At 45.5% G+C, this 69,557-nt stretch overlaps 1 protein-coding gene and 3 long non-coding RNA genes across 4 annotated transcripts; 2 read left to right on the top strand and 2 right to left on the bottom strand.

Moving 5' to 3' along the window:
• Window positions 1-32,083: 32,083 nt before the first annotated feature.
• LOC119392939 (uncharacterized) lies at window positions 32,084-41,026 on the bottom strand. Its single transcript, XR_007416218.1, has 3 exons — window positions 40,925-41,026; window positions 35,908-36,043; window positions 32,084-32,846 (listed from the first exon to the last, which is right to left on the bottom strand). It is a non-coding gene; the product is annotated as an uncharacterized LOC119392939 (long non-coding RNA).
• Window positions 41,027-53,787: 12,761 nt separating this feature from the next.
• Window positions 53,788-55,050, top strand: LOC119394191 (uncharacterized). The gene has a single exon (XM_037661466.2). The coding sequence runs from the start codon at window positions 53,788-53,790 to the stop codon at window positions 54,997-54,999; it is 1,212 nt and encodes a 403-aa protein (XP_037517394.2). The 3' UTR covers window positions 55,000-55,050.
• Window positions 55,051-60,700: 5,650 nt separating this feature from the next.
• On the bottom strand, window positions 60,701-61,525 carry LOC125758557 (uncharacterized). Its single transcript, XR_007416217.1, has 2 exons — window positions 61,268-61,525; window positions 60,701-61,128 (listed from the first exon to the last, which is right to left on the bottom strand). It is a non-coding gene; the product is annotated as an uncharacterized LOC125758557 (long non-coding RNA).
• A 264-nt stretch (window positions 61,526-61,789) lies between these two features.
• LOC119394190 (uncharacterized) lies at window positions 61,790-69,004 on the top strand. The gene is made up of 3 exons (XR_005184069.2): window positions 61,790-62,018; window positions 62,106-62,186; window positions 67,977-69,004. It is a non-coding gene; the product is annotated as an uncharacterized LOC119394190 (long non-coding RNA).
• Window positions 69,005-69,557: the final 553 nt, after the last annotated feature.

The raw sequence follows: 69,557 nt of genomic DNA, 5'->3' as shown, positions 1-69,557 counted from the left end.
GTGTTCAGCACAGTGCGCTTGCATTCAAAGATAGTAGGCAGCTTGTTGCAGCTCTGTAAAGAGCGTGTTGCAGAAATTGGCTACGTCGAACATGTGAAGAATGGACAATATCAGTGGTCAAATTCTTTTGCATCACTATCGAGGGTTCATTTGCCTTTGAAGGGGCTCAACCAGGGATAAAGCGAGGACAAATTTAAAAAAAATTGAATACATGCGCATCACCTACAAGAGTATCCACCGGTGTATTGCTCACAAAATGATGCTAATTAAATTTTGTTGAAGCGATGAAACTAATTGCTGTCTCAATTTCTATTCAACTTTGAGCATACTGGCTCCGTGACGGCGCGACCTCGAGTGTAATGCAAATTCAGCATTGAGTAAATGGCAAGGAACAAATGGACAAGGCAATTAAGGCGCGCTCTCGAGGTATATTTAGTAGTACGAGTAACTACAATGTATCAAAGGTTATCGCGTGATAATGTTAGAAAACGTCGTCAAAGATATAACGCTCCTGCAGGAAGAAGCTTTCTCTTTTACTCCGTAAATGTCTAGATAAATCCTATGAAGATGAAGATAATGTTACCTTCATCAAACATGTAAACGTTGGTTCATTCGAAATAACACTTCATCGAAGAATGGTTTGATTATGGAGGCTCGAATTATGCCTGGTTGTTGGCGGCCGAAAGCTTCGCACTAATGCCGTGATCCTTGAGTGAGTAAAATTGTTTATGTTGATAAAGCTCTTTCACTGGCGAAAATCTAGCACCGACGCGAGTGCATGGTCGTTGGCAGGGGGCATTTCCCCCACCTCCCTGGAGCCACACCAGCGTTCCCCCACTCCACCATACGCGATGCATCACGGGTTTACATCCCCGAAGACAAAATCCTGCCGACGCCCATGCGCGAGTGCATTACCACAGCGCAAGCTGGCAGCGCCTCCGACTACAGCGCCACCGCTGCGGGATCGCGAATGGGGGCCAACTTAGAGCGGCCGGTTTTCACACCTCCCAATTCTAGCCACCCTACCCATGTCGTCTGCTCTGGCGTTTATTGGCTGCCGGTGCCGCGCACGCCATTTCCGCTTTGCCAGCAGCCGAGGCGGCGGCAGCTAGCGGCGGGCATGCCGACGTTGGTGGTTGACGAGTTTGGCGAGCAACTGAGAGCTGCTGTTGTGTGGTGTTTTGTGAATACGCCGGTGATGAGATTGCGTACGCGTTTCCTAACTACTGAAGCCGTAAAGTGCCGGGCTGACTGCGTAGATAGACGGCAGCTGCGCACGCATCGCGTAACGACGAGTAGTAGACGTCCAAGACTTGCGCTTTGGAGCGAGACGTACGCCGAGGCCGAACGTTTGTTTGCCTCTATGTATATGCCGCATAGGGTTCCACAGCTTCGCTAATATCAAAGCTCGCTTTTTCCCGTAACCTCCGCAGCATGTACGTCACGCGTGTTTAAAGCATGTCAAGTTTTAGCCCGTTCGGCTTATTTACCTGTTGCAGTTACGGCCCTACGTTGCCGTTCATGTTTTGAGCAGTTTCGAGGCTACCGACGGTTACGCGTTCGATGCATAATGATTGCACCTGATATTTTTAACGATTAAGTGCTCATTGGAGCACCAAGTCAGCTTTTTACCTGCAGCGAGACCGGTCCAAAAGTGTGCAATGTTGTTCAATCACTGTGAATTTCATGTTTTAAAATAAACTGCCTTGCAACTTGGCATTGCTGTGACCGTTCGTGACATCTCCCGTAGTTTTGCTAACTTTGTGAAGCGATCATTCTACGTAATACTGCGACTGTATAACTTGCAGGTGACCGTGGTAACATACGCAAAATCAGAGAGAAATGAGGTAGTTGTTATCTGAGCCAGGGAAAAAAAAGCTAGTTTTGACAACATACGAGACACAGAGGATAACATGTGGGTGGCTCTTTTCACACAGCTGCATCACTGAAGTGATGGTACTCTGCTGTGAACACAGTGGCTTCCAACTAAACATGGTGTGACGATATAGCATCAGATACGAAATAATGTCGAACATACAGTGAGAGCTCACTGATGGACCATGATTAAGACTATATGACAGCTGAAGAGTGCATGAAAAGCAGCCTTGTTCGTGATGCTAAAGCTTTATATACTGAGGCAAGAGCAGAGATTATCAGCCACCAACCTAGCGGCTGACAATGTTAACAAAAGTTTCTGTTGCACCATGGTAGACAAAAAAAAAACAATCAGTCAGTTTGTTTGCAGGCACTGTAGCACCAAATACCGAAGAGAGAACACTAGATACTAACATTATATATATATATAGATAGGGCCACACACAGGCCGGGTTGTTGTGATAAAGACTATGAGTCCCTTACAAATACAGTAACCTTAGCTTTGGCACACTGTGAGGTGACAAGAATGATCAATAAAATAAAAATTATATCACAAGCAGATGGTACAAAAAAAGAAGACTAAATGCTGTTAAGGGTGACTTTAGTCACAGTAAATATCTGCAAGAGTATATTTATGCCAAATGTTTTATTCGTATTACCTCCACGGCTCGAGGGCATCGCAGAAGGGAGTAGAAAATTCAATGCACACAAATAAGGTGTAAGCATTAGTAATTTCTAATTATACAGCGTTATGTACATTATTACATGTTTCTGAGAGGTTCAGGTGTTTAGAATAAGTAAGCAAGTACTAAAACACAAAGACTACCAATCATGGGAACAACACCGTCGCCTTCCTCCCGTCTCAGAACTTTTTTTGGTTTCTATTGTGATCAACACGCTTTAATATTTCTACTCTCCCACACGAAGCCCTCCTCGTGAGTCACTCTTGATGCCTTCGTGTGAAGGGCTTCAAACAGATAACATGCATCACCTCAGTCTTCGATGGGCAGTGGCCACTTGAAGTAAGGAGTGCAAATTTGTAGTTAACATATAGCTTAAACGATCAGGGATGAACAGCAGTCTGGCATCGTCCGCAAGTAGCTTTTGACACAAGCCACATTTACATATTGGTGTTCACAGCCACACGAGGTCACCAAAAACGTAGGTAATGTATTTGAGCTAATTATCATGGCATATTTTGGAGCTTTCTCATGAAGCCTACATACATAAGCATGAGCAACTCTGAGGGCATCCTCTGCATGATGCGAAGTCTCCGCTATAGACGAATTGTCATGGGAGGTAAAAGATAGTATCCAGTGAGGTGGGTGAACTAAAAGGAGAAAGAAAAAGCTATAGCCAGTTTTGTGATTTGCAGTGTTGAAAGTGTACATCACACTAAATGTTGCTTTATCCCAGCTCTTGCGATATGAAGTGCCGTTTGATAACATGTTGATCAATGTTAGGTTTATGCGGTCGATCAGGACTCGGCACTCAGTCCCTTATCCTTGTGGATAAGGCAGTGAGTGCTGGTAGTTGAACCACAGAAACAAGGCAATACTTCCACAACATCAGCTGGAAATTGGTGACCACAGTCACTTATCGTGAGAGGCAGCCCATGTCGAAGTTTTACTGAACGCAGCATAAACTTGTGCTGAGTAGAGCACTGCAGGGGCCCGGGCCGGCCCGAAAGCCCGGCCCGGCCGGGCCGTCCGAAGCGTTTTTCGGCGGGCCCGGGCTGGGCTCGGGCTTGAAAGTGCGGGCCCGGGCCGGGCCCGGGATTGAAGCCGCGGGCCTGGGCCGGGCCCGGGCTTGAGGCTACGGGCCGGGCCAGACCCGCTCATTAAAAGGCGTAAGTCGGGCTTTCGAGCACACGCGAATGTTATGCATTCCATGGTCTAAGGTACACTGTGTCAAGCTGAAATGACACGTATCCAATGGGCATTGAAACTCCCTCGGACAGCCGAATAAAATCCGAACGTCCAAAGCAGTTGTCCAGGGGACATCCGATGGATACCTACGTCGGATTAAATTTTTACATCCATTTGGTTTTCTCCAGCGGACGACCTCGGGACATAATGCGCAGGACATATTGTTAGTCGCGTACGAGTCGCTTTATTTGCGAGCTTCATGGTTTTCGGTACGAATCAAAGATATGTCTTTGAGGACCATCACGCGCGCGATAGGTCGACTTTTCAAGAGAAAATGTGATGTGCATAATTCATGACGCTTTTCAAGTATTTATAATTACAGCAGCCAAGCATATTTTCAAAAACACTTCGGCCATCTCTTACCGCGCAGAAAGCGCGCCGCGCCCGAGAAAACCCCACACGCTGCCAGTATGCCACCACGGGTGTTTATTGGAAGCTGCAATCAACGTCATGGTTTGCATTATGCTTTAAATAATTTTTATTGGCGCGCAGCAAGGGAACAAAGGCGGCGAATCCGCCTCCCCCGTAATATATATTGTGAGGATCCAAGCTCGTGGACCGCTTAATAATTTTATTCTGGAAGAATTAAGGAAAATAAATTTTAAGTAAATGTCTTTTTTTTATAAATAATTGACGATATGGTGTGCAAAGTCACGCCGAGGCAGCGACGCCCTTTAAAACAAAACACAAATTTTGAAGCCACAAATTTTACTCGATCGCTGCAAGCGACGAAGCCACTACGGTTGATCTGCGGTTGCCAAGCGCATTTTCGGTTTGATTTTTTTAAACATGGCGTCGATGACGTATTTGCCTGCCACCGAATAAAACAAGTAGATACTACAGCATAAAGATCTGCGCAATTTTCCGCTTTGTGTTTTTTTTTAGTTTGATATCTGTTTTTTTTTTTGTAAGCGTTACAAGTGTTACAAGCGCAACAATAGCAATGGTGTAAACGTTTACACCAGTTGCGAAGCTGCGTGGCTGCGTTCCAACACCCAAACATATCCATGGCTAATCTTGTAATTTGCAGATTGTCGCGTCTTCTAGGAGCAGCAATAATAAACATTAAAATTACATTGTTGTTTTTAGGGGCATTTTTTCAAAGTTATTTTGCCTCGCAGGTAGCGCTAACGTCGTCACAAACGTTCATAAGTTTTGAGTACAGTTTTGAGTTTTGCCATTCGGAAATCTGCCTTCACGACGGCAGCGACGGTTGGTCGTTTGCGCATGCGTTCATCTGAAAAAGGCGCGCGTTTTCAGTAGTTACAGGCGCCATTCATGGTTGCGAAGTTGTCAGAAGTTGTTGCATATTCGGTGTGGTTGTACGAGGTTTGCAAGTTCAACGTCCTGTTGGATACACACCTGCGCGGCTGGGTTCGCCTTGCAATAAAAGGTAAGTTCAAGCGCGCTTCGTCTTTAGAGCACTCATGTATGTACAAGTGCTTTCAGGTTTGGTGTTTATCAAGAAGTGCCTGCATGCGCATGCACGCGTTCGCTGTCGCATCCTCGTGTGTGATGAGGGCTGTTGCTCGCTCTTAAAGGGCCCCTAAACCACCCAGCGGTCGAAATTTAGTTGAGGTGAGGAAGTTGTGCTCGAGTTTACAACGAACACGTAGCCGTGAGAATTTTTCGAAACGGTGCCGTAATAGCGAAGTTACACGCGTTTCATGATCGAAACGCGACGATCGCTTCTTACTCTCTTTCCTACGTTACCCTCTTCCAAAACCGCTTTGCCCTCCTCGCTGAATGCCCCTCCTCATCTCGCGTGGCATACGTCACCGCTGACGCGCTGTTCGAGACAGCGTCTACTTCCGGTTGCCGCGACTCCGGCGACTCCGACGCTCCAGCTCGCCGTCAACTCTGTGTGGTATCTGGGTGCACTGTTCGTTGACTAACCGCTGTTGCTGCCGTGCCGGCCCGTGCCCCTACGAATCGTGCCGGTATGGACCGTGTGTTGCGCGCACGCCTTCAAAGGATCGCCAACGTGATGGGACCCGTACGGGGACACGCCGTGCCAGACCACCTCGGCTCGAGATGAGTTCACGGAGCTCATCAAACCGCAAGGCGTGGATGTGTAATTACGCTAGCGACTTGGCGGTTGCGTTTTAGTCTGTCCGGCATTAAAGAAAGCATCGCGTAAAACCAAATAAAATGTCCCCAAGCTGGCGCCAGGTCAAGTGGCGCCAGCTATGGAGGATTAGAAACAACTAACAAACGCGTAATCTATGTCTTCCGAGCATTCGGAAGCGCCCTTCTCGACTCGCTAAGCCTACAGCATCGATTATTTGAGTATGGCTCTCCAAAACGGGGCTGAATCGGTACGAATACTTTGCTGTCGAAGCTTAAGGACATGAATCTAAAGCAAATGGAAGCATCAGTTCGGAGCTTACACGCTACAGAGCACACGGCGGCCACTTGATAGACTCGAGGTGGACGACAACCGCTTTTAGCACTGCGGCCATGTTTTTCGGAGGCTTGCCGGCGTAGCTTGCCGTGCAAGTTGGACTGCTGTCGCGCGTGCGGCGACGGCCGACGTTTTGCGGCACCGCGCCGTTGCGGCAGGCTTGCCGCTAGCGTGAGCGGGCCCTTAGGGGCCGCAGATGTCGATTCGCAAGCGGCAACACGACCAAGAACAGCAAGGTGCGCACGAACAGCTGTTTGCAGAGTAACCGGAAGTCGTCGGTTGTCGTTCGGCCAATCGCAAGCATCGAAACTGATAACGTCATAGTTTCACTGGTGATGTCACACATGTCAGTGGCGGGAATGGCGGGGACCGGAAAGGAGAAGCTATTGTTTTTTCGAAATTGTGGCGCGCCCGCGACCTGTAGCGCTGCGGCGTGTGGCATCGTTGATCGCGACGTCATTCTGCACGCGATGCGCTTGTTTACTTGAAATGTTTGGGAAAATGTCGGAGGGGTTTAGGGGCCCTTTAATACTGTTCGGCACGCGGACAGCATGCAGAAAGCCCGCAAGAGATTCGCTGAAGAGAAAGCAGCGCGGGGGACTAAAAAAACTGTCCACCTTCTCGATTCTCTGCGTTCTGAGCAGGACTGTTCTACGACCAATCCATATTTTGAATCGCAGACCTTGGGCAATCTGCCGGAAACGGTACCTCGTGTGAACGTGAGCGAAATCGTTCACAGTCAAACTCATCACTCTTCAGAATCTGGCGGACTTTTAGAAGACTCTACATTTTGTGACGGCGATTCCGCCGGGCTACCGAGGCTCAGTGCAGGTGGCTTTTCACTTCGTGAGTCCAGTCCCGATTTGCCTAGAGTGTCATCGGGTTCTGACGTGGTAACTCCAGAGAAAAGTTTTCGAGATGCCCTGCGCCAATGGGCAGTTGAACACAATATTAAAAGGAACGCCCTTACTGGGCTATTAAAGCTTCTGAAATCCCAAGCAGAGCTTTCTCAGCTTGATCTTCCCCGCGACGCGCGTACCCTACTGGGAACACCGTGTACGGAAAGCAAATATCCGGTAACAGTTCTTCAGCCAGGTGAATATTGTCATTTTGGTCTTGCTGCAGGATTGCGGCACTCTCTCAGAGCCGTAAAGCAACTCCCAGGCGTTGTTTCAATTACAGTGAATGTGGATGGTTTAGCGCTTGCAAAGAGCTCCAAAATGCAGCTGTGGCCGATTCAGTGCCAAGTCAGCAACTGTGACGGTGATCCCTCACCATTTGTAATTGGTGCTTATGCAGGGCCTTCGAAGCCACTTTCCTCAAATGACTTCCTAAGACCTTTCGTCGACGAACTGCAGCATTTGTTGTCATATGGGCTTGTTGTCAACAACCAAAAGATTGAGCTGAGACTGAAGGCACTTGTGTGTGTGATGCTCCAGCACGTTCTTTCATAATGATGTCAAAAGGACACAGTGGCTACAGTGGGTGCCCGAAGTGCACTGTCGAAGGCTCATACGTTGAAGGCAAAGTTGTGTTTCTTGATTCAGACAGCCCTCTGCGCACTGATGAAAGCTTCAGGGAACAGCACGATCCCGATCATCATCGTGGAGCCTCGAGGCTCCACGATGATGATCGGGATCGTGCTCAAGGAGAATAGATCTATTCTCCTTGAGCTACCCATTGATACAGTACGTAACGTTCCTCTGGATTACATGCATGTTGTCCTTCTGGGTGTTGTGAAAAAGCTTGTGATCTTATGGGTATCAGGACCTTTGAATGTTAGACTGGGTCCACAGTCTCGTCTCAAGTTCTCTGAAGAAAGCAGCACCTTGCGTGCACATATTCCACGTGAATTTCTGCGGAAACCACAAGGACTTGATGACGTAGACCGTTGGAAGGCAGTAGAATTCCGCCTTCTTTTGTTCTACACTGGGCCAGTTCTACTCAAACGCATCCTTCCAGAGAACCTCTATGAAAATTTCTTGTTCCTCCATGCAGCGCTTTCAATTTTAGCCAACAATCACTTGTGTTGTCGCTATGCGGACTATGAAAAGGCTCTTCTGAAGCACTTTGTTAACGCTTTTGCTCATTGCTATGGGAAAAGCCATGTGTCTTTTAATGTGCACTGCCTGTTGCACCTTCCTGATGATGTAAAGTATCACGGTGCAGTGGATTGCTTCAGTGCGTTCCCTTTTGAAAACAACATGAAGCAACTAAAAAAGTTGCTTCGCAGGCACGGGAAGCCCTTGCAGCAACTTGGAAAGCGGCTAACTGAAGAGTGGTCAAGCACTGGTGAAAAGATTTGCGTGGAAAGTGGTGCTTTCACACCAATCCCTATTGCAAAACCCAGCGCCACTGGGTACCAGCGTCCAGTGCCATGCCTGATTATGGGCCCAGCGTCGCGCTGGATACTGGGCCGCTGGAGCGGCGTTTTACTGGGAGGCGCTGGGTGCTCAAGCGCAAAACGGCTCTACAGCGTTGAAACGGCGATGCCTAGGTGCCCTACATAAATATATTAGTAAAGAAAGTAATATAGAAAGCATTAGTGCAATAAAAAAAGAAAAAAAAAAAGCCGTTTGAAAAAAAAAAAAACTTCCACCACGAGGATTCGAACTCGCCACCTCTCATTCTCCAAGCGAGTACTCTACCACTGCGCCACGCTGAAACGTGTCGCCACTTCCGTAAAAGGGCTAGTCAATACAGTAAGAGAGCGTTTCCTTTCATATTTTGATGTCGCGTATTCACGGAAGACGCGATATTCCTTTCAAAATCAAGCTTGCTTCTTTATTAGACACACACAAAGGGTTGGCAGCAACGAATGAAATGCCCAAAATGGGAAGAGTGCTAAGTGTCTTAAAGAATTCCCGTCTTAACTCCGAAAAATATCAAATGGACCGAGGAGCAGGGTACAGTTTGACGGCTGTTACTGTCGATTTTTAATAGCCGTTTCTCGCCCTTGCTAATGATCAACACGTACAGAAGCTTTACGATGACTCGTTCGATAAACACGCGCCTACATGAATTCATACGGGGTAGTTTTCTCGCGCGAGCGACGTTATTACTGCGGAGCGGGCGTGCCTGTATTCTGATTTGCAGTTCTGTCGATCACTACAACTAGAAAACCGCTCAGCAAAAACAAATGCAATTTGTTGAAAAAAGATGCCGGTGTGTTAGTTCACTAACGCGTACCAGTTGACACGTATTTGTTTTGACGTATGAGTCAGAGAAGTGCCGGCGAGTGCGGCCGGCTGCTTTCGGTGAGCCTGCGTTCGTTGCTGAAAGCGAGTCGCATCGATGGTCATCGCTCCTTGTGCGGACACCGTACACAAGAAAAAATGGTTATTTTAAATTAACGGATGTCCAGACTATACTTTACAGTAATTCTTACACGTTGGAATTGCGTGTGCTTAAACCAAGAAGCGCCGGTGGCATGCAGACGGACTCGGCCGGTACGCTAGGCCTAACGCTCGCTGGGAGCCGCACTGGGTAGGACCGATCTCGGCGCAGATGAGTTGCGATGGTTCAAGTTTCTGCATTTTGGCCTCGGAACGTTTTTAACTGTTACCTAACGTGTAGGTGAAGTAAGTGGAAGTGCAAGAATTGCCCGAGATGCGTTTCCGGTGTGGCGATATCGAACGACGGCTGTTTTCTGGCCTCCGTTGGGAGGGGTCGCGAAGCCAGAGCTCGTTTACTTCTTGCCAACTGCACGGCGATGTAACGATTTGCTCTGTATGTTCAGACCGACGCCTCGAGACTTATAAACGTTACAATATGAAGTCATTACCGCAACTCATCACGGATGCAAAACTGATATATATATGCGCGGCATGCACGAAATGTGTATTCATTGCTGCTACGTGCTCCGCAAAAATTAACGACGCTATTGGCACTGCATGAATAAAAAAAAGCGTGCTAGAAAGCAAAATGATCAGCGTTGGATGCTCTAGGTTATTAACATATTTTTCTGCACATTCGACAGGGAAACATTAAAAGTAACCGTGATTTCACTTATCACGTATATCATGAAAATAGTGCGCATCTCATCGTCTTTCTCTGCCGCTAGAATTTGTGACACATGTTTGGGACCCGTTAGGATAGCATCTGGCGGTACCATCGAATCAAACATTCGATATTGAATGATACCAAAGGATTTCGCCGCGCACAATACTGAAAGCAGCGCGCGGCACTGGCAGAAACAGTACAGGCTCCAGTATGTGCCAGCACACGCCAGTGAGAATTCAGCGTCTCCAGCGCTTCCCAGTGAGCGCCAGCGTCACAGCGGCAAAGCCAGTGCCGATACCAGTGCGACCCAGCTCTTTCCCAGTGCGTTCACTGGAGTCCCAGTGAATCCGAGCGTATACCAGTGTTCCCAGTGCAATCCAGTGCCAAAAAACGTACTGGTATCACGCTGGGGGTACTGGAACGACGCTGGTTTTTGCAATAAAGTTGCCCTCATGAGAATGGCCCACTGCCTTCCATGTGCTGTGTACCATGTTTTCAAACAGCGAAATGCTCAAACTTCATGCTGAGCTTAGACGAGCAAGACAACTGCTGTATGCTTGATGGGTACATTATTATCATAAGAAACATTGCCAGCTTGAAGTCCACCCAGGAACCCTGTGTTGTCGGCCAAGAGTTTCTTCTAAAGGAAGATCTTTATGCAGTGCCTCTTCAGTCTTCGAGACTGGGCATATACATTGTTTCAGATCTGTCAGAACTGAAAGTGTGGCGTCTGCATAACGTCCGAAAAATGGTCAGGCTTCCATGGAGGAACCAGTCTGTGGTCATTCCAGAGTTACATTCAATCTAACCTGTGTTCTTTAGAAGTTCCATTAATAATAGCTGGGGTTTTACGTCCCAAAACCACGATATGATTATGAGAAAGGCCGTAGTGGAGGGCTTCGGAAATTTCGACCATCTGGTGTTCTTTAACGTGCACTGACATCGCACAGTACACAAGCCTCTACCATTTCGCCTCCATTGAAATGCAATCGTCCCGGCAGAGATCGAACCCGCAACCTTCGGGTCAGCAGGGTCATTAGCCACTGATTCACCATAGTGGATAGAAGTTTGTCTTTCGGAATTTAGCCAACTGTGTTGTATACTGCAAGCTTTGTTCCATTGTTTTGCCATGAGCCTTGTGTTGTACTGCAACATGCCAAGCTGTGCTTTGGTGAGCATGATCATTTTTTACAGCGAAAGCTGTTATGAGATCATTTCACCGGCCGTTTTTGGCGCCGTAGTTGTCCGCCGCCGCCGCCGGTGTCCGTAACCAGTATCGCTCGAAATAAGAAAAAAATTCCAGGATGGAACGAGGTTCGAACCTGGGCCCTCTGCGTGGGAGCCCAGTATTCAACCTCTGAGCCATGCCGGTGCTTGAAACTGCTTTGCAAAAAGGTCCTATACAGGCTTCATGTCGGGAAGGAACCACATTAGCAAATGCAATATAGCGTGGTAGAAGAGTAAAATAAGCACCAAGCGTCGCACAACGCGAATTCTGTAACCAGGCGTCACACAATGCGAATTGCGCAACGAGTAGGTTGTTGAATGCTTCCAACCCATTACAAAGGGCTCTGCCATAATTCTTCATCGTCATCAGGCACAGCATCAACAAAGTGCGCATAATGCCTTACATGCGTTTAGCAGGTACCAACGCTCTCCGTAGAATGACGAAAAATGGCACAGTGGCTGCTGCCCTACTTCTAAAAAATTACAATGATTTATAGCGTAGTGGGTTCCTCGCAAGTGCACTTGTATTGGTTGCCAAGGAAGCCCATAAGCGCATGATCCACTTCCTCGGGGTCTCAGTAAAATTACAATTATTTATAGCGTAGTGGGTTCCTCGCAAGTGCACTTGTATTGGTTGCCAAGGAAGCCCATAAGCGCTTGATCCATTTCCTCGGGGTCTCAGTAAAGTTCTTCGCACCCCCCCCCCCCCCGCCCGTCTCTCTCCCACGTCAACGTATGTTATACAGCATGACGGGAGCGGGATATAGCGACCGGGCGTCACCCAATGCAAATTACATGACTGGTGGGCCATTTAAAACTTCCAACCCATTAAATAGGACTGAGCCATAATTCTTCATCGTCATCAGTCGTCGCGTCAACAAAGTGCACATAATGCCTTACAGACGTGTAGCTGGTGCCTGGCTTCTCCGCAGAATGACGAATAATGGCTTAGTAGGTGCTTCCCAACATCAAAAAAAATTGTGATTTATGGCGTAGTGGGTACCTTTCTAGTGTACTTGTATTGTAGCCCCAAGAGAGCTTACAACGGGCTCTAGAAACGCCGCTCTTCCAGCTTTCGCTGTGACTGTGCTGCGGGTTCAGCGCAGGCCTGGCGTTTTTTTTTATTGACATGAACTACCTGCACTTCGATTTTAGCTGTTAATTCTTTAGGGCATTACTTTTAGCTGCTATGGAGCCTTGAAATGTGCAAGCATTTGTGGACGTATGAAAACAGTTTCATTTATTTGGCAAAGCTCTAGGCAGCTTAGCCTAGAAGGTGTGGTACAGCTACGCAGATTTAAAAAATTCCCACCTGTCAAACATGCCCAGTCATCTTGACAGGCAAAAGAATATTCATGTTTAAATTCTAGAGTCAGACACAATGAGACCGCAATATTTATATATATCCTCTAAAATGGGAAACACGGCATTTAATAGAGGCAATAGTTGGGGATTATTGCTCTTAGCATGAGTACTAGTTTTCAAATAACTAAGCATCTAATATAGCTGTGTAATGCCGCCACTGCCTGACCATCAGTCTATAGTTATCCGCACTGGCAACTTTCAAGACCTGGCATAACTCAGCGTGATCTTTAATATAAATTATATTCACTGCTCTGAATTCATTGTAAGTTATAAGGAACTTATTTCACTGAAGAAATGTTGATTAAATAATTGTGTTTGGAGTGACTGTGGCAGACAGGTAATTTTTTAGCTCATTCAAATTAATTTATTTTAGAGCTTTCCTAGTACGAAATTCTGGGTGTTTTTCCACATTATAGCGGTAGTACTATTGAAATTTTAAATTGGTTAGTGTATTTCACTTTGTTGAAGCATGTGTTCTTTCTTCAGATGAATTACGCCCTTGTGGAATTCACAAAAACGAAAACTGTGGCAGTTGTTCCGACAATATGGATCTTGCATAACAAGTGCTGGTGGCCAACTCATGTCAATGCTGAAAGGCTTGTGTTCATGGTGAAGAAATCACGCCCTAGGAAGTCGACATGGGAAAAGTTCAAAATTTCAGTAATAGGATTATTCGGTAAGTGCTGCGTTCAGATATGTTGATTTCTTCAGAACAGAATTAGAGCTGAAGCTTGACCTAAGTAAGACCATTGCACTATAATTTCTTGTTCAGCTACATACGACCATGCACGCAAAAACCTGGACAAAAGTCAGTATACATCGGACCTGAGTAGTGGCCCTGACAGGGGCCGGAAAAGGCATCGCCGGGCGCCTTTGGTGTATACGGACTCCGAATAAAGTGAATCGGAGCATTCTCAGCATGCTTCGAAAAAGCTGCACGCACCGGTGGTACCAGAAGACTTTCCTCAGGGTGAGTTAAATGTTTCCACTACTGCCGTGCAGTGGAAATATTTACAGCTTCTGTAATTAAACTATAATGATCAGATTGTTCATATGACTTAAAAATTGCTTGTACAGTATAATTGCTTGCTTTTCTGACATCTGTGAATGTGTCTGTTGTTTTGTCCACCTGTGCAAGAGTGCTTTGTAGGGCCACAGTGCCAATCAGGTGGCATGAACCACATTCAGTACCAGTGCAACTGTTGCTACTGTAGTGATTGTGCGGTTGGGAAGCACTCTCATCACAGCAAGTGGGATAGGCAGATCAGGAGAAAGTGCCTCAGACAGGCCAGCTCTCGTTTTGATAGGAGGACCTATTTTTGTCAAAGGCGCCTTGCCATCCTTGGCTCGTTAGTTGTTAGTTTTAAGGGGGTTAGTGTTGACGTCATTGCCAGTAATGGCACGTGGCGCAGTTGGTACCCACGTGCACAGTGATATCCACCGCCATAGGCACCGGGCGGCCGTCGTAAGGTGCCAGCAGCGCCGCAAGCGGTGACAGAGACAGCACTGGCATGTGAAGCAGACAACGCGGAGTAGGCTCTGTTACGTCGGGGACCGTATTCGAAGAGAAGCGGCCGCGTTTTTTGTTGAACCATCCGAAGCTGCACGCTGTTGCGTTTGCCATTTGGCGCCCAAGCCAAACAGAAGCGGCAGCAACAGTGTACTTTTGAACAATGCACGTAGCGTTCAACTGTCGAACATGTGTTCAGATAACAGGGCCCGGCGCCGGGCTTCTGAGAGACTCCCCCGCAGTCGTTTGCGGTCGTGGGCGTGTTTAATGATCGCCAAGTCACCTAGAAAGGGTGACATGTTTGTTTCCCTTTCATGTCTTCCCACCGAGGAGCGCCGTAGGAAAATCAAACGAGTCTTCGTGGGGTACTATGCTTTTAGGCGTTTGTTTTCGTTCGGAGGCGGACCAGAAGGGGCATGATGCCTCCTCCCTTCCGGGACTGCAAATGAGGCAGGCCAGATTGGCGACACGTGGTAAAATAAACATCTTTGCATTTTAACTGCCAAACTCGCTGTTCCTCACTGTTGTCTCGAGGGCCCTTGGCGGGAAGGCGAGTCCTGACAGTGCAAGTGCACGCATGGCGCTGCCAGTTATCTTGCGCTGCGGTTTTAAAGGCTTGACCAGCTGCGTACTGTTGGAAATCCGGGACTCAAAAATCACAGGATGGCTTGGTAAAATAAAAATGGTTTTAATAAGTTGAAAAAAAAAGAAATGCTCACACGAAGGAACACACGTACTGAAGTTCATCGCACGGGGGGACACGCATAGCGTCCGTCGAACTCACACTCACGGTCTCTCGCGCTCCCATACGCACAACCGCGCCGTCGCACGAACGCGCACACTCTCCAGAGACAATCCCACCACCAGACTAGTCTCAAGCCACACCGCTGATCATGGGTGGCGCTAGCTACCCGCTAATAAAAATAGCTAACACTCGGCCGTCCTGAAACCTTAACGTCCTCGTTAAGGTGGTTGCAAAAATAAAAAAAAAAGATAGCAGTTTCACAGCACACAGTCGCGTAGTCTGGCAGGTAGTACCCGTTGCCTGCGTGGGCTTCAAACGGCCAAGGGTTATTCGCACTGATCCGCGGTTGGTGCTCGGATTCTTCGTCGTCGTCCACATGAGACGTATTACTTGTTGCCGACCACACCTTCGACTGTGAGATGTGCTTTCGCACGTAGTTGCGCATCCTAGGGAACCAGAACGTCTCCTGGATCTTTGCCACAGTTCGGTCCACAGAAAATGACCAAGCAGATCATGACATCGGACCACAACTGCTTTCCTCATGCACTTCGGTAGCACAAACTTCATTACCGTCTCTTTGTCAGACTTGATGATCCGCATGAGTCGACCATCCTTGAGCACATAGTCCTTTGTTCTGTTCTTGTCTTCTCTCGAGCGGTCACGTTCCGGCTGTTCAAGTATTCGTATAAGTTCTCGTAACTCTTCGTCTCCTCTTTGAGTGGCAACTATCTGGTCTTCCAGACTACAGGTCAGGCACACCTCAACGCGTCTCTCCAAAAGATCATCCATGGTATCAGTCGGACACTCCACTGGTTCTCGACTCAATGAGTCGACATGCTCCATCCATGTACCCGGCCGATGTCTTACTGTGAAGTCAAATTCCTGAATGAGGTCATACCATCGTGCAATCTGTGGTTTCTGTGTTCGCTGTGCATTCAAATAGATGAGGGCCTGGCAGTCTGTGACCACCGTGAAATGTATGCCCAAGAGTAGGAACCGCAGTCGATCAACACACCACACAATGGCCATCAGTTCCAATCTTGTGGAATGATATCTGCTTTCTGATTCAGTTGTCTTCTTGCTTACACAGTACACAAGGTGCCAATTGTTACCCTTTTTCTGGAGCAACATTCCTGCTAACCCTTTGGAACTGGCGTCAGTGTGCAATTCGGTTTCTGCCTTTGGATCAAACAGCTGCAACACTGGCTTTGACGTAAGTTTTTTCTTCAGATCTTGGAAACTGCTCTCTTGGTCCGACTTCCATTCAAGTACTGCATCTTTCTTGGTTAGTCTTGTGAGTGGTTCAGCAACCAAGGCGTACTTGTGAATGAACTTCCTGAACAATCCACTCAATCCGAGGAAACGCCTCACCTCATGCACATTCCTTGACCTTGGGAACTCGGATATTGCCTTTGTTTTGACCTCGCCTGGCTGTACTAGTCCTCCCATCAGACGGAAACCCAGGAAGTCCACATGGTCGTTCGCAAATGAGCACTTGCTGAGTCTCAGTGTCAAACCCGCATCTCTGAATGCCTGCAGGACTTGACGCAATCGCACGACCATTTCACTCCCATCTTTTGCCGGTATGAGGATGTCGTCTAGGTAGCACCTCACGATTTCACCCCTCAGTGGTCCGAGCACTCGATTCATAAGCCGTTGGAACACGGCAGGCGCATTTGTAAGACCAAAAATCATTCTTTCGAATTGGCCAGTTTCGTCTGGAGTGATGAACGCTGTTTTCTTCTTGGCTTCTTCTGTCAAGGGCACTTGCAAGTAGCCTTGAGCCAAATCCAGAACTGTGTAGTAGGTAGCTCCCGCGAGGCCTTCAAACTGATCATCTATGTTGGGAAGGGGATACTTCTCCTTCACGGTTTGCGCGTTAAGCCTTCGGTAGTCGATAACCAGGCGCTTTTCCCCATTCTTTTTGTCTACTACGAGCACAGGGCTGGCATAATCGGAGTTCGTCTCGGTCACTATGCCGAGGTCCTTCCATTCCTTGACAATTCTTCGGATTGTTTCTCGCCCTTCGGCGTTTGTTCGATGTGGACGCAGTGCAACAGGGGTGCTACCCGGCACTTCTACAATGTCCATCTTCAGCACACTTGTGCAGCCCAATTCTGCAGGGGTCATTGCAAAGCATTCTCGAAATTCGTTCAGAACACCCACGAGTTCTAAATACTGGGACTCTGTCACAGAGGGTCCAACGTTCACGTCACAGCGTCGTATCGGCCGGCTGTCGTTCAGTTGGCACAGGCGCCTCTTTCACCGCTTTCTTTCCCTGCTCCGCGTCATCCAAAATGGACCTTCGTGGAGAAACCTGTAGTACCTCTACTGGGGTGTAGCTCGTCCAAACGGTTGACTCTTTTGTATGAAGGCCTGTCCGTCACCCACTGGGTGCATAGGAACAGTAACTTCTCCGAGCGTCATGTCGAGCAGGACATCTTGACCACAGTGTCTGTATACGACGGGAGTGGTGGTCCTTTGCTCCGTGCACAGTGTAATCCAGTTTACGGTGTCCCTCTGGAGTACGCACTCCTCCTTGGCTCTCAATTGCAGTCTTTGGTGACTTTCATCAGGCTCCAGATGAGCAAACGGACAGTCACTACAATGCCAAAACCGCAGAGAACCTCTCATTCTTGCATACGTGATGTAAGGCAACTCTGTGAATGTCCTTCCGACCAATAAATCGACAAATTGAGCTTCATCTGGGACTACGAGGATGGGTTCGTCCTTTGCCAAAACACCATCGATGCATAAATCGGCCTTGCATTTTCCAATGCTTTTTGCCGCAGGCACGGTGCTATTTCCAAAACCATACAGGGCTGTTGTCTCGCGAACGATTTCTAAGCCACATCGCACTGCTGCGGAAGCACGCAGGAGACAGCCAGAACTGCCTGTGTCAATGAGCCCAACGACAGTGAACCTTCCATTCATAGCGACTTCCTTCAGCAACACGCTTGGGCTCTTGATTTCACATACTGGCTCAGTTACTGTGTTTGCTTCATTGCGCTGCAGTACCACCTTGCAGTGACGCTGTGTGTGGTCTGTTCCATTGCAGCGAAGACACTTCATCGGCAGTTTTGGTTGCGGACAGTCTTTCGCTATATGGCCGTACTGGCCACAGTTGTAGCACTTTCGTTCTCCCTTTTCATTAGACAGAGGGGGTCGCCTGTCCTTGGTACTTCCCTCGTCGGCTGATTTTCTTGCATGCAACACGCTGGCATTCTGAGCACGTGTTTCGTCGCTCGCCGCTTTACGGTCACGTGTTGAACCGAAAAACTCTTGCCTTTCACGCTCAATCCTTTCGAACTCTTGAATGTCGTGCAAGATGTCGTCGTCGTCTTCATGACTTTTTCCGAGCAACATCGTGCTGAGTTGTTTCGAACGTAGTCCTGTGATTATCTGCTCACGGGTGTCCCAGAAATCCAAGTTCGCCTCCTTGCACAACCGCACCTTGGCGTGGAAATAGACCACTGAGCTTTCGTTGCGCTGTTGCACGCGCTCGTGCATTTTACGCCAGCGTTCCGCCGCGCGCGTCTGGCACACAAAGGTACGCCGAAAACGCTCTTCAAAATCCCTCCAAGTTTTGATTTCGGACCTCCTCGAACGCAGCCAGTCTCTTGCCGGTCCGGTCAAACGGGACTTGGCGGTCTCAAGCATGAAAGACTCAGGCCAGCTGTGTAGCGTCGCAGTTGTACGGAGATTTTCAATCCAATCCCTTGCTGAGGGTGCGTCCTCGCAACCGTCGAAGCTTGCTATGTTGTTGCTGAGGTCGGGCATTACCTGGAACGCAGCGATTCCACCGGGCGTTCCCGCGGACACGGGCTGTGGCGTCGCTGACGGAGCCAAGCGCTCGAGCAACGCCGTTAAGACGCGGTCCTTTTCCATAAGAGCGTTCAAAAGTTCGCGCACGGTAACACCATCACTTTGGCCGGCACCCACGGGAGAATGCACCTCACGCACAGTCTCACCAGTAACACCACTCTCGTTGTCGCTGTTGGCTCGGGCGTCTCCACTCTGAACGTCCTTGTTGTTCATGGTGCCGCTCAGTTCGTTAGGCCTTGTAATCCAATCCCACTTCTGAGATGTTGGAAATCCGGGACTCAAAAATCACAGGATGGCTTGGTAAAATAAAAATGGTTTTAATAAGTTGAAAAAAAAAAAGAAATGCTCACACGAAGGAACACACGTACTGAAGTTCGTCGCACGGGGGGACACACATAGCGTCCGTCGAACTCACACTCACGGTCTCTCGCGCTCTCATACGCACAACCGCGCCGTCGCACGAACGCGCACACTCTCCAGAGACAATCCTGACAATCCCACCACCAGACTAGTCTCAAGCCACACCGCTGATCATGGGTGGCGCTAGCTACCCGCTAATAAAAATAGCTAACAGTACGCGTTTTCGTGCGTCTGCTCTGGAGAAGGGTTGCCGATTGCACAAAGCAGGTCACATGCATGATATTACGGAATATATAACGGAGACGTGCAAATTGTGTTGCAAGTGCGCCCCGCAGACAAAACTTAACGCGATAAGCTACGATGTGGAGCTAGATATAAGTAGCACCTTTTCTACTTTTCCAATACTTTGTTATTCTGTCTACACGTTAACATTATCTCCTAACATTTAAAAAAGGAGTGCGTACGTCTCCCATTCGATTTTTGTCTTTCTTTACGCGATATAGTTGTACTTGCACTCTCCTGTTACCGTTTTGTTTTCTTTTCGATGCTTCACCGTTCGTAATATTGTAACAGCTATGGTAATTTTCAGTCTGTATTTCATGTAGCCTGATGCAACGTAGGCCGTCATTGGAGGCCGGTGCACAAGCAAGGCCGGCGTCGACAGCGATTGCAAACTGGAACCGATGGGAGTTCGTGTACTCTTCAGCTTTATTCATGTTTGCATGTTTCTGCAGCCTACAGCACAACATGTCTGCTCAGACTTGGTTCCACGGGGAATTTCGGTAGGGATGTGCAAATATGTGAAAATTTCGAATAACGAATCTAATAGTGTGCTGTTTGATTCGGTACTCGAATAGAATAGTGCATATTCGATATACCGAATATTTTGCGAATAATCAGCAATGACAAAAAATGCCCGAAAGAACGAGATGTTAGAACAGCGAGGGGTAACTTTTCTTGTTTTCATCGCCGAATTACCCAGATGCATGCAGCCCATGTACTTACGGGACTATCGAAGCTATATTGATCACAGGATGATGGCGCTTTTGCTTAAAACTCCAATGTCGCCAATGTGACAATGTCATCAATCCAGACATGACGTGACATGAATGCACTAGCATGACATTCATGATAATATTAAGTCATGACACTTGCTTAACATTAATGAATCAGTTTTATTTAAAAGCTGTTGACAAAGTGCCACCTCGAAAACTGTAGTCACTTCTGTATTTCAGCCAGCAGTTACAAAATATTTCGAAGGCTCTGTAGTTTCTGCTGTATACGCGCGTGCCTCAGCTTAAATAATTGCAGTATTTTTTCTCGGTTAAAAGTAATCGTAACGTTCCTTTGTTAAAGCTTGTGAATATTTATTTCAAATAAAATGTTGTGGAATTCTTGGGCAATTGTTACCTTACCAGCCTAGAGCTGCTTTGAAAATGGTTGTCTTACTATTCGAACAGTATTCGATTTGTATTCGTATCCAATTTGCGGTCATCACTATTTGATTCGTATTAGATTCGGTTCTAAAATTCGCTGTTCGCACACCTTACATTTCAGCAGCACAGGACACAAGCGACGAGAGCACAGTGAAGCTCAGACAACATTCAGCCCCGCGCTCCTGCAGCAAGCGCCTGCCCCTTTCCGGTAGCCACATGCCATTAGTTCAGCGCTTCCACCGATAGAGGCGCTTCCAGTCCAAGCTCGCCCCGCGCCCGGTGCCTATAAGACATGGGTGCTGTTGGTACCCACAGCGACATGCGCCTCCACAAGACATCACGTCCACACTAACCCCCTTAAAACTAACACACCAAAGTTGACAAGGCACCTTTGACAGATATATGTCCTCCTATCGAAACATCAGCCAGCCGTCTGAGGCACTTTCTCCTGTTCATTCTGCTTGTCCCATTATGTGTTTCCATCTGTCGGCTCCTTTCTTGATTTCAGAATTTCTTATATCAGTAAGAGCAAGTTTCATTAAACACATTGAACGAATGGCGCCATCTACTCGGGAAACTTGAAGATGTGACATTTTAGCAGACACAAATTTTAGACTAATTTCTTGGTTATTGCATAACAAGGCCATGTCCCTTTTGTGTACGTGTTGTAATGCATGCAATGTTTTGGTTCTTAGGCCTGGCCTCAGTTGGTGAAGCATCTTCAGACCCCCAAAGAGACCACGACCGATCAGTTACAAGCGAAGCATCTGCTTCATCATCTAGTCCAGCGCACGCTTCAACTCACCAAGCATTCGAAGATGCTGTGAACACAGGTATGGAACACATGCGATGTGCTAATGTACATTATTCATGCGGGCTTAATTTTTAGTTAAGTAGTAGTTTGAATAAGCTGCATTTTTTTATTTAAAAAAAACCCAAAGGCTCTCATGTCGAGAGTATCACATGGGTAGGGGAGGGTGAAGGGGAACGTTAGTTTGCCGTTTGTCAAAGCTAAACTTAGTACACCTTCTTGAAGCAAGCCTGGAATGGGAACATTTAAAAAGTGTCTGAAATTTTATTTTAAAATATTGGTACGCACACATTTGTAGTGCAAAGCTACAACGAAATCCTTACAGAATTCTCTTGAACTAAAGCTACCCATAATCGAATACAACCTAAGAAGTCCAGAGAGGCCCCGCCCAGGCGACAAGCACGGCAGCTGGTTGCCTCCGCGACTGGAGAAGTAGTTCCGCTCATGCACTGGATAATGTCCTCCGAAGGCGGGATCGCTTGCCGTCCGGCTCACGACGTCAGACCGGAGTGTGCGCCCATTGGTGCAGGTTTGTGTGCATCTGCCTTTGAGGAGGAAATGCCGCGTACTTATAAAGTTGTATCCGACTGTAGATTACGAAAAGTTCCTCCTGGTCCGGGGATCGAACTGAGTACCAACACTGATTTGGGGCACTCACTGTGAATTGGCAGCGTGAAAGAAAATTAACACACAGCTTCAACCACATATATGCCGAATGTGGGAAAACAGCCCTGAAGAATTTTGCTGCGTCTATTTGTAAAAGAGAAAGTTCTTGGAATGTAAAGCTCCACTTTCTCAGAAATGCGTATGCATTTCCTTGTAGCTTTGTGCTGCAACAGGGTGGACGTCAGTTTATTCTTTAAGAGTTAAACCAAATGCGTGCGATTTTCAAGCTACAAGTGACGGGATTTGCTGTTTCGGAGGCCACCCATCGCCGTCGCTTGTTGCGTTTTCTGGTAATATAGAAAAAAAGATTGCTTGCTGGCCTGGAAGTCAGCATGATTTTCCGGTTAATCTTGTTTTTGGTGCTTTGTTTTGGTTTTTCTTGCTACAATGTGAACATCGTCAGCTTGCGCAGGGTTGCCAGGTTTGGCTACTTTTTTTAGGCCAGAGGTGGCATAAACGTCCTGGCTAATTTTCAGCTACTGTCTCGCTGCCTTGATATGAGCCACATAATCAATATCTGGTGGCTCTGCGGCCGCTGATGTTGGAAAATGCAGCATGACCCCTCCCCCCCCCCCCCCCCCCCCCCCCCCCACACACACCATGGGGTTCAGAGCATATGCTACTGTCGCTGTTAAACAAAACATTACAAAAAAAAGTTGTGAAATGTTTTTGTGGTTTTCTTATCTCATGTAAGACAATAATAAGTTTAGGATAGTGTAGTTTACTTTTAGCTTTTTTTGTAATTAATTTACATGCATGCAATAGTTTTAATAGAGCAATGCCATTTTCTCGCTCATACTTTTCAGTGTCACAAACATGTGGTTTCTACACGCTGCAGTGTGGCAGAGCCTGTTTGTCACGCCACTTGTCGCCATCACTCGAAAATTTGGGGAATTCTGCAGAGCTGTCTCACAAAATTTTATTATAAACATTCTGTTTAGGTTTGTGCATGCAGTTCACTCTGCAGACATCATTTAAAAGGAGTTGCTATACACGAAGTTTGCATGTTCGCCCCTTTTTTTCTCATTTGGCACCCCACGCCTCAGAAACGTGGTGATCACTGTTTGCTTGCCATTATCTTGTTTCAAGCGTAGGCAAGGATGTGTTATAGTCATTGTTGTAGTTCATATATTGATTCCGATTTCATCTATAATGGTTTCTCTCTTCATTTTTTCACTTGCATTTATACCCTGATATTGTCTTTGCAGATGCTGAAACAGAAACGGAGGTACAGCCAAGCATGCTGGATCGACGTGACAAGCAGCAATGTATGTATATTTAAAATTAGTCGCACACAATCATATCGGCAAATGTTGTATTCTCCGCTGAGATTGTAAACGTGGATTTAATGTAAGCAAGACATTGGGATCCCTTTAACATTATTACCGCCTACCGAAACAGCTTTTGTTTTTTAGGGTAGCCAGAAACAGTCTTGCTTTTCTTTTTCTCAGCAGCTAAATTTTGGTAAGGTGAAAAGCTGGACTCGTTGGTCCTCTTTACAACAGTTTAAATCCAAGGACAAATGGTAAAAGCAAAACAAGCATTTAAATACCACAGTAGTTTGGCACTGGTGTTTGAACTGGTGTATAAACAGTAGTTTGAACTGCTGGCGTATGCCTAAGTTAAACTTCTCCTGAAGGTGCCATCTGTCAAAAGCAAAGTTGTCATAAATCTTTATAACCTAGAAAATGTCTCTTCTCATAAAAAAATTCGGCAGATCCCACGCCTTGTGGGAATCGGTTTTGTGAGAAGCAGTCGGCGAGTGATTTCTATGCTAAATTTTTGACGTTGAGCGAGGCCTTGCAAGGTGCATCGACGTGTTTTTGTAAATGTAGTAGTCGAAAGAAAAATCCACTAGACTGCGTTTGAAGGGTAACTTATGGTTTCATAATATTTAAAGCCGCGCAAAAGACAGGACGAATGACAAGAAGTTGACACACGAATGCATACTCGCAACTGGCAGGGTTATTAGAACCAAGAAAAAGAAAAAGAAAACATATAGAAGGTGACTCAAATGATCTGTGCAATCGCCGCCACGTGGGGAGCATGCTAACATGCGCAAAGGCAAGAAAAACCAAAAGAACCAAGGAACAACGATAGGTAAACAGACTTCCGCCTGAGGTCATGGAAGCATTTTTCATTAAGAATGCTGGGGAGAGTTGCATCAGCTGTCCTTCAGTGGTGCTGTCGCAAACCGAAATTCGTTTTTTGGAAGCGGGGTAGATAGATGGTTTTGGCTTTTGTGTTTTTGTTGGCTTACCTTGTTGCTGACTATCTGGTATTAAGACGGAAGTCTGTTTACCTATCGTTGTTTCTTGGTTCTTTTGGTTTTTCTTGCCTTTGCGCATGTTAGCATGCTCCCCACGTGGCGGCGATTGCGCAGATCATTTGAGTCACCTTCTGTATGTTTTCCTTTTCTTTTTCTTGGTTCTAGTAAACCTGCAAGTTGCGAGTAAGCGTTCGTGTGTCAACTTCTTGTCCTTCGTCCCGTCTTTTGTGCTGCTTTAAATATTATGGAACCTTACCAACTAGCCCAGCTGTCGACCTTGCTACAACTTATGGTTTGACGTAAAGTCAGCACTTATGTTAAAGCGAAGACGTACGTCAGTATTATCCAAACGAAGTGCACTTTACGGTGTCATGATGTGAATTTCATGCATAACTTACGTTAGCATATTCCTTCGGGGGTTGAGCAACACTTGAATAGAGCTTGCTGAATCATAGGAAGACAGATGTAATGTTTATTGGACTGCTATAGAAGTGGAACCAAAACTGGAACCGCACTTATCATTAACCCGACAAGATGCCTGTATCATAGTACATATGCGATGTTTATTGCTTTGTTACAAAATTAGATCGCCAGAATTGCAACTACAATTAACGTTACATCGACATTACGCCTGCATAGGTTCATCTTTCAAATCAGTTTCAAGCCCAGGCGTTGCTGTGCGATAGAATACCTGACTGCCACACAGAATGCTTGGGTTCGATTCCTGCTGCAATCCTGATTTTTATTATTTGCATTCGTCGGGTCAATGTCACTGATGTCAGCTTTTCTTATAAAGCTCTCACATTTAAATTGCCAGTGTCTGTCCTCACCGTTCCTGGACAGATATAAACTGTCAATCACCTGTGGCGCATACTGTGGCCCGTGGTATACCGGTGTATGTGCCACACATGTCTGGCAGAGAGAGTTTGACCATGTACGCCACAAGATTGTCGTGTTAGTCATGTCATGACCGGACAGTTGTATTCGTCAAACCCTCTTACCCTCCCATACCAATTTTGGTCTGTAGCAAGCTAGGGAGGTGACCACAAGAGCACCCAGACGTAGGCGCCTGGATAAATATAGATATATAGATAGCAACACTCAAAGTGCCTGCAGTTCGCTAAGAAATGCTTCGCATTAAATAAATTCTTTCCACACAGTTAAATTAGTTGCTTAAATTGGTGCAGTTCTTTATCACAGGGTATGCAATTCTTCAGTTTCAGATTTTGAGCAGAACACAACGCGGCTGCTGAACATCCTTCGATACATGCTGCAGCAACAGGGAGAAGTACTGAACACGATTGTTAAGACACTGTCATCTCTCTCAGTGGCGCCTTGTGCAGCCCCCGTTATTGAGCAGCCCTTTAGCAGCTTGGAAGAGCTCCTTGCATTTGATGAAAAATTGGACAAAGAAGCATCAAACACCTTGGTAGCTTTACATGTCTTGTCTACCTTGTTTTGCATCAGTTTGTTGCCATGAGTGATTTTCAAATTGCTTCACTTGACTTTTTTGTTTTGCTTTCAGTTCTTCAATTGTATATTTTTTTGCATCTGTTGCACTTGTGCAGGTTAACGAGTTCGTGAAGCTAGGGGGAAGTGACGGGAACTGGGCAACAAAACGAATACTGGCGTACTGCATGACAGATGAGGTGGCTGCCCAGTTTTCGTGGATGGGACGCAAAGGAAAACGGAGTTTCTCAGCCCTCAAGATTGCCAAAGTAGTCAAAGGTAAGTAGCAATAGTTATTTGAAACATTTCTGATATCTGGTACGTTTCATTGCAGTTGCATACACAGTCTGCATTTGCTGCAGACATACCACTCAGTGTGCATCTTGAATAATTTTTATGCCCCGTATATGCTGGGGAGCATTTACCAAATGTGTTAGGTGCAGCAACTCTAGCTGCACTTTGATGAATTTGGGTCCTGTATGAAAACAGCTTTCAAATGTGTTTTGCTCTGTGGCGAGTTGCTGATGTGCACTTTTGTTAAGGATTAGGCGAAGTGGTGCAGCACTTGAAAGCGAGCACTGTGTTCCTTTTTTTTTTTAGCTGGCTCAGCTGTTTCTTCCTTTTCTGCTTGCACAGTACCAGTCTGAAAGTAGCTGAAGTTATTCTTAAATAGCTTTAAATAAGGGACTTCTAGTGCATGGATGTTTGCTGATGTGAAGCTTCAAGCTTGCACAGACAAGCAAGTTGAGGTGAAGCAATCAGATAAAGCACTAGTGGCCAAAGCTGAGGTTGTCATTTTCTAAAGCTACATGTAAACATATAACTGCAGTCCCTTACCATGCCCACAGCTTCTTGGCAATGCTGCATGAAGTGCTGGTCTCCCAGCAATTAGACATTAAGTAACTAACTGGCAGACATATTACAGTGCCACATTAGAGTAGAAGGGTAGGGATAGGGAGAAGTTTTAAGTTGTGCTCTAAAAATGTACTTTCAGTTGCGGCAAGCAAGGCCCCTAATAGCACCCCAGTCATCATCGAGGCTGCTGTAAAATCCTGGCTGCGGCATGCACCCGAGCGTCTAGTGCCCAAACCACGAAAGCAGCGTTCTGGAAGTGAAGTCCATCAAACTGCAGGTGATTTTTTCTGTGCAGCATGATAAGACGCGCGAGGTCCACACTTGCCGTTTTTGATTTCATGAAGTGCTGGTGCGAAGTTGGCACTTTCTTGTTGGAGGACCATCCCGCTTTCGTGTGGTAGGACCTATGTCGGTCAAACTGGAAGATGCGTCAACGAGCGGCTCAGGGAACACGCGCAAAAGATTAACAAGAATGCAGATAAAGGAGCCCATCTTGTGGCTCACATTAACGCTTGCTGCAATTGTGAGGCACGATTTGAAGGGACGTCGATCCTTGGCAGGAGCCACAATGAGCATGCGCGGCTGGCATTAGAAGCCTATCATATCAGAAAAAGGGCTCATCTTTGTATAAGCGACACGTCTCTGTCTCTGCACTCATCTGAGTTTGATTTCATTTCATCACGTATGTAATACACCGATTCTTTGTTTCCACCTTGTTTCAGTTTTTTTATGTTGATTGCGTGGCGCATGTGCGGTAAGGCTGCCTTGGAGGTATAAATGCATTGACAATCGCCTTAATAAAGTCAGTTGATAGTCAGCGCTTGTGTGTGTCGTTTCTTTCTTTGTGGTGCGTCTTTACGTTTGCGCTGTAAATGTACCTCTAGGACCTCCTTTTCACTCTCTTCTTTCGCTCCCTTTTCCCTCCCCCCCAACGATGCTGTGCCGCGCTCCCTTTTGGGTTGCAGAACTGTCTTTCCTCTCCTCAACAAGAAGAAGATGTTTAATGACAAGAAAGAGGAGACGTCAGCTTGGAAAGCAGGTTTCTAGCCTGCTACTCCTCACGGGGGTAAGGGGAAAGAAAGAGAAAGAGGGAGGTATGATAGTATGGTATGGCACAATAATTCACTCTGTCCTGCATGGCGACAGGACACGCGTGAAAGTCTTTATACCGCACATGCTCTAAAGACGATCATCTAAACCTGTCTCGATTAGAAATTTTAAGATGCACTTCAAACTCCGTTGGGCGTGGTCTGCACGTTCCCAAGCACCCAAAGACTTCTCCTCCGAAAATGGTCGAGACTCCAGGCGATCTATGACGCACTTAAGTGACTGTCTTTCAATCGCGTATTGAGGGCACATGCACAGGATATGGTGAATAGTCTCTGACGTGTGACACACACTGCAGTTAGGGTTTTGCTCCTGTCCAATCTTGCAAAGGTATCTTCATGTATAAGCATCACCCAACCGTAATCTATGTATTAATGTTTCCTGGTCTCTTCTTAGGCGGAATGGAACCACCACTGCAGCTACTTAGAAGGGCTGGGGTGTACTGCTATATGCACCTTACTATCGCTTTCTACGCTTTGTTTTCCAGGTGGCTGCCAACATTTGTTGCACTTATTTCAGGTTACCCAGTAGTGTGATCAAAAGCAACTGCCAGACTAGGAGTTGCTTCATTTGAGTGGTTACTACTGGCTGGGTCTCCCACCACCAAACAACACTGCTTAGTCAATGATTTCAAACAGTTGGAGCCTAACAAACCTGCCTCCTTGATATGACACCTTACAAACTGCGCTAATGGTGTGGCCACTTCTTGAACAGCAGATTTGTGTGCATATACAAATGAGGTGACGTGATTCAGGCACAAGGGCAGGCAATGCATTCATGCAAAGCACTGCGAGAAATGGCCAAGAAAACCGCTATTATTTCCTTTTCGTGTCTTGAAGTAAAAGAAGGAAAACTTCAATGTTACAGTCATGTACTGGTTCATGCAAAAACAATATGTTCTTTTAATTTTCGGTTAGGGTTCCAAGTCCAATTCAATATACAGGTGGAGACTGTGCAATGTAGACCTTTTAAGGCATTATTCATTGTGCACTGGCATCATCCTTGCATTCAAGAATCCATAATACTATGCTGTAAACGAAAACAAACATTTTACTCTCTACTCTTGTCACTTGTTTGTTCCTTTCCCTCTGAATAGAGTAAATTGACAGTGCATGGCTGCTTTTGCATAGCACTGCCATTTGCTAGTCTCACAGTGGTGGCTTAGTGACTGCTGCGAGCAGGCCAGGATCATTTTTTGCAGGGGGGTGTTCGCCGTGCACAGCCGGGTCTAAAGCACTTTTTCTAGAGTGGTGCCGGCAATTTTCCCCGCCACTGCGAGGGAAGGCGAACTTGCTGGGGCACTTTTGAGACACATGGAGTTTGATATATCGGTTGTTGTTGCTATTTTTGTTCAATGTAACAGTAACTTTTGCTATATATTCTCAATGTAAATTTACCGTGTTTAGAAATTGTTCGATATACGGGATAATTTGATATAAACGGGTTCGATATAGTCGTGCTCGACTGTATGGTATTTTCCGCACGATAATGAAAACTTGTAGACTACACAGCACTCGCAATCAACAAATCTAACTTGATGTTTCTTGTCACAAGCTAAGTGAGCGACTTTATTTGGGCACGTCAACCTGCAAAGCTCCCCCAGTTTTTTGGGCGCTGAAAAAACGACGCGGACATTAGCTCGCTACAATGCAGAGCACAGCTACAGTGCAAAAAATAGCCTTTCAGCGGGAGGGTTCCCAGCAGCGCACTGCAAAAGGTGTGGGTGTTCCCCTAATCTGCATGGCTGTGTAGTTATCGACCGGTTTAGAAATCAGACCGCACGTGAAATAAAAGAAGCCGAAGCTATAGCAGAATTGGGGGACTTGTGTTAGCTCGCCGTCAGTTGCTTTGACGGAAAAGGAAATGACGTTTCTTGGTTCACGGTCACGTGCTAGATGAGTTGTGTTTTTTGCGCATGTATAAGGTGGGTGTGAAGGTCATGAATAAATAGTTGGAAGTTTAGCACCTACCTGTCTCTTCTTTGTGTGTCCTGTCTACTTCTGGTATGTACCGCGCTAATACAAGCTAAGCTCATGGATGACCAACTCGCTCGAACTACAACACTTCTGAACTTTATATAAGCGTTTCTTTTTGTTTCGAAGCTGTTTGGTGAACCATGGATTGTTTTTATCAGCTGTTATGTTTATCGACCAATGCACACAACTCATTTTAGAACATCATCCAGTTATCTTCAATGGGCCTTGAGTAGAACAACAGTAAAAGTGAACGACTAAAGAAAGAGTCAAGTTTTTGTGAATTTCAACATAGTTTCCCTTGTTATAATCGCGTATAGTCTTTGTTTCAACTCCTGCGATTTCAAAAGAGACATAAATGGTTGTCTGAAGTAGGTTGTGGTCACTGAAACCATCTTATATTATGGCCGATCGCCTACTCCGGTCACCAGTTCGCACTCCTGGCTTGTGCGACAAATTTTAATTTCGCTTTCTTGGCCCATATACAGCCTTAGAGCAGACCTCTCCTGTCAGTTATCGCGTCGAACCTGTCATTGCTCCAACTGACCGGTGCCGTCGCGGTACAGAGATTGTGCATGTCTCTTGTATGAAGCCTTTCACAAGGCGTTCTTCGCACCTTTAAGTTGCGGCCAGGATGGCCGCTTGCACGCAGGGGAAATTAGTGTGGGCATTTATCAGGCACTTCCTTATCATCTGTACATCATCATCACATGGTGTTCTTTATCATCTTCGCTTGTGGGGACACATCTTGAGATTGTTCTGTGCCTCGGATGTGATCGATTCACCTAGTCATGAAGACACATTAAAAGGCGTGTCAACTGCTACGTCACAATATGTGTAATCTGCCCCGTAGTATCTGGCGCAGTCGTAAGAATCAGGTCTAACAGATTATTACCACGAGTCGTGGGATGAACAACCTGGGATAAATTAAAGTCTACAGTTAGATTAATAAATTCTATTGAGTGGTGGCACGATGAGGAGAGCTGTGACCGTCAATTAGGGGGACATTGAAGTCGCCGAGGAGGTAAGTGAATTTACTCGAACTGTGTTCCTTTATCGAGCAAATACCAAACAGAACCTTCGTTGTGGAACTGAGACACACGGCCCACGCAACCTCTAGCTCAGAATCTGTCAACCACATGCAGGATCAACAACTGCATTTACAAAAAAAAAAATGCTCAGCAAACTATGTATACTACCTTCGGGCACCGATATATCGAAACTGTTGTACTGAGTTATTGTATAAACCTAACCATTGTAACATGCCCTTGCAAGTCCCATGCAAAAGTCTAGGTTAGCTTAATAAGAAACCTGTATGTAGAACATTCACCTAAACTGTACCTGTATAGCTTCTTACATGATTAAAAATATTCATGTTCAAAAAACAGTACTGTTGTTGCTGATTATATCAAGCAAGCCATTGAACCTCAAATAAATTACATGGCATAAAGGAAAAATGAGCATGGTGACTTTTCGAGATAAAGATAGCTAATAACAATTTCTTTTACTAATTTGCACTGCAACACAGTGATGTTATGTGACTATGCACACTGTTACTGGAGCAGGCACCTAGGTAAGGGGGGGGGGGGGGGCTGAATTCGTCCAACCTTCTATATTCCCGGGCCAATTTTTTTTTCTTTTTGTCATAGAAAGACCTTTTTTCGAACAATTAGGCCATGCCCCCCCCCCCCCCCAAAAAAAAAAATTCCTGGCTATGTGTCTGTACTGGAGGGAACTGCTTTGCAGTGAAGTATTCAGTGGGTGTCCTACATATCCCATATTGATTTGCCCCTCCACTGAACTATTTTGATCACCTTCAGGTCAGATATATATTGGTTGAACTGTATTAGATTCCTCATTTTAACTTATGTACATACTTATGCACAGTACCATCCACTCTGTTAAAGGGAACGCTCGAATGAGCACCCTTCATATTGCTGGCCCCCTAATGGCAAGTGGGTGGGGAAACTTCGTTCGTGCATGGCACTGTTCTGTCAAAAGGAGTCTCAACTGTCAACCACCAGTAGTTTTTCAAGACAGTGAAATCCAAAATATGCCCTGCATGCAAGTGTTCCCTTTAACAGTGGACCCAACTGTACAAGTCTATTCACCTAAGCCACCAGAGGTGATGAGGCAAAACAAAAGCCTATTTAAAATTTAGTAGCATGGCACCTCAATGATACTAAAAGACAATCGTAGTGGTTTCGTTTTCTATTTACGATTCTGGTGCCTATTGAAAAAAATTCTAAATGTGAGTGTTTTCTTTTTATTTCCAGAGTGAAGCCATTCCGTAATGTCCAAATGAAATCCTGGTTGGCTAAAGGCAGCTGACCGGATATATGGTCTGCACAAGCTTCAGTGCGGTGACTGAGCCACAGTGCATAATTTTTGCTTAATTGTGGCATGGTGCCCAATTAATATATGAAATTTTGCCTGTCCTGCTTAGACCAAGATGCTGGTCTGCAGTATGTATAAATAAAAAGATAAATGAAATTCATCTTATTCAAACTGCCTGCCAAGACGTGCAAGGCTTTTTTTTTAATGACATGACGAACTTCTTACCTTCTGCACTTGGCAGAAGTACAGCACAGTATTTATTTCTGCACCTCTATAGACATTCAGTTGCAAGTTGCAGGTCCATACCTGCGAACTCTATTTGCCCTGAAGGCTCCAGATCTCCCAATGAACAGCTTTAGCCCCACTAGAATAAAAATAACAAAGGAAAGCTGTTCTAAAAATTTCCTGACCTCAAAGAACCACCACAGCTTGCCTTGGTTATCTACCGTTCAGCATGTTGCCCTGACGAGGAACTCACCATAACATGGCACAGGTGAGCACGCACACTGGCTCGACGGATAATTCATTTCAAATTCTCTTTTGAATTTTGCGGTGCTGCGAGCCCCGTTTTCGCTTCATCCGTTTTCAAAAAATTCAATATGGGCAGGGCCAATTTGTGCATGACTAAGGAAAGGTTCTCCTCGTATTCTGCTACAAGAGCCGGAGGACTTGCCGCCCTGTCTATGTAGTATGTAACGACTCCTGAAAAAAAAATATTTTTACAGCACCATTTAAATTCAGAATTTCTGGCAACATCAGCAAGCAAAAATAAGGTAGAGCACACACGTAGGTAGGTTTTTTAAAATTGTGTGAAGAAAACTTCAGAGCAGGCCAACAAATCTATTTGCTTATTTAGCATTTTAAAATAACGCTTTCTTTGATTGGGAACACTCCTCAGGAGGTACTACTGAATATCACATTCAGTTTTGAAGTCTATGCAAGAGAACTGAATGTTGCAATACTGCTGTACTGAAGCTGTGTGTCTGTAAAATACATGCAGTTTCCACACTGTCCTAGGCAAACCAAATGCTGTGTGCTGTTTTATACTGTGCCGTGGCATACATGATACCAAATTTTTCAGACCACAGCTTTAGAATATCTTACAAACCTCATAACAGATGGTTAAGGCATGCAAACAAAAACATGGGTGAAGAGAATCAGACAACACAAACACCAAATTTCAACTGAAAGGGTTCACTGTGGTGGAAAAGCAAGTATAGACCTAATTCATCAGCACATGCTGCCAGTTATCTCAAATTTGTATTGGCTTGCAGAAGCCGAATTTATTTAATCCCTGCCAACTTTTTAATTTCATTGCCCCAGCTAACTTGCTGCCATCCTGGGCTTCTTTACCTTTTGCTTCGTATCCACTCCGTTTCCCGTCCTACGTATTAATTACGTGCACGGCACAGGTGCAACTCTCTTGCGTAATATCAAATAGAATATCAAACACACCTGTTTCTTGTCTGAGCCACTCCACTGTCTTCTAATCTCTTAATCTCATGGCATGACCTATTAAATTAAACAAGTGATTCCTCTTTTTGTTTTTAGTCCAGAGTGAAAGCAATTCTTACTTCGTACTCTGTATGACAATGACGTGTCAATCTCAAAGCAAATCAGAGTGCAGTTCCTAGACTTGGACATCAGGACGCGTCATCAGCTGCGTTAAAGGGGCCCTGCGACACTTTTTGAGCAAGGTCAGAAAACGCTACCGATTGGTAGTCGAGGCTCCCGAGAACACGCGAGCCAGACATTATAGCGCAGCACACGGCCTGGAATTTACAATAAATTTCAGGCCGTGTCTTACTTCAATAAATTCTCAAATTCAGCTAAAAATCGCTCCCTCTTCTCTTGAGAAATGATACTGTATACTCAAAATCACTGCGTCATATACTTGAGGTTTATGCCATTGGCTGATTTGAGCATTTTGAGTGCAATAGTTACCGTGGTTGCCGTGGGATGCCGCCACTTGCCTGCGCACACGATTGCACTGAAAGTGTGTCACGCGTTCGAAGAGAAAAAAGGAAATAAAGTGATCAAGGTCATGACACGCGCTGACGAAGGGCCGCATGTTCTTGCCTCCTTGTCATCCCCCTCCCTGCGTAGCTTTCAGTGCGCTCGATGGTACGAGAGGAGAGAGAAAGCGCTTGAAGCATGTGAGAAATCCCTGTAACTCCGCTCGTACTTAGCAGACTCAGAAAATTACAACTCACAAAAGGGAAGGAAAGAAGATGACTTTTTAAGGGCTTGTTTTACTTTGTTAGACACAATAATAATGAGAACTTACAGACAGTAATGCTAAGGAAAATATACTTTCTTTGGCATTATTCTCTGCAAGTTCTCACTGATATTGTGTCTAACTCAGAAAAGTGTTGCAGGGCCCTTTTAAGCTTCCCAGCTTTTGCACTACACAAGTGTGTTGCACTTTTCCAAGATGACCGTCGCCAACAAATCTACACGCTGCACTTGTTCCGTAGCAATGTGCTAAGCTTGGCGTAATGTACTTCAAGGGGCCCTGCAGCAGTTTTCCAAGTAATCGTTGAATGACCTCACTACCCAAGTTTATTGCTTATGAATCAACTGCTGCAACAATTTTTAGAATCTGTCATATACGAGCGAAGTTTCAGGGCTTTGTCGCACGGCCATGACACGATCACCCGACAACTTGCAGTTTTCAGTAAAAAATTGAAGTAGAGGCTCTATTGTGCCTATACATAAAAGAAAAATGGACTGAAGGAATATTTCAGCACGAAATAAGCCCTAGAAGTGACCAGCTATAAAACCCGTCCCCGGCTAGCGACCGACATTTCGCCATGTGCTGCATGTATAGGAGCCATCGCCTTCTACCAAAGTTTCAACCGCTGCAAAGCTTTAAATTTCGATGCCAAAGTGAAGAATGATTAAATAGCTTGATTGCATGCGCAGCTGAGCAAGGAACAATGTCGTTCGCTGAAATACAGACGCTCGCACAGCAAACAGCCTGTTAAGGCATGGCTCGTGAGCGTGCCAGTGTTGCTTGACTCTCGGGTCGCTCGTGTTTTTAGAAAAATATTCAATTATAAATTAAGTGATAGACCAAATGCACTAAAATTTTGCCAGCTTGTTTATGAACACAATGATTAACCCACCATAACACAGATTCCGATCAAAAATTCAGTGTCATTGCCCCTTTAAGCGATTTCTCTCTTCTTTTGTGCCAGCAAGCGCGCTGAAAGTTACACAGTGGGAATGATAAGGGGACACAATGCCACATCCGTACATCGGTGCATATTATGACTGATCTTTTTTTTCTTTGAATGCCCGGCTCCCTTTCAGCGTAAATACGAGCTTACTGGTGCAATTTTATGTGTGTAATTCTCGCACGGTGTGGGCACATCACGGCACCTCGGCACAACTGTGGTAACTATGCAGCTCACAATGCTCAAATCAGCCAATGGCCTTAAGCCAAATTAAGCTCATGGAATCATTTGTTGGGAAAAGAGTGAGCGATTTCTAGCCGACTTTGAAACTTCATTGCAAATTCCATGCCGCGTGCTGCGCTATAATGTTTGGGTCACATGTTTTGTAGGAGCCTTCTCAACCGATCGGCACCATTTTCTGACCATGTTCAAAAAGTGTTGCAGGGACCCTTTAAAGACTACTAACCTAAGCTTTTCAGCATAAGTGAGTAACCCAGTTGTTAGATCTCTCTAACAATGATTTGTTTGGGTAGAGGACGTTGAATAAGGAGGTAGGACAACTCTAAGAAAAAAGTATTTCTTACCTTTTACCTCTGGTTTTTTCGGAGTGTCATATGTGAAGCCAGCAGCCTGAGATTTTGCTTCCAATGCCTTTTCTGTAGCTTCAGTGTTGTTCACGGACACTCTTATCTTCCGGTCGTCTTCTAGCTCCACGGTGCTCTGTAACAGCAGGTTTTCTTTCAGTGTGTGCTCATTTATGGAATCGTTCGATAAGTTAATGCCCGTCTAAGCGATCTCTCTTATACACAGACACATTTGCTACAAATGTTCAAGAGCCAAAACCAAACAAGGTTTTTTCTTTAGAGAATATATGCAATAAGCAATACAAGTTCATAAAATAGTCCTCCCACATTGATAAGCAACACAACTCATAAAGAAGTGAGGAATCTCGATATGGATTCATCACCATGCGTCTGCATAACCTTACTTTCTAGTAACGTTCCTTGAAATTCTGGGTTTTAAGTGTCAAAATCACAATATGATTATGAGATGCTCCTACTGCAGGCATCTGAAGGTCTTGCCTGCCGTGGTTCGTTGAACTGAACTGAAAATTCAATGTGAGAGTAACTAACAAGACGATGGACTGGGCTAGCTGGTACGTACATATCGAATTGAATAAAAACTAGCGGGCAATACGAACCATAGAAAACGAACACGACAGGACAGGCTGGCCTGTCTAGCCTGTCCCGTCGTGTTCGTTCTCTATGGTTCGTGTTTCCCACTGGTTTTTATCGAATTCGAGAGCAGCTAAGCCACTCCAGCGGGCAAAATGTGAACTTAAATGATAGCTAACAAATTGTACCTATAGAATCGACTGTGTAGCGTGTAAATGGGCACTGTAACATGTAATAAGTAGGCTTGTGCGAATATTCGAGCACTTCGAATATTCGAACGAATATCACAGTATTCGAATTCACTTCAATTCGAATTGAAATTGAACGAATTTAAATGAACGAATAGGTGCATATTAGTCCGCATGTAACCTCCGTAAAGGTGTTTTCATTGCAGTGGAGGATTGCCATGCCGCGAATACACCTTTCAATGGAAAATCCACACTGCCGCAAAGCCCCACTTCAAGGTTAAATGAACGTATTACCCTTACATCAAGTCATCATTTTTTTAATTTAAAAGCTTGTTATACCGGCTTATATGCTCTAATTATGGTTAATTTTAGAATGCGAGATATTTTACAGGTTATCACTTGCATTCTACCGAAAGTCAAATCCTGCTACTAGTCAAAGTTACTTCCACTTCCTCTGAACCAAAAAGAATAACATTTGCACATGCTTTGTTTCCGTTTTTAAAAGAATATTGTGTGGGTTAGCTTGGTCACGACAAATATGGTCATTTTTCTTTAAAGGGCCCCTCACCAGGTTTGACAATTTTGAGCTAACGAGCGCAATGCATACACTGGGCGTTCACGATCACGTCTGCCAAAATTTGCAACGCTACGCGCCGCGGAAATGGGTCAAATTTCAAGGTGAACGCTGCTTGCCCTTCCTCTCGTGGGTGCACGCTTCAGAGAATGAGGGGAAGACGTACATGAGAAAATGGCCCTACGTAGATGGTAGTGTTGTGACGTCGCTCCTCTTCGTAGACGACTGTGCTCTGATGTCGCCAATAGTAGCACGTGACACTGCGATAATTATTTGGCACGACATGTGTAGTTTGTGTAATTTGTTGCTTGAATAGATTAATAAAACTTGAGAGAACTAATGAGACACACAAAGGGAATGTGTGCGTCTTTTTCTTTTTTTCCTGAATTGCTGCGATATGCGGGCTAACGTGCCTCCCTTTCCCATGTGTTCGTGTCCCCGCGGTTAGCGCATCGAGCATACGCCAGCCCTGGAAACGAAAGTGATGTTCTGGCGCGTTCGAGCACTCATTATGCTCATTTATTGTACCGCGTCCAAGTAAACGTTAATGCGGCACTGGCTCATGATACCGCCACTCTCGTGCCCGTACAAATGTCTCAACTTTCATGCCCGTCCCGCAGAAAAAGGCAGTACACCACACAGAACGCCGACAAAATGCCCACGGCCGCTACATAAAAAAAAAGGCAGCGGCCGTGCAACGCCGCTCGCGTGCTCGGGCTGGCTCGAGCACGTCATGCGCACGTGACCATGCATGCGCATGACGTGTTCATGCGTATGTGTCAAGTGAAGAGGGCGGGGAAGGCATTTGGCTTGCTAAGGCTACACGGGGCGAGTGGCAAGGGTTTGAAACTCGCCTCCTCGCATCATGGTTTCGCGCCGCTACAAATTATTATTTTTCTCAGCTCGTAATGAACCGATTTGAAAAATTCTTGCGGCACACAACTTCATTTGGCACACAACTTCCAGCGTCTAACTAAAATTTGCTATGTGGCCTGGTGAGGGGCCCTTTAAAATATGTTATATATACTATTTGAATTCGATTAGAAATTATTCGACCAAATAACTATTTGCTTCGAGCCGAAAATTTACTATTCGAACTAGCCTAGTAATAAGTAAACCATTTCATCTTAGGAAACAGCGAGGGCACACGGGACTAGAAAGACAGACAGGACTTCGCATTGGCTAACAGCATGAACGCTTATTTAGAGTGAACAAATATATACGCTTCCTTGGAAAGAGAAAAAAAGAAAAGGTGAGAGAAGGGGAAACCCCACACATGCGTCTCGACTGGGCTTGTGCGAATATTCGAGCACTTCGAATATTACAGTATTCGAAATCGCTTCAATTAGAATTCAAATTATTGGGAATTCCGAAGTATTCAAAATGAACGAATAGGTGTATATTATGTAATAAAATGGACTGGACACAAGAAGACAAGACGACTACACGAGCGCTCTTGTAATAAATTGAGCGCAAACGGACGGCACACAAGAAGACAAGACGACTACACTTGACTTCTTGTGTCCCGTCCGATTGCGCTCAATTTATTACAGAATGAACCAACGCGCCCAACGAAGCATTTTATTAAAGTGTATATTAGTCCGCATGTAGCCCCTTTGTAAAAGTGGTTTCACTGCAGTGGAGGAGTGCTACGCCGTGAATACACCTTTCCGGGGAGAATCCGTACTGCCACGAAGCCCCTCTTCCAGGCTATATGAACATATTACCCTCACATCGATTCATCATTTTTTTTTTTTTTCAATTTAAAAGCTTGTTATACCGGCTTATATGCTCTAAGTATATTAAATTAAGCAGGGAAACCAAGTCCAAAAACCTGGCAACGCTTGTGCCGACAGAATTTTGGAAGCGTGTAGTAGCTCCGTATCTTTCTGTACCTCTGCTCGACCGTCGTGAAACAAAACGAACACTTCTATGTGCAGAAAGAAGGCGTCTGCATTGGGTCGTGTATTCTGAGCCCATTTCTGAGCGACCTGCTTCTGGCCCATTATGACAGGCAACTGAAAAAATCTGTCAGCGCGACCGGTTGGGTGAAAGTCTTTCGGGATGTCGACGACTTTTTCATTTTTTATCGTGAGAACTCGGCAGGGAACCGCAGCAAGGTCGACGAGACTTTCGAGTGCTTCTGTGTGAACTCTCCGGGACTTTCGTTTACGAGGGAGCTTCCCGAGGATGTAAACTACGCTTCCTGGACCTCGAGATGAAGTTTAGTGCAGAGCACACTTGTTGGGAGTATTCACCTCGTTCAAAGAAAGACTTGCTTTTGCTTCCATTTTCATCTTATCATTCTAAGCTCGTCAAACTGGCTATCGCGCTCTCCGCTATGAAGAATGCTCTTGTTAGATCATGTCAGCATCAAATCACTTCAAGCTTCACCAATCAAGTTTGCAGATTGAAGAAGGCTGGCTTCTCTGACCAATTCCTGTCGGGGTTGGCCGAAGTGATCTTGAAGGAGCACCATAAGACGACGAAGCCTCGTGCTGTAGATGACAGGGCAAGATTGGCGGTCATACCTGATCTGCACGGTGTTTCGCACAAAATCAAGAAGGCTGCCGCATGTCCCAGCATAAGAATGGTGTTATCGGTGCCAATTAAACTTGAATCACTGTGCAAGAAAGTGAGCGCCCCTCACCCAAATGCTTCCGTCTGCAAGAAGCAACATGCGACGTGGTTTGTGCCATCCAAGACTGAAGTCTATGAGATACCAATGTCCTGCGGTGGCCACTACGTTGGGCAAACGGGTCGTTGCATTAACGACTGGCTGCGAGAGCACAAAGGCAATCTCAAGGACGAAACTGGAAGCAATCTGGCAATTCACTGTGCCGAGTGTGGCTGCACTCAGAGTTTCGAACAGACGCGCATCTTATGCAGATATTGCGATTGCCGCGCCCGGGAAATCTATGAAGCATTCACAATTAATTCCATTGGTCCATCATGTGTAAGTGCACCGTCCATCGTACTAACCCACAAGGAGATTATTTATCTCCATGATTGAACATTGCATTTTCATATACTAGTTGAGACGCACGCGTGGGGCTTCCCCTTTCCCTCATGTTTTCTTGTTTTTCTCTCTCCAAGGAAGCGTATATATTTGTTCACACGAAATAAACGCTCATGTTGTTAGCCAAGGCAAAGTCCTGTCTGTCTTTCTAGTCCTGTGTGCCCGCGCTGTTTTTTACGATGAAGCCGTGCCAACAAGCTCAAGTTGATACCCTTTTAAAGTATGACTATAGCCAGATACAACTTTAGAAGTCCGCGGCATTTCAGATGCACTCAGGCCTGTGCCAATGGGCGCACACTTTGGACTGACGTCATGAGCCGAACAGCCGGAGAACCTGCCTTCGGAGAACATTGCCAAGTGCATGAGCAGGACTATTTTTTAAAGTCGCGAAGACGATAGGCTGCCACGCTTGGGTCATTTGGGTGGGTCCTTACCGGACTTCTAAAAGTAGCATCCGATTGTACATAGCTCGTAGACAATAACATGCAGAGCTTCATATTAAGTTCTGCTGATGAAGTGAATGATGTGAGCAAGGAACAAAAAAAAAGGTAAAGAATGTGAAGGCTTTTTATTTGAAGTTTTCATGCACATTATGCGTTCTAGAGTTGAAAGATGTGTTTGTCACAATCGAATCAAACTACTTACGTTAGTCCCTTTCAAAAGGACTCCCAGCTGATCAGTCAAAGCTTTTTTAAATGACACAGGCTCCTTACTTAGTGATATCTTCGCTTGTTTCATGGGCATCTGAAAGTAATGCACACAACACCTAAACAATGTTGAACAGGAGCACACTTACATGCCTCTTTCCGTTCAGCGACATCTCAAGCATAATGTGGCATTTTAGGTGAAAGGGCCAGAGTTGGCAGCTGGAGAGGAAAGGAATTGACAGGACAGACGCTCAACCGAGACTTATGGCCGTGAATTTCTAAAGTGTAAATGTGATGCTGCATGAAGGGTGGGGGTCACACTGGTATTAGGCGAGAAATCATGGAAAAAAATGGTTTCCTGAAAATAGTGTTTCTTTAACATACAGGCATTGCTGCAAGCACTGACTAAGTTTCTAACATTCTAGATTGATATCTTGGCCCCAATAGCAATTTATATCACTAAGACAGGCTACGTTTTGAGTGGTACAAAGCCTGAAAGATGCCTTTAGTGCCATTGTGCTTCTGAATGACATACAGGGTTTGTCCAAAAAGTAATGTCATGATTATATTGTAAAGTGTGTACACTTCACAACACACTAGGACCGGTTAATGGAGGGGGAAGTTAGCTGACCTATGCGCAGTCGCTCTGTCATCTGCTACCACTGTCATCTAAAAAGACAAAAATAGCCAGGAAATTGGAAAAACTAGCCAAAACGTGTCCAAATTGAGCCAAGTTGGACACGTTGGACACACATTGTGAAAACAATGGCGACGTTTTAATTGATATCACTGGATGCAAAAGCTTTCGACGAAACTTCAAAGAAGTATACATCCCTGAAAAATCATAATTGCTGAGATTGAAGCATAAATTACTGACTTAAGTAATCATTTAGTGCGGGATATCAAACTTTCATGCACTGCCGCAACAATAGAGTGTTAGGGTACGCAGAGCTTTGTGCATAGGTTGGCAACTCGCTCATGAGTCTATGAGCAAGTCTATGAATGTGAGTGATATGTTGGCGAGTTTGAGTCCGAGTGAGTCTGGTTGAGGAAAATTTTGGCGAGTCTGAGTGAGCCCTAAGTGTAAAATACCTATCTTGAGTGAGTTGATAAGCTTCACATTTTTAAGGCAAAAGAAAGCCTTAGATGCCTCATAAAACGCGAATAGCATACGCACCCAGGCAATGCAAACGCCACGAACCCTATTGTGAAACTCTAGTGATACTCTCTTAATACGCCTTCCGTGAAGGAACAGCCTTGTGGCGACAACAAAAAGTCATAGTTTCGCCGCAAGGGCGAACCAGAAGCAGCTCGATACTTGCAGCGTGCCGCTGAAGCACAAAGAAGGACGCCCTAAATGAACGCACAGGCATGCACAGGGCAAGCATAAACTAACAACTGTCACAGTTGTTACGCCTTGTTAGTTCGCAGTCGTCCTGTGTGTGTTCTTTTAGCCAGTCCTTTGCGCTCGAGCGGCGCGTTGCAATTACTTAGCTGCTTGCCGTTATTCGTGTGAAATTCTAATTTGTTGCTATCGCCTTCATTGCTTCGCTGTTGCGGCGAAACTGCGGTGAAACCAGTACCACAAGTCGACATGCCACGCTATTGCTGCAGAAAGCCACAGGCGTGCATTGATCATCATGCGATCTGTGATTTTGTGATCTGTGACATCATGTGATGACGTCACAGATCACAAAAATTTGTGACGTCATACTGGTGTCACTGTGACATCACATCACGCGATGACGTCATCACATGACATCGTAGCTTGTTCGAAGGTGTGCCAATCATGGAGGCAGTGCAAAACCAGGTGAGGTGCCTGCAATCCTGGAGGCAGTGCGAAATCACGTCAGGTGCCTGCAATCCTGGAGGCAGTGCGAAATCACGTCAGGTGCAGAAAGCTTTCGGAGGGTGGTGGGGCGGAATCAATACATCGACTGAGAAGACAAAGATGGCTTTCGCCTTCCAGTTGTCTTAGGTGGATGCATAAGGGACCCTGTGAGTTTTTATTATTATTATTATTATTATTATTGTTGTTGTTGTTGTTGTTGTTGTTGTTGTTGCTGTTTGTCAATTTGTGCTCCTCCCTGCATCGGAAGGTTGCCAACTGAATATTCTTGTAACAAATAGTCATCCAAGCAGACTCAAGCAGTTCGTGAGATATTCGATTTCTTATGCCGATGAGTGCAGAATGCCCAGAATGAAGGGCGCTTTCGACTGTCCTCTTCACTTCCAATTACAATTTAAAGTAGTTTTTAGCAATAGGTGGTCTACAAAACTGCAGCATTTTTCCTCCGAGGCCCAGCCTTGCATCTAAAAGCCTTTTCTTTTGTGTGATGCAAGGGCCTAACTCAATTTTGGGAGCTGGAAACAAGCCTTAGCCGCCATGTTTTTACACTACACAGTAGCATGTCAGCGGCTGCGACATCACCAAAAAGTAGTCAAAAAGTTGCCAAGAAGCCAAGTCGGTTTTTTGAGCCACCGGCCTAAAAAGTAGATAAATTAGTGCAATGTAGCCAAACCTGGCAACACTGTCTGCTATCATCTGAAGAGTAAGGTCAGATTTTTCCGTGAAACTAGTTTTCATTTCCCGTGCAAGCGACAATGCAGCGCTTGTTGGAATAAAAGATTGCCATCAAGTTTTATGTGAAACTAGGCAAGTCTGCTGTAGGAATTTTTCCCATGGGTAAATACGGCCTTTAACCCTTAGCGGTCCAAAACTTTTACCCACTTTCCAGCTCTACCGGTCCGAAACTATTTTGCCAGTTTCTGGCGCCGCGAAGAAAAACACTAACTGTGGAAGAAAAACTCGCAGGATACCTATTCTTGCTCCTGCATTCTGCAGGCAACTCCATTAGCGATATTTGGGCCGCATATGATACCGCTCAAAGCATTCTCCTGGGTGCAGGCCAGGGTTGTTACTGTTCCCCTCTGTGTCAACAGAGGTGTCTCCACTGCTGTGGTCGTCATCTTTGTCACATCTCTGTCGAATCACTGTCATCACTGTCTGATGGACGCACATAATTCTCTTCCGCACTAGTAATCCTCGCTTTCGCTAAAAACACACGCGGTGAAAACGTGGCCATGCTTCTCAGCGAACCACGCGCAAGTGGGTACGGTCAAGGCTCCGTGCCGAACACCCTAGTCTAAAAAAAGTAAACCACCTAGGGAAGGGAGCCCATCCCTCAAATCTTGCCGTCTTAAATAAAAGTTATTTCCTCCTCCTCAACAAACAAGGCTCACTTATTCCTCAAGAGATGGCACTTCATGTATACAAAAAAATGCGTGCGACTCGCGGTGAGAAAACAGCGATATTTAAATCACGACTCCTTTGTCGAACCACGAAACCACGAACACCTTTGTCGGGCGGTGCCCAACAGCGGACCGCTACAGCCGTGTTGCGTTGTCGGGCAGCCCGACAACGGACCGCAAAGGGTTAATAATAATTTTTTGTTAGAGTGTCAAATGTACCAGTGGCACAAGGCCATTTTAAAAAGCTGTGAAGAGGTCAGCGATGAAGCCTGCGCTGGACTGCCGTGAACAACCTTAACCAATCAAAATATGATGCCGATAAGTGATCTTTTGAACTCAGACCGTCGTTTGAGTGTCCGTTTAATGTCACAGACATTGAACATTCCAAAAAGTACCATTCATAAGATTTTGATGAATAATTTGCAGATGCAACAAGGGTGCGCCAAGTTATGCCCAGTGTGTTAGCAGACGGCCAAAACGTCCAGCCAGCTCCACTTCGCGAACAGTGTCGAAACAGCGAAGCTGGTGTGCCTCCATCATCAGGCCAATGCCTCCTCTCATCAGGCTATCATACTTATATGTTTTTCAAGTCTTCCCTTCATTGGTGCTTAGCTTCGGCCTCTCTTATGCGAACATCGCAGTTGGCTTGCTGACGACATGCCCGTCCCCACGTCAGCTCTCGCTGATGTTCACGTCAGTCAGCTTCTTCCTTGGGAGCAGTCATGGCCATTATGAAAGTGCAAACTAACAAGAAACAAAAGCCTACTTTCTACTCCACCGAGACCCTCACCTACTTCCCGCAAAACGGTGGGATTCCTCCACTGAGCCTCACTCTCGCCGCTCTTGACATGCCCTCTCATTGGTTCACTCTCTCCGCAAGGCCTCACTTGCCCCCTTTCTGGTTCGCCTCTCAAGCTTCACCCTCGCCACTCTCGGCACAGCACAGCCCTCCCCTTCCTACAGAGCCTCACTCTCACCACATTGCAATGACACATGATCAGCGCTACGCTGTCAGACGGAGTAGCCTTGACTAAGAACAGCTTCACTGTTAAAATCACAGTGATCTGAAACATGCCAACAACTTTTGGACCTATCTGCAAAAGTGATGCCCACTTTTTAGACACCGTCATAACAGGTGACGTGTCTTGGATGCTTCAATACGACACCGAAACAAAAAGGCAAAGTGCCGAGTGGAACACCTCACCGTCCCCTCACCCCAAGAAGGCCAGAATGAGCAAGTCAAAAGGTCAAGACCATGCTCATTGTGTTCTTTGACACCAGAGGGCTTGTTCACCATGAGTTTGTACCACACGGCGCAATTGTCAACGCCAAATCCTAAGTAAAGGTGCTCAAAAGACTTTAGCAAAGGGTTCATCACGTTCAGTCTGGCATCGCGGAAGATTGGAAACTTCACCATGGCAACGCACCAGCCCACATCTCCTTTGCCGTGACCCACTTCGTGGTCGAATCAAAGGTGCCAAAGGTCCCCCAGCGGCCCTACAATCCTGACCTGGCTCCCTCAGATTTATTTTTGTTTCCACGCCTGAAAACTGCCATGAAAGGACATCATTTCTGGAAAGTTGATAAAGTCAAACAGGCTTGCACCAAGGCTCCAAAGAATGTACCGTGACGTATCATGCCTCGACGCCTCAAAATATGGAAACGATGTCTCGGTGCAGGAAGCAGAGCCTCTTTTGAAACAAAAAATGTGTCGTAATCGACTCACTGACATTACTTTTCGGACATACCCTGTATACTGCAGCAGTAGGCATGCAAGTTGTACACCTGGTGGGTACTAATAAACGAATTCAATATCACGTGTTACACCAAGTTCAAAATGCCTTTATATGTTTTATTGCATTTCCTCAAAATGCCTTCACTCACCCTGCTTGTTTGAGGGATTAATTTGTCAAGCTTTAGGATATATGTTTAATGTTTTTTGCTATATGAAGCCAAATGCATGAAGCTTGAAGTGTTGCAAGCCGACTCCTTTTCTTTCCTCTCTAGTCTTTTATTCCACTTTTGTGCTGTAAACACGTGGCTGCGAAATTGTACTTGAAAACTGGTTGCAGCATTCGAATCTCTATGCATTCTGCAGTACACTCATGAACTGACATAACATTCCACCCAGTTCATTTTTATCTACTGTCTCACCAAATAGTCATAAACATTTCATTTATACTGATAATTAATTTTACTTGAAAATGGGTTGCACGATTGCAATCCCTATGCATTCTGCTGTACACTCATGAACTAATATAACATTCCACGCAGTTCATTTTTATCTATTGTCTCACCAAATAGTCATTAACATTTAATTCATATTGATAATTATTTGAGCCGCAGAAAAATTATTGCACTTTTTTTAATCAGAACAAAAATACATATAGCATCCGTGGCACACATGCACATTGGAACGTTTTAGTCTGTCTCGTAAGGCAAGGCCACGCTAGCAGCAAGTTCGTTAAATCAGTCAAAATTAGTTTCGGTAATTCGGGTTGACAACAACGTTTAACCTTACGAGTACATGCCGGGAAATGCAAATTTCTTCCTTAGATTGGGAACTACATAAAATCCGGTTTCGAATAGATCGAGTTTTAACTGCATCATTATGCTGTAGAAAAGTCTAGCCTAGATGCCATCCCTAAAGTAGTTCCCAACACAACAAATTTTCAGGAAAGGTGCTGAGGCTTCTCTAGTATGAGCAAGGCTTTACATTGTTACAGTGCACTAACCACATGCACCGCTCGCTTGACAGAGAAAAAAAGCAGCATAAATGCAGGCGGGAAGGGCGAAGTCGTAAGGAGAGAGAGACAAGATTCACTGAAGGGTGAGGAATGAAATGTACGATAGGACAAGGCATGAACAAACAGAATGCATGCAAACCCGCATGGTGTATTGTTTTTGAAACGGACAGTTTTCCGCATCAATTCTAATTTATAACAGAAAGCATGCCGCACTGTGTACTCTAAAGCTTTTGGCACGGTGTATGGCGATCAAATTTCACTAGGTCGATTCCACGAAAGATCGAAAAAGGGTGTATATTTGATGTTTCCAATTTTCCTGATAATTTTGTATGTTGTGCACATATGATTGCACAGCACGAAATCGCAGTTCATTTTCAAATAAAATTTTTTTTCAACACAGCAAAATTCGACAAGTGTCGCCGGTTGACGACGACCATTTTACGAAGAATGCGTTTTCGTAACTTCGGAACCATGCTGGCAGCCACTGAAGCTATGTATTACAAATATCTTTCTTTTTGGCGGAAGTAGAAGTAAAGAGGAAATAGCTCTTATCATTTCATGGAATTCTGAGTAAATTATGTATTTTTAAAAATTCACGAAAAACGCTGCGTTTTTGAAAATCAGTCGAATTTGGGACGCTATGGCTACTTCTGTGAACATCTTAGCTTGTCCATAGTATGCACTTTCAGTTGTAGCCTCCTTTTCTTTCATCTATTTCAGTTGAGTATAATTCATATCTTGAGTGCTAAAGAAGGCATTCCCTCCATGCCTCTCTTATGATGATGTGCTGTGCCAGAATTGAGAGATTGGTATAAAAGCCAAGGTCTCTTCATGAATGGAAATGAATTTCTGGAGAGCGGTCGCCAAGAGGTGTGGTTTTTGTTGTCCCAAATGTGTACGTTGTCAAACCTTATGTGATCAATGCAGAGTTTAAAAAGAATCGATTACGTGAAGATTGGTGGCAGCAGTTCTGGCCACGGACAAAACACGTTTTGTTTGCATTGCATCTGCTTTGTTTTGCATAACCTTCTTTCTCTTGAAGGAGTGCTGGCAGATCTGGTTTCCCTCTTGAATTGAGCGCGCATCCTGCTTCATGACCCTCCGCAAAAGAGTCTCGATCCAATATCTTCTACGTAACGAAAATTCTGCTGCAGCGGAATTTTCTTTTTGTGCACCATGAGGCAGTCCGTACAAAATCTCGGCCATGGCTATAACCCCTACCCATAGCCACCTTCAGAGCGTAGGATAGTGATCGCATCAAAGTGAAGCACAATTTGGATGCTTAACTTCTATCCCAGGTGGTGTTTAACTGACTGGCACAGCCGTACTCGTTGCTGTCGTCTGCTCAGGCGGGCGTCCATCGCGCCGCCCTTTGCACCTGTCCGCAGGGTACGAACACACTGGCGGCGCGGCACTCTCCCGCCCGCTAAAATCTTTCTCCCGCCGACTCGATCGCTCGGGGACCTATTTTCGCCGCTACCGCCGGCTGCCGCGCAAGCAAACCACCAATCAGCGCCTGCTTTACCTCCTCTTCCTTCTCACACGGGCTGTCGTCATCACTGACCTCCATTAGCTGGACGGCGCACCCCCGCTCTGCGAGGCGGGCGCTTGTGAAGCCACCGGAAGGTCCCCTGTTTGTCCCGGAAGCTGGCGTCTTCTGTCCGTCTCAGTCGCGCAATTCAAATATTTTCGGGTGGCAACTCTTGTTATGATCGTTTTTCTTTTTTATTTCTTCAAACTCTGCGACTACGCCTCACTTTAGACGCCGACGAACGCTACACGAAAGATGACAGACGCCGTGACGACACCGTCCGAATACGGCGGAGTGCTGCAACGTACAAAATGCGTAAAAAGTAATGCAACTTTGAGGTACTTACGCGTGAAATGACTTCCCTGACGACTTTTCTAGTCGATTCGTACAGTTTACTGCGCTACAGGCAGGTATTTCTTTGAAAAAAGAAGAGAAAAGCTCTCTTCCGGGACAAAAACGGCGGCTTCCGGTGGCTTCACGCCCGCGTGCTCGATGCGCCATCCAGCTCCTCCTAGTGGAGATCAGTGGTCGTCATAGCAACCAGACACTGTTCTCCTCACCCGCGCAACTCCTCTCCGTCTTTCTGGGAGAAATCGCGAGCCGGCAGCAAGCCGGCATGCTTCCCGCCAGTGTGCACGTACCTGCTACTCCGTTTACACGAGTGCTTGTAGCGCGGGCCACACGATCCGCACGGTGCGGATCCAGAGACCGGGCGGAAGAGCGACGAGCGGTGAAAAATGTATCGTGTAACCAACGCAATCGACACCCCAGCTTTTTCTCGTGCATAGCGACAAAGCCTGGCAAACAATGTGTGGCTGCTGTGCTTAGGTTGCACTGCGGTACTCGCCGTTCACCACTGCCGCCATTTTCGATTTCTCACATTCTTACAATGCATGATCGACTCAGCTACACATATTTCGCGTTTAGCTTCGTTACTTTTATATAAGCGCATTTACTAAAAAAAAATTATCCAGAGGAATGAAAATGTCCGTGCTGCCCGTCGACGAGGAATGTAAGTGGCGTCGCAAATGCATTTAATTGGAACGATCTTTTTCTTCTTTACAAAACAGTTCCCACTTTCCAACAATAGATCATTACTGCTGTTTAGCGAAGCTCAGAGAAGAAAAAAGACGTGTTACTGTATTTTCTTGTTACTAGAGATGTCCTTTATGCAGTGGCCACCACGCTCTGGAAACACAATGTTTGACATTTTCTGCTTTTGTTGTAATAAAAATGATGCAACATGTTTTTTCATAATATCGTTCTGCAGTCCTTTGAGAACATTTTGGAGGACTTTGAACAAAATTGAGATTGGGTTTTTTTTTATTATAGATTTTTCAATGGAGGAGCACTTTTCTCTTTTTGGTGTTTCGAGCATGAAAATTTACTACTCTGAAAATTATTAGAGAAATACAAATGCAGAGGTTCATTATTCACATAAAGGCCTATTAATACTGCAAATATGAACAAGCTAAGATGTTCACAGAAGTAGCCATAGCGTCCCAAATTCGACTGATTTTCAAAAACGCAGCGTTTTTCGTGAATTTTTAAAAATACATAATTTACTCAGAATTCCATGAAATGATAAGAGCTATTTCCTCTTTACTTCTACTTCCGCCAAAAAGAAAGATCTTTGTAATATATAGCTTCAGTGGCTGCCAGCATGGTTCCGAAGTTACGAAAACGCATTCTTCGTAAAATGGTCGTCGTCAACCGGCGACACTTGTCGAATTTTCCTGTGTTGAAAAAAAAATTTATTTGAAAACGAACTGCGATTTCGTGCTGTGCAATCATATGTGCACAACATACAAAATTATCAGGAAAATCGGAAACATCAAATATACACCCTTTTTCGATCTTTCGTGGAATCGACCACTATCACATACACACACGAATCTCCTGCGAATCGGCACGGCGCCCAAGTCGGACACCGTGTTGCCAGTTGCAAACGTTAAGTGATCCTGTTGCGACAACACTGCTTTCATATGCTAACATTGCAAATGAAATAATGAGAAGTAGCAGGGCACTCACCGTAGTATGATCCGCTGGTACTCAACGACTAGCCCTAGCCGCCCTAGCTCGACTTCGATGTACAGCGTTCTTCGATGGTAGCACAGAACTAGCACAGAACAGTTCGATTTGTTCGATTTATAGTGTACTAGAATAATCTCCTAGTGACGCGTCCAGGGGGCAGGGACAATAGGCCGGTTGAAGCAAACGCCAGTAGACGCCACTGGTGGCGTTGCTGCGCTTTTTTGTAGTCGCGGAGCCAGTTCGCGCCGGTTTGGGCCGGTTCAGGCGCGCTTTGCAGCTGCTTGCCTCGTGCGCGTCCCCTGCGACGCTACGTTCAACGTCGCAGTTCTTTAAAAAAAAAAAAAAAGAAATGGTGGATGACTTTTTTTTTTCTCCGGACGCTTACATGTGGGATGCTTCCATGTAGTACGAAAATAGCGCCCCTTTTCATTTCCTTCACGAATCACTCTCGATTGCACGCCGTAAAATGAGGTAAGGAAACGCAGGAATAATCTTGTTTAGCTGCGTTTCTGTAACCGAGAATAAATCACGAAAAGTTTGCCACCATCAATATGCGTCCGTCGAGGCCGTTATTTCATCGTACGCCTTCTGGCATAGCAACGCAGCGTATACGTTGCTGAGCACTTTTGTGTAGTTTGCGATGAGCATGCGATTTAAATGTTGTGCTAGGTATTGCGCAATAGAAGCAAAACATGCAGAGTTACTCATATGATGGGTTTGTGCAAATAGATGATAAAAAAATGCGAATAGATACTGCTGCAGGCGATATCCCGAACTGCAATGAATCCGCCGGTCTGCGGCAGTAACGCTAGCAGACGACTAGAAAAAGGCGCAGTGGCGGCGCCTGGTGGCGTCTACACAAACGGGCACGCGCGCTCCTTCTCAGACGCGTCACTAGGAAATTATTCTAGTACACTATAGTACAGTGTTCTAGAAGTTTGTAGTGCGCTCACTGAGCGGCGGAGCGTGACGCACTTCATGTCGCCGCCGACAGGCGGCGCGGCTCGCAGCCGCGTTTTTCTTTTTTTTTTCTTTTTTTTTATCCTTCGAGCCTGGTGGCAGACATGTCACCGCCCCGTTATAAAGGGGACGCTCATAGCATCCATCCATCCATCCATACAGGTTGGTGATGCAGGCAGTAAAATTAAAAATAGAAGCGTGGGTAGAACAAAATGATATTTTGGGAGAACTTCAGGTTGGTGATGCAGGCGGCGCGGCTCGCAGCCGCGATACAGGTTGGCGATGCAGGCAGTAAAATTAAAAATAGAAGCGTGGGTAGAACAAAATGATATTTTGGGAGAACTTCAGAATGGATTTCGAATCGACAGGCGGTTAGACGATAATCTGTTTGTTCTTACCCAGTGTATAGAAATATCGAAAATAGAAAACAGGCCCTTATACGTAGCTTATCTAGATATTACCGGGGCGTATGACAACGTTAATCAGGAAATTTTGTGGGATATACTGAAAGAAGTGGGCATAGGTGACGACTGTATACAGCTTTTGAGGGAAATATACCGAGAAAATACAGTTTGTATAGAATGGGAAGGAATAAGTAGCAAGGACAGCGTTGAAATCAGCAAGGGGCTGAGACAGGGATGTCCTTTGTCCCCGCTGTTATTCATGCTGTACATGGTGAGGATGGAAAAAGCGCTAGAAGGTAGCAACATTGGATTTAATTTGTCGCACAAACAGGTCGGCACGATGGTTGAGCAGAAGCTTCCAGGTCTATTTTATGCTGATGATATTGTCTTATTTGCGGACAGTCAAGATGATATACAGCGACTGGCAGATATATGCGGAAGGGAATGTGAGGCTTTAGGACTAGGATTTAGTGCAACAAAATGTGGATTGATGGTATTCAATGATCACGAAGACCATGCGGTCTTTATACAGGGCCAAAAAATACCGAGGGTAAGCGAGTACAAGTACGTCGGAGTATGGGTAAATGAGGGGGATAGATATATGGAGGTACAAGAGAAAGCATCGGTAGCAAAGGGAAAGAGGAATGCTGCAATTATGAAGCACAGAGCTTTATGGGGGTACAATAGGTACGAGGTGCTTCGAGGGCTGTGGAAGGGTGTGATGGTCCCGGGGCTTACATTTGGGAACTCAGTGGTGTGCATGAAGTCAGAGGTACAATCAGGAATGGATGTAAATCAAAGGACGGTGGGCCGCCTCGCGTTGGGCGCTCACGGGAAGACGACAAATGAGGCTGTAAAGGGTGATATGGGATGGACAGGCTTTGAAGTGCGGGAAGCCCAGAGCAAAATGAGATTCGAAGAGAGGCTGAGGAAAATGAAGAAGAGTAGATGGGCAGAGAAGGTTTTCAGGTATTTGTATAGAAAAAGCGTTGACACGCAGTGGAGAAAAAGAACTAGGAGGCTCACCAGTAAATATACGGCTAGCAGTGCGGGCGATATGGCAACAAGGAGCATTAAGCGGAAGGTCAGAGAGGCGGAGAGGACTTATTGGATGGCAGCGATGGAAAAGAAGCCGGCTCTGAGTAACTACCGAAAGGGAAAAAAACGAAATAAGGAGGGAAAGGTTTTATGATAATTCAAGGGGAAGCGCTTTACTGTTTGAAGCAAGGTCGGGCTGCCTTAGAACGCGTAGTTATAAAGCGAGATTCAGTAACGAAGAAGAACAATGTACATGCTGCGGGGGAACTAAGGAAACGATGGAACATGTACTGATTGAATGTGGCGATATTCACCCAGGTATACGTGTGGGCACGAGTCTACATGAAGCCTTGGGTTTTAGGGACAACAATGGAAAGCCGAACACGTCCGCGATAGAAATAAGTAAGAGACGGTTAGAGTATTGGTGGCAGAAAAGTAGAGATAAAGAACAAAAATAAATAATGGGGGGAAAAATAAGGTCATTCTGCCTTAAGAGGCAGAGAGATAGACCGTGAATTTATATTTTTTGGTATAATAACATAGATTTAATCAATGTAAATAAGGTATTAGGCCAACATAAAACAAGGAAGGTTTTTTTTTTTCTTTTTTTCTCCGAGCCTGGTGGCAGACATGTCACCGCCCCGTTACAAAGGGGACGCTCATAGCATCCATCCATCCATAACCGATGTAAGAACTATTATTTTGCGGTTTAGTGCATCTTTGGTAACACGCGAGTACCGTGCGCCACGGGCAACGATGCGGTAACGTTGACCACGTGGTGAACGGGGTAGGCGGCAGTTTTAAACCCGTAGTAGGGTGTTTGGGTGCGCCTGTTTAATTATATTAACGGTGCTAGACCGAACTTTGTGTGTTCTGTTCGATGGTCGGGCGGGCGATGGCTAAGCGGACGGAAAAAACCACGGGCGCCAGTGATCTCGTGCAGTGCGGGGAATGCACGCGCTGGTGCTACCTAGATGAGACGGCCTTCACAAGTCTAGCCGACGCTGAGGAGGCGAGCTTCGTGTGCAAGCTGTGCGAGAAAGTGAAGGCGGCCGTGCAGCGCATGGAACCTTGCATTGAGGAGCTAAAGGGGGAGCTGAAGGTGGAGCGAGTAAAGAGAATTGAGCTCCAAGCGCAGCTCGGAGAGGCACGTGAGCGTGGGGAGGCTACCGCCAGCCTAGTAGAACAAATGGAGGCCGATCTAAGGAAGGAACGGGAAAGGCGGGCCGAGCTCGAAGAGCGAGTAAAGGTGCTTATGGCGCTTGACTCCGGTCCCGAGCAGTGGGAGGCGAAAGGCAAGGGAATCACGGAATTCCAGGCAGAAACAGGCAAGAAAGGGGACCTAGGGGCTGCAGTGGCACATGTAGGAACAGGCGACAGCAGGAGAAAAAGCTACAGCGATGTGGCGCGACAGGCTTCCGGCGGGGCAAAGCAAGGAGCACCGGCAGCGGGCTCGTTATCGCGAGTCGGGGACACTCAGCGAACGGGGGATCAGCGGGGGAGAACAGGATCACAGCAATCGCAAGCCGGAAGCAAACGACTGGACCGTAGAAGGGTCCTAGTGGTGGGGGACTCCAATGTAGCCAGAGTCAAGCAGGGAGTCCTTACGACAGTGAAGGCAGACAGGAGGGTAAAAGTGGAGGCCCAGTCAGGAAAGTGCATGACGGATGCACTGGCCAAAGCACAGGAAGTGGTAGGGGACAGCATGGAGGGTGAAAACCTCGTCATCATCCATGCTGGTCTCAACGATGTCCTGAAGGGAAAGAGCCAGAACCTTCAGAGACAGTTAGAGGATGGGGTGCGTAAGCTTCGAGAAGCTTCTGAGGGTGTGCATGTGACAATATGCACCATCCCAGAAGTCTGGGGGCAATCTGGCGGTATGGAAAGGAGGGTGATAGAGGCTAACTGTGTCATCAGAGCTATGAGCCGGCAGCTCAGCTACAGCGTAATGGAGGTAAACAAAGACGTGTACGAACCCGGCCTCCGCCCTTTTGCACAAGATGGCATTCATTACAGTGGTGCCACGGGCAGGAGGGTAGGTAATAGGATGGGTCGCCAAGCCACAGCTTTTTTAGGGGGACCCAGTGCCCTGAGGCCACCAGTGTAGACAGATACGATTTCAAAGTGGCACCAATATCCAAGACACGTAGAGTCCGGAGGAGAAGAAATCGACGTAGGCAGGGCCGAGCAAATTCAGATGTAGGTTATATTAACATGCAGGGTGGCAGGAATAGGTTGAAGTGGGGAGAGATAGAAGAGCAACTAAGGGAGGAGAAGCTGATGGTATATGGGTTTATAGAAACACATCTTAGGGACATGGAACAACCACCTAGCAATCCGGACTACGCATGGGAATATTGCAATAGAACAGAAGGCAGCAGAAAGGGGGGTGGTATCGGGGCATTTATTCATAAAAGTACAGACTGGCAAAGGGTCAAGCAGGAGTGCAGGGAACATTTATGGCTAAAAGGGAAAGTGGCAGGGCAGATGACACTCCTGGGTTTTGTATACTTGTGGACAGGAGCAAAAGCCAGAGAGGAAAACCAAGAAATGGTGCAGTGCATAGAAAAGGACATTGATGAACTAGGAGAAGAGTACGAGATAATTATATTAGGAGATATGAATGCGCACATAGAAGATATGGATGGATATACTGACCCAACCGGCAGAATGCTGCTGGATATGTGTGAAAGGCATGATTTAATCATTTGCAACAGTACCAAGAAGTGCGAAGGGCAGATAACATGGGAGGTGGGAAGGCTGCAGTCGACGATAGATTACGCACTGATGTCACATAGGATGTATGATAGGCTAAGGGTGATGAACATAGATGAATATGGTTCCAGAAGCTTGGGTAGTGATCACAAACGTATCAAGCTGAGTTTTGGAAGAGAAATGAAAATAGGAAGGAGGCAATATGAGCAACCACAGGGTAATATTTATTCAGAAAGGCAAATAGAAATAGCAACTAAAGAGATTGAGAAAGTAATCACCGAGGATACTAAAACAGTGTGGACGTACACAAATCTAACTAGACTGTTTGAGTTGGAGCTTGCTAAGGTACGAGCCAAATCAACCGGGAAAAGGAGACACAAACCCAAGAGCTGGTGGGATGAGGAAGTTAAGAGAGCCATAGTAAGACGTCAGGAAGCCTCCAGAGAACACAGGCATGCTAAACAGAGGGGTGAACCGGAAGATGATGTCGAAAGAAAATGGGGCAACTTTTTGAGCTGCAGAAGGGAAGCTTCCAATCTGATCAATGAAAAGATTAGAAGAAAGGGGGCCCAATGGATGGCGGAAGTAAACAAAAAGGATAGAAAGGCAGCTGCAAAGTTTTGGAACCATCTCAATTCTCTGAGTAATAAGACAAGCATGGAACAAAGGTTTATAACTACAGTTCAAGGGGTTAGGCTAGAAGGGGATGAGGCAATGGAATTTATAAGAACAATGATGACGGAAAAATTTAAACAAGGAAGCGATGCATGCACCCTAACGGATGAGGATAGACCAATTAGCGCAGTGGCTCCACTGGGACAACGAGAGTGGGAAAGGGCAGAGAAGAGGGTTCCTAATAGCACATCAACAGGCCCTGACGGCATCCCAATTATGCTAATAAAGAAATTAGGTCCAAACTCTAAGCAAACATTAACAGAAGCAACGAGCAAAGCAATAATGGATGGTGAAGCCCCCCATGGGTGGAAACTAAGCCGGATGAGCATGATCTATAAAGGAAAGGGAGACAAGGCTGATATAAACAACTACCGTCCTATAACAGTGACATCAGTAGTTTACAGGCTGGTGATGCAGATCGTAAAGGAAAGACTACAGACATGGGTGGAGAATGAGGGGGTGCTGGGGGAACTACAAAATGGGTTCCGTAAACGAAGGAGGTTGGAGGATAATCTGTTCTCATTGACGCAGTGTATTGAAATAGCGGAAAAAGAACACAGGCCCCTGTGGCTGGCATTTCTAGATATCAAGGGAGCTTACGATAGTGTGATTCAGGAAGACTTGTGGAGAATACTGGACACACTTGATGTGGAAGATGGAATAACTAATCTTTTAAAGGACATCTATAAAAGTAACAGGGTAGTTATAAAATGGGAACAACAGGTATCCGAACCTATAGAGATACAACGCGGGCTTCGACAGGGGTGTCCCTTGTCACCTCTGTTATTTATGCTGTATCTACAAGGATTAGAAGCTAAATTAGAGGGGAGTGTACTCGGCTTCAGCCTCTCTTTTGCCAAGCAAGGAAAACACGTTGAACAGTCATTACCGGCATTGATGTATGCAGATGATATAGTATTAATGGCCGACAACAAGGAAGATCTGCAGGGATTGATAGACATCTGCGGTAATGAAGGAGATAGGTTAAATTTGAAGTTCAGTAGGGAAAAATCGGCAATCATGATTCTTAATGATAATGAATGCAGTGAGCATAAGATACAGGAAGTCACGCTGGAGATAGTGGATAAATACAAATATCTGGGCGTATGGATAAACAACGGGGTTGAGTACCTAAGGGAGCACGAAAGATACGTATAATGACTAAGGGCAACAGGAATGCAGCTGTAATGAAAAATAGGGCACTGTGGAACTACAATAGGTATGACGTTGTGAGAGGGATTTGGAAAGGGGTAATGGTCCCAGGTTTGACGTTCGGCAATGCGGTCTTGTGCATGAGATCAGAGGTTCAAGCAAGATTGGAAATTAAACAACGTGGCATAGGTAGGCTTGCTTTGGGAGCACACGGGAATACCCCAAATCAGGGGGTACAGGGTGACATGGGATGGACATCGTTCGAGGGCAGGGAGGCTAGCAGCAAGATAGAATTTGAGGAGCGATTGAGAAAAATGGGAGAGGAGCGTTGGGCTAGGAAAGTTTTCAGCTACTTGTACATGAAGAATGTTGATACTAAATGGAGGAAGCGAACTCGAAAATTGTCAAGCAAGTATTTAGACAACAGCAGAATACCAAGCCAAAAGGAAACATCGGTTAAGAAGAAGGTGAAGGAAACGGAGAGGGACATGTGGAAAATGGGGATGCTTACGAAATCATCACTGGAGACCTACCGAACTTTCAAGCAGGAAATTGCAAAAGAAAAGATCTACGATAATTCTCGGGGTAGTTCTCTGCTGTTTGAGGCCAGGACGGGAGTATTGCGGACCAAGACGTACCGAGCCAAATACGAAGGCACAGACACGTTATGTAGTGCGTGTGGAGAGGAGGAGGAAACGGCTGAACATTTGATAATGTTCTGTAAAGGGCTTCACCCTACAGTCCAAGATAATGGCGCGGAATATTTCAAAGCATTGGGGTTTAGGGACAGTGAAGGCAAAATAGACTTTAAACGAGTAGAAATAACCAGGAGGAGGCTAACCGATTGGTGGCTACAATCAAGGCACGAGTGAATTGCAATCCTTCAATACATAGTGATAGTACTTAACTTTATGGCTAGGTGGCGTGAGCCGCCGCCCGATCTAAAGGGCACAGCCGTATACATCCATCCATCCATCCATCCTGAAACTTTCCGGCAGATTGCTGGGCGCGGCTAGCGCGCGTTGCTGTTTTGCGCGCAAGAAAAGTCAAAGTTACGGTGCGCAACACACGGAGCTTCTTTTGATGCAACTTTTCTGTGAGTTGTGAAATAAATTACTGTCGTTGTGACTGATTTACGAAGGGTGGGCGATGTTTAAAGCGGCTATTGCATAGATGAATGCTCCTCCGCCGCTGCAGGAACAGACAGGGCGTGTAGTTGGGGGGGTTGAAGTTTTTTTTTTTTTTTTTTTTTTTGTCCTGCTCATCGATACGATTTTCAATGCCCTTTCGCCACTGTAACGATCATAGCGACTTCATTCTCGCCTTTCGAGCCCCACACCAACGCTTCACTTTTTTTTCTTTTTTTTATTCGCATATATGAGCTGGTCTGTGTAATAGGAGAATCTGTTGCTGGGCCTGTTGGTATACATACTTGAAGAAACGAAAAAACCAGCTTACGGACGCTTACACAAGAAGAGAAGACACTCGCCGGAACTAGCAACAGGTTTAATGAAACCACATAACGTTCCCTGATAAGCCAAGCGCGCATGCGTCGTACATAAAACACGTACGTGATTCACAATAAGAGAGAATCACATCAGTAACCACATTCTTTTAAATAAGCAATCTCTTTCTTTGATAGTGACAGATACACTAATGCATTTGTTCGAACCATATGTTTCCAGATTTGTGCTTCAATCACTTAACGTTCGTATTATTTGCGTGGTTCCCTTACCAATAATTTGCGTGCCTTTCAGATCAGGAGAACAGCCGCACACCCGGCAATGAGCAGGCAGATTTGCTCCTCCTCCTGACCTGATGGACGTCTGATCTGATTTTATTTACACAAACCCTTGCCTATGTATGCGCAAATGCTTGCCATGATTAACAATGCAGAAATGGTCACGACCAATAAACTGCCGACGACGACGTTGATCTAACAGGCACTGGAGCATCTCAAAAGGAGCCCAATCCCTACGGTTCTCCCGCTTCCTAATGACAGCTACTTCAGTCTCCCCTACATCTCCTTTTTCTGTACACGAGTATGGTATTGCTGTCACCACTCACCACACTCCTGTTCTTTTTTTTTTTTTTGCTTTTATTGTTACCGCGCTTGACTACGCGGTCACTCCTAGCTTCGTTGGGTCCAGCTGTTTTTGTTGTCAAACGCTGCCCCAGCAATTTCTCTGCACGTACGCTGCATGCCCTATGTGCACGACCGCCGGACGCTGTAGCGCGTCCCTCCCGTTCAGATGCAGCGGCGGACCGTCTTTGGGACAGTTGAAGTTTGCGGACAGGCACAAATGCCGATCCTTCAGAAAAACAAGCATACGTAAGTGCAGCAAAGCGGCACGCGTGGTGCCGATCGACAAAGGTCCTTCAAACGAATGAATGGCGTGAACATGCGCTGCAGCTGGGGGAATCAGCTTAAAAGAAGAATAAAATGCTCGATCCCCTCCTCCCTCTTTTTTTTTTGTTGTCTCCTTTAAGTGTCATTGTGGTGGCCCTCTTACCGCCTTCAACTCCGCGTTTGTTGATCCCCCCCGGAACTACATCGTAACCAGCGTAACCCCGACCAGGGGCAACACCTCCTAAAATTCTTCAGGCCTGCGCCTCACGTGACATGACGTCAGCTACGTCATCACTCGCCGTCCGACCGGTCCTGCGGGGGCGCGCCGCTTCTGGCACTCCTCTCGCAGTGAAGCAGTTGTATCGCGATATCGTACGCGGTTACGCGAATAGTTATTCTCAGCAATATTGTTTTTTGTTTAATTGTTTTTTGTTTTTGTTTAAATTGTTTAAATCTGTGTTTTATGTACCTGAGAAAATTTTGACTCGCTGACTCGATGTCAGGTGACAAGTGAAACGAGGAGCAGACATTTCGGCAAGTACTGGGATGCGGCATGGCAAAAAAACCTGATCCCCTCAGAAATTTGTAGGCGTGTGGAGATATGGTATGCAGTATGCAAGCAACCACCATACTTTCGGAGGAATACTGCAACCGCTGTTTTCCAAGCAACGCCACTTGTTCTCGCAAGAACCGAATGATCCGTTTCTTACTGTCAATGGCATCTCGTTCAAGTTGCTCAAGAAGGCTAACGACTACGTCACAAAGACCTTCTGAGGAGCATTTTTCACCGAGGATGCTTTGAAGCTTACTTAAGATGGCAGACAGGACATTCACATTCCCAATGCTTCCTGGCACGACATAATCACCTATACGGCTTAATTTGGTACCATGAAAACATACACTGATACTCAGGTCGCTGAAAACAGTAACAGACGACCGCAACATCGGCATGCTCTCATCGACAATATTTAAAAACAGGGAACAGTTTGGGCGGTGAATTACAATCCACTCATTTGGCACAGGTGCGCTTTTCAAACATTCCATAAGCTCAAGAAGCGGAGAAAAACAACATTTCGCTTCTTCATCGCGATAAGTAGCCTCCGATTCTGCGATGGCACGAGCGAGGTCAGCCGCTTCTCGGCGCATTTTTTTCGTTTCCGGGCATTCTCTCGGAGAGGGGTCATCCTTCGACAAGTACGAAGGACATCCTGGGAACAGTGTGGGCACTGATCCTGAACGCAGGCGCGGTACTTTCAGTGAAACCTCTAGCACTCTTCCTGTCATAGGATCCGTGTAGGACGACTTGTTCTCGAGGCATGACTCGGTGAAATGCAATGCGCATACCTGCATACCAACAGCAGTCGCAGAGTGTCAGCGAACCTCGCAATGCGTCTAAACATTGCACAAGCGCATCGCGAACTGTTACAATGAGTATGATTTCACCATCAGTGTGATGCAATGGTGACATCCAGTTTGCTCTTACCTTGTTGTTTTCCGTCGGGAAGAAATCCTTTCTTGGAATAGCACTGAGCCACTTCTTCCTTTGCACTTCATCCTTGGGGAATGAAAATACTTGAACTTTCTTCCCCGTCTTGTAATTACTTGAACATGCCGGCACACAACACTTGTTGGGCATGTCAGAAGCTTCGTGCAATAAAATTCCGGATGCAAAATTCACTGCAAACACAACGCAAAGAAAATGGCTCGGCAGACTCGCGAAAAACACACGTGCAGCCCGGCCGTCACCACTGAAGCGAGAGGGAATTCGGGAATGCATGACGGGACCGGTCAGAAGGTGTTGGACCGCGACATTTGTTTTCGTGGCCACTACAGGGAGCGACCGCCGCGCCGCCATCCGATAGCGCCTGAAACGCGCTTCTGGGCACTTTTTCTCCCTGAAGACGGCCGCTGGCCTAGGTACTGAGGAGGAGAACGCCCCTAGCTCCACTTGTCCCTAAACGCGCTTCGCGCCGGTGTCAACTAACGTCAAGGTAAGTTCTTGCATTCCTTGTTCTGCGATGTTTTCTACGCGCGACGATGAAATTTCTCCACGCTGTACGCGTCTCTACTTAGAACTATTTTCAGCGTGACAGTTTTTGTATTTTCTTGTAGCCTGGGAACACCGTTCAATTGGTGCGACAGAAACTTATGCAGCTTCCGTCTCACGCATTGTATGGAAACGGTTGAATACCGCTTGTAGTTACTTTCTTGCCATAGAGTTGAACTAGTAAAAGGTTTGTGACACGCACTTATGAGAACGAATGCAATAAGCTAGGTCTTCGCTTGTACATTAGTGTGCAAAAAAGCTTTTATTTGCGCAGGTGCCCATGGTGCGAGTGCAGTCGTAACGCTTTGACGTTGGATCCGAGCCCATGGAGAAAGTTGGAGCTGTAGAGCTGTATGTAAGTACACTTTGTGCGTGCATATTCTTCGTTTGACCATTGTGAAATATGTCAGAAGTGGTGTACTAATCAGTGCACAAAAATTGATCTGCCAACGTTAAACAAAAAGCATTTAATAATGAGCCCTAGCGTCCCCCCTTCACTGCTCATGGGCTTTTTTCCATTAGCTTAATGGGCACAGCCACTGCTCTGCCAAGAAGCCAGACATGAAGTTCAAGGGGGCACAGCTTTTGCATCGGTCTGGCTTTAATGAGGGCAACTTGCGCTGTGACTCAAAATTTTATTTTCAAGCCATTGTTCAAAGCTTTGCAGGAGGCTAACACATACAATAGGGCTCTCGTGGTTCATAGGGCTCTCGTGGTTCAAAAACCGTGGGCAGGACCGCTCAAAGTAAAAGAAATCTAGGCCGAAGGTTTACAGGTTAGTATGATTGAAAATTGGGCGAGTTGGTAACAATTCATAGCTGGTAGAGGCAAAACAGTGCGAAATAACAGAGACCAAGGACGAGTAGACACGACACGAGTGCTGACTTTCAACTGAAAAGTTTATTGAAGAAACATCATAATATATTCTTACTGCACATGCTCTTACAAGGCAAGAAACTCATGACGACGTCATGGCATTGAAGTGGTGTTTGCAGCCAAGAATAAAGTTGGTGATATCTGCACAGCAGTGCGGAAAAAGGCCCAGTGGTGAAGGATTCATATTCCATTAAGCGCACGAATGTTTTTGTGCCATTGGCATTGTGTACAGCATACCCTTCACGTGTGGAAGTGTTTACATTGGGCAATCGGGGCGACGCGTAAACTCGCAACTGAGGGAGCATCAAAATTCCCCGAGAGGTAATGTTTGCTCGACGCACTTGGCAATGCACTGCCAAGATTGCGGGTACACCGCAGAATTTTCTAGAATGAGGATTCTTTTCCGCCACCACGGGACCAGTTGACACGTGAAATCTTCGAGGCCCGCAAAATACAGAAGGCAGGGCATAACTGTGTCATTCAGTCTTCAATAGCCCTCCAGGAAAAGTAAATTTCCTTTTTAGATGCTTGTAATCGTTAACAGTGCTAAGATTACTAGCAAGAGCGAGCCAAAGAGCCCAGATGAAAGCATGCCAGTTTCATTACCATCTGCTATTGCCATGTATTAGCATGGCTCTTATGACAAACACCGACATCCCGGAATATTTTCTGGCTGTTTTAGGTCAGCAGTTAATGTACAAGCTTCCTAAATTCTTCCATTGCATGCTATGTTCTATCATAAATTAGAGGCTCAAGACATCAAGTACATCAACAGTTTCTTCCGTTGTTTGTTATTGAAAGCATGTTGTAGGGATGGGTATGTTTCTGTATGAGATAGATTTTGCACATACCGCAGATCCATATATGCTGAAATACTGCAGAAAGTTTCAGTATTATCGTCACCATCTTTCAAAGTAGCATTTGGCGTTGTTAGTTGCCTAGTTTCTGAAGGAAGAAGAAAACTGGAAAGTGAGTTCCTGGACTCCAGTCTCAAAGGTGATGCTTTACCTCCATGCACATTCATCGACGTTCGAAAAAAGAAAAATGACAAATTCGCATAAGATCTGCATATTTTTGTTGGAATCCTTCGGTATTACCTTTGATGTTAACTAGTTTATTTGTATAGGGAGAGGCTGCTCAATTACCTTGTCTGGAATCGGTGCACTGAGTTTGTGTGCTATGCTTAATTTGGCAGTTGCAGGGTGGTAAGGCATAGCCTTTCAGATAGCAGACTTGTCTACCATCTTTCTGGTGCTCCTGCCACGGGCTGAAGCCAATTAAATCCTTGTGAAATGTTTGCCGAAGGTTCACAGTGTGCACACTAGCATGTCTCAACCGATCAGGACAGAAGATAGTCAACAAGTTTGGAGAAAATGTGCAAATTCTGCACGGTGCATTCACATTTCAGTGGACATTTGCTGGCTGGCGCATCCTCTTGCCAAAGTCCAACATCAGGGGAAAGTGCAGTGCTGCATGTCTGGAAAAAAGTTCATTGACTAAACACCAAGCGATGTCTGCCAAGGTGTCGAGCTTTCAAAGTGCAAAGAGAGAGTAAGCTTGCTCTAACAAACATAGCAGTGGTTATGAAAATGATAATGTGCATTTGTAAGTACATACTGTCATAGTGCGCTCGGTACAAAACAAGTAACCAACTAAGGCATGCCGAGTTTTAAATAGCATAGGTGTATTATGTCCGGTACCGCCTCACACAAGAAACGCCTGTTGGTGTGCCATACCCTTCTACCTATGAATTTGCAGCAATTGGGGACCTATTAATTGCACTTGCAGCAGTTGGGGACCTATTAATTGCACCGTGGCACTGATAACGATGTAGACTTTCTAGAACAAATGGCTCGGCAGCTACAAAAGTGGGCTTGCTACGAAACGTATAATGCAGATGGCACTTTCATCGGTACTAAAGGTTTTGAAAACGTGCAAATGCTTCACAAGCTTGCCCTCGGATGCGTGAACATTTCTAAAGACACCGTGTGTTTCACTTATAAGGATTTGTGCAGGTGGTATAAATAACCATTGCAGCATCGCAGAAAGTGTCAAAAACATGCTTGGAAAATGTTCCGATTTGTCGTAATTTCTCAAACATAGTGTAAGCTGCTGCATGCATATGTTTGACTGACTTCATTGTGAGTTTTGCATGCAGGACGAAATTAGCATTCTGGTAATTCCATAACCAGGTCATAATTGTGAGACATACTGTTGTGGAGGAACTCGTTGATTTTGCCTACCCGGGATTCCACAAAACACCTAAATTTAATTGCACTGTGTGGGACAATATCAACTGTTCAGTTGCACCTGCTTTTGGCTGTTACATGTTTAGTGCTGTTTACCAATGTTTCGCTGCTGCGCTTATGTGTATTTTGTGGTTTAATTTTAAAGGAGTACTGACACGATTTTGAGACATCGCAAAAGGGACATTTTTGGTTTCCTTGGTATGCAGTGTCAACGATGTCCACACACCGGAGTCGGAGAACACGTATCAAATATTTTAATTTGACTTTGAAGTTTTTGTCGCTGAGCATCTGCAAGCCAGCCACAGTACAATGGGCATTATCCTGACGAGTCAAGACAGTTCCCTCGAGTTTGCAAGTTCTGCATCCTGCATGCAGCCTATATCGTAGAAATCACTGTCAGGGTCACTGGACAACAATTAACTTATCGTTGTTTATGTGCACCACGGGCAGATGATGGATTTGCCGCTAGTACGTCGCGAGTTTCTGTATCCCTGTGACATCACACTGCTATGAAACGTCACCGAAAAGCTGCCCCCTCAATATCGAAACCAAAAGTGTCTTTTTAAGGTAGCGATAAATAAAATACATACGATGCATTCCCAGGCACCACAATACTCGTTTTAGGTTTCTCGACACCAGTATTTTTATTTAGAGCATCAATCCGAAAATTTTTAAAATTCGTGTCAGTACTCCTTTAACATATCTTTTTTCCTGTCTGTACTCATAAGTAACCTCAACTCACTTGGTAAGAATCTTTAGCACATAAGCGACACAAGGACGAAAAGGGAGGGACAATGTCTGCACTAACTTTCAACGAAATGGTTTACACAAGGCACTAATAGACACAGTGGTGGTGCCCTAGTGATTCACCAAGATGCCATGCTGAGAGATATGTCTTTTAGATGTGAAGCATCTTATAGTGGAGTTCAATCCGGTGGTGGTGGTGGTGTGCGGTGTGACCACCCTTACTGCGCATGCGCAAGCCCTCTCCACACACCTCCTCTCCCTCTCCACTTTCCCTCTCCCCCTTTTCCTCTCCACTCGCCCTCTGAAACGCGGGCTCTACATGCCGAAACGCTGCTTCGCATCGCCTAATGGTCCCCTTTAGCGGGAGATGGTGTCATTTTTTTCTGTTTTATTTTGACAAAATATATGGCACACTATAATCACTTCGCGAACTACTACACATTCAATACAGTTAATTCTTTATTCGAGAAGGATAGTTGCGGAGTGCTAACACAATTGGTACCCACTTTTACAATTTTTGCAGCTTCTATTATCAGTCTCGTTAGTTCAACTCTATTAGCTGATGAAACCTTTGTGTCCTGAAAGAAAGGTTCATACTCTCATGCCCTACACTGTGACGCCAGCCATCCATCGTTGCATTTGTTCACAAGATTACAGTGCTTTCTTAACCTATCATTCATGCAGTGGCCCATTTCCTGACATACTACTTACCACATGAAAGAGGTATCTGATAAACGACAGCTTCTCAGCATGTCCTATGTCATTTTGTGCAAGCAATTGTCTTCTTTGGTGCTTGACTACTAATTTTGCAAATCGATTTCAGCTTGCATGGAGCTGAAAAACTACTTGTACATTAGCACGTGATGCCATCCTTTCCATAACTGTAGTTGGATAGCGTAACAACTCAACAGGACACACAGCACATGGGAAAAGGTTCACACACAATGCGTCGCACAAACAGAAGTGTAAGTCATAAAAGGCTTAAATTAGGAAGTACCGCTCCATTGTTGGCTGTTCCAACAGTGATGTCGCTGAAAAAAGAATAGCTGATGTGCCATACTTGCACAAAATTTAGCATTACATAATGTCGCTGAAAAAAGAATAGCTGATGTGCCATCACTGTTGGCTGTTCCAACAGTGATGTCGCTGAAAAAAGAATAGCTGATGTGCCATACTTGCACAAAATTTAGCATTACATAATAAGGTTGGTGTCACATACAAATGTGCAAATAGTTTTCCAGCTCTAGAAAGCTGAAATCAATTTGCAGAATTTAGAGTCAAGCACGGAAGAAAACGATATAGGATGTAGTTTGCGGAATGTAGACAAGCTGTTGCTTATCAGATACCTCTTTTCTGCAGTAAGCAGTATGCTGGGCAAACAAGCAGCTGCATGAATGATAGGTTAAGATAGCATTGTAATGTGTGAACCTTTCTTGCAGAACACACAAAGGTTTTGTCAACCAACAGAGCTGAACTAACGAGGTTTATAATACTATTTGCTGCAGGAATTGCGAAAATTGGGTACCAATCGTGTTAGCACTCTGTCCCTGTCCTTGTCGGATAAAAAATCTGCTTTCTTGATTGTGCAATAGTTTGTTAGTTGATTAGTGTTACGTACGTCTTGTAAAAATGAAGCAGAAAAATACAAATCTCTGTGTATGGCTTCTTGGTGCAGTGTGAGGGCACCAACACTGTATAAATGTTTGCCTCGTGTGCAATAAACAATTTTGTTTAAAGTTAGCGCATGTGTTGTGTCTCTCCATGTTTCTCCTCGTGTTGCTTATGTGCAAAAAATTCTTAGTATGTTGCCAACTAGGCTGAATTTTTCCCTAAACTTCTGTCACCCTGTGCTGTATCGTCTGTTGTCTTTTGACCAAACTGTAGCCTCTTGTTTTTTTTTGGTATGCAGGTGTATGTGCATGCTTGACTGAAACATTTTTTTTAATATGCCTTTTGTGTGCAATATGAAATTAGAATTCCAGATATTCCCAAAACCACAATATGATTGTCACACACAGTGCTGTGGAGGAGCTCGTTAATTTTGCCTACCCTAGATTCTTTAGCATATCCAGATTTCGAGATTTACTTCATTAAGTGAGACAAAATCAGCTGTTCAACCGCCCCTGCTTTTGGCATTTACAAATGTTCGACAATTCAACAAATTATTGCTGCTGTGCTTGTGCGTTTGCCAAGCCAGCCTTCCGATTTTTGTTGTGGTGATACATGCCTGCTCGATGGAGACACCTTGTACTTATTGTGCCTTTTGCGTGCAGGTTTTTGGACAAAGTCACCAATTCCATTGCTCTTCCTATGCCGAGTGGCCAGGATAATGGTTGAAATTGCTACAATAAAGGTTATGATCAACAACATTTGTTGAAATTTCGCATTTACTTTTGGAAGCGCAGTATAACGCATTCCATGCAACATTACTAATGAAAATGAGTCGACTTAAAATGCTCATGTTGTCTGGAGCGCAATGGATTAAGCGAGTGCCATGTCGGAATAAACAGCATTAACTAATTCTTTGGACAAAAGAACACCGATTTTGCTGATATGAAAAATTCTTGTACACGGGGTGATGCTGGAGCTGTTTTGACAAGCGTACTTGTCGTCTTCGTGGCTGCAACTTTGAGACAAGTCTTGTCGAAATGTTGGCTCCAGTGACACCCTAGTCAAAGCGTTGTACCATGCCAGCATTTCACAATCAAAAGTTTTAGCTGTTCGCTGTTAGCCTGTTACACCCCGGTGGCGCAAGCTGAGGCATTTATTTTATGTCTTTCTTTATGCCTCAACATAACTTCTATCAAAAGTGATAACTAATGGGAAGTCTGCATATAATGGCATCGGATTAATTTCTGGAGCTTCTCTAGCCAGCAAAATTTATCGCTCTTTCTGTCTACTCTGTCCTTTTTTCCTATGTTCGCACGCTGCAAAACCCTGCCAGTATGATAATCCAAAAACGGCAGAAGTTCAGGGGAAGATGGCGGCTTGAAAAGGTGAAAAGTTCTTGGACACAGAGTGTAGCTGGAGTCAGCGTTTCGACAAGCAGTCTTGTCTTCTTCAACGGTAAAAATTGCTGCTGAAAGAAAGAATTCGATGCAGAAACCACTATTCGACACCTTTATTTTAGCCTTTTTTTAACCTTTTTATTTTAACCTTTTTTTTATTGGCGCATAAGTGTTTTAAAATACAGCAAAAATCCCCATATCTCCCGTGGAGCAAAGTTCTCTCGATTTCTTTTCATCGAAGTGAGTGGGTCGGCGGCCGTAAATGACGGGAGGCGCTCAAGGATAGCTTTCGGTTTCGGTTTTTGACTGCGCGAAGCGCCACCTGCTTCCTGCAACTGGTGTCATGGAGACTTCCTGTTTAACTTTTGAAACTCCAAGCGATTGCAACCTTTCCTTGCGCTGTTGTACTTGATATTGTGCAATATATATGCGCCTGTGTACGTTATGGTTATATTAGGCACCATCCAGGATATCAAGCATCGAAATCTGATGTGCGACACTTGCGCTTTGCCACTGGAAGGTAAGCAAAACACCACTGCATGCTGCACGACGTTCCTGCTGTCTGCGTAGTGAAGCAAATATGTATCGTCTTTACGGCGACCGCTGTCCTTGCATCTTGGCACGACGTAGGCGGGATCGACTCCTCCCATGTTTATCGTAGAAGAAAGTGAGCCGCGCCAATACGGACACTAGAGAACCAGACATCGAGTCTTCTTATGTGTCGGCTTTTGACGCTTTTCGTCCGATTAAAGACTGATTCCTACCTCTAGAAACTTTCTCTCGTTCTTTGTATTTATATTCTGCCCTTTTCACCGGACTTTGAAACGAGGTCGCATTCGTTCGTCA

The sequence above is a fragment of the Rhipicephalus sanguineus genome, chromosome 5, assembly GCF_013339695.2.
Source record: "Rhipicephalus sanguineus isolate Rsan-2018 chromosome 5, BIME_Rsan_1.4, whole genome shotgun sequence".
NCBI classification, from domain to species: domain Eukaryota; kingdom Metazoa; phylum Arthropoda; class Arachnida; order Ixodida; family Ixodidae; genus Rhipicephalus; species Rhipicephalus sanguineus.
The sequence above is the reverse complement of the archived record's forward strand: the minus strand, read 5'-3'. Positions and strand labels throughout refer to the sequence as shown.

What these genes read in the sequence shown, in the direction of transcription:
- LOC119394191 (XM_037661466.2), top strand. Translation starts at nt 53,788, where the DNA reads ATGGCTAAGCGGACGGAAAAAACCACGGGCGCCAGTGATCTCGTGCAG.